Source organism: Onychomys torridus, chromosome 2 (genome assembly GCF_903995425.1).
Source record: "Onychomys torridus chromosome 2, mOncTor1.1, whole genome shotgun sequence".
NCBI classification, from domain to species: domain Eukaryota; kingdom Metazoa; phylum Chordata; class Mammalia; order Rodentia; family Cricetidae; genus Onychomys; species Onychomys torridus.
This window is the reverse complement of record NC_050444.1, coordinates 125,568,322-125,640,410: the sequence shown is the minus strand read 5'-3', so window position 1 is coordinate 125,640,410 and position 72,089 is coordinate 125,568,322. Positions and strand designations below refer to the sequence as shown.

Below are 72,089 nucleotides of genomic sequence, written 5' to 3'. Positions count from 1 at the left end.
TGAATATTTTAATGAGGTGGTGGAATATTCATGAGGTAAAGTGATGCTTGTTCTGGTGGACCAGATCTTCCTTTTAGATATTTTCTCCCATGATTCCTACCAAGGGGCATAGCTATCAAAACCATAATGAAAATGATAGCATAACGACCTTAGGTCTTTTGAGGGTTCAAATCCGTTGTTAGCATACACATGTGGGTGAATGCTCTGGTGTCTTAGTTTCTGTAAGAAGAACCCAACTATCTTCAAGGATATTTAACAACAAAGGGACATTCATGTTAGCAGACATGTTACCAGGCAGACACATTACCAAGATGTAATCACATTTTACTTTGATTACCTCATATACATATCCTAAGCCCCAAAGTGATTGTATTGGGAGGTAGAACCTTTAAGGACATAATTAAGGTAAATGAGGCTATAAGGATGTGTTGTGGAATATTATTTTAACTAGGCAAAGATGTGTTACATTTTTTTTATGCTGCAGAATATTACTTTCACTGTGTAAAGGTGTGTTACTTTTGTTGATGCTGCATTTGTTTAATTATGTAAAGATGTGTTGCATTTGTTTTGCCTTGCCTGCCTAAGGTGCCTGATTGGTCTAAAAAAAAAAAAAAGCTGAACAGTCCTAGGCAGGACAAGGATGGGTGGGACTGGCAGGGAGAGAGAATAAATAGGCTCAAATGGAACCAGAGAAGAGGAATAGAGGAGAGAACAACGGAGATGCCCAAGGCTGGGGAGCAAGCAGTCATTAGCCAACTAGATGGGAGAAGTCGTGAAAGTAAGACATACAGAGGAAGAAAGGGATGCTGTGTGATATTTTGTTTGTGTTCTGACAAATAATGCTTGCCTGGAGATCAGAGGGCAGAGCTAGCCACTAGTTAACCCTAGAGGCCAGGAAGTGGTGGCACACACCTTTAATCCCAGCACTTGGGAGGAGGAAGCAGGAAGATTAGGAGTTCAAGGCCACCCTTGGGATTAAACCAATCTAAAAGAGAAACAGAGGGGTTGGGGATTTAGCTCAGTGGTAGAGTGCTTGCCTAGCAAGCACAAGGCCCTGGGTTCAGTCCCCAGCTCTGAAAAAAAAAAAAAAAAGAAAAGAAAAAGAAAGAAAGAAAAAGAGAAACAGCTGAGCAGTAGTGGCACATGCCTTTAGTCCCAGCACTAGTGAGGTGGAGACAGGATCTTGGGGCCCATTCAGTCTGAGGATTCATAGAGACAGGATCCCCCCATTCAGTCTGAAGATTCATAGAGACAGGATCTCTCCCATTTGGTGTGAGATTTTGTAGAGGTAGGAAGTGACTGTGGCTTCTCCTTTGCTTCTCTGATCTTTCAACTTTCACCTTAACATCTGACTCTGGGATTTTATTTAATAAGAGTAATTAAGACCACACTTCAAAGGTAAAAAGCCCCAAAGCAAAAGGTAGATAAAGAGAAACAGGTTAATTTAAGTTAGAAGAGCTAGCCAGAAATAAGCCTAAGCTAGGCCGAGCATTCAAAACTAATAAGTCTCTGTGTCATGATTTGGGAGCTGGTTGGTGGCTAAAAAGAAAAAGCCTGGTACAAGGATGAGGCTCCAATCTTGTATGACCAATGTCCTTACAAGAACAAACAGTTTTGGTAATAAAAACTGAACCCAGGATAACCATATGCTAATTACTGAAATATATCTCTAGCTACCCACTCTGGTATGAGATTGAGCTTTTCAGAGGCAAGTGTTTATGGAAGACCACTATTAGAGGCCCCGCCCCATCTTTTCTTATTTTGAAACAGGGTCACATGTATCCCAAGAAGTATCTAGCTGAAGATGACCTTGATCTTATCACCTCCACCTCCTAGCTTATACAGTGCTGGGACCAAACCCAGGGATTCACACATCCTAGGTAGGCACTCTACCAATTGAGCTATATTCCCAGCCCTTTATTTTAAAAGTTTATTGTAAAATATACAAAAAAGTCTACAAAATATGAAGCCATGTTAAAAATAATAATAATCAGCATATCATAGTAGCACACACTTGTAACTCAGCATTAGGGAAATAAAGACAGAAGATAAGGAGCTCAAGTCAAGCCTCGGCTACATAGTGAGTCTAGGATAGCCTGAGCTACATGAGACGCTGTCTCAGGGGGAAAGCTCATAAAACAAATATACTTCTACAAATAGCTTTGGTTAAGAAATAGGATATTATTGTATGAATTGAGTCTCCCATAGGGCTAATTTTTGTTACTTTTTTTCTCTAAAGATTTATTGATTGATTATGTATACAGTGTTCTGCCTACATGTAAGCCTGCAGTCCAGAAGAGGGTACCAGATCTTATTATTACAGATGGTTGTGAGCCTCCCTGTGGTTGCTGGGAATTGAACTCAGAACCTTTGGAAGAGCAGCCAGTGCTCTTAACCACTGAGCCATCTCTCCAGCTCAGGCTCATTTTTCTGTATCATGTCTCCTTCCCCACAGGTAATTCCTACCCTCAGTTTTATAGTAAGAATTCTCCTGCTTATCTTTGTAAGTTCTGCCACAGGACCTATGTACCCCTAAACAATATTGTATTAGTCAGGATCCTGGCAGGAGACTGAAGGTACACTTCAATTAGGATAATTCTGGGAGAGGTAAACTATTTACAAGCATGCCAGCAGGGCATGATAAGAACATAAGAATAAATTATTCTGTAGCCAGGCAGTGGTGGCACACGCCTGTAATCCCAGCACTTGGGAGGCAGAGGTAGGAGGATCTCTATGAGTTCGAGGCCAGCCTGGTCTCCAAAGTGAGTTCCAGGAAAGGCACAAAGCTACACAGAGAAACCCTGTCTCGAAAAACAAACCAAAAAACAAACCAAAAAAAATTATTCTGTAGCTGATAACAGTGTTCTTACCTCTAGGTGTAGGTGGAGAGTGTAGGGAGCAGGGGGGCAGAGGAGCAGAAGGGAGGGACTGGAAACCAGAGGCACAGTGGGTTGTGGTAGGAGGGATGCCTGATAGGAGCTGAAACATACAGAGCAGGTAAAGGGCCAGACTACAGAGGAGCACACAGTGAAAGCATCAGAGAATAATATCCAACTCTGCCACCCTGTAGTACTCCAACCTTCCTGGGTGCCTCCGATGAGACAAACCTAACCAAAGTCAGAAATCAAAGGAGGCCATTGATATAAATCATTGCCTCCCTGGAACCAAAGGAATATGGAGAGTGAATCTGGAGAGATAAGTAGAAAACAACTAGCAAATATACCTTGATTTCTTCAGCCTGTTGGAGGTTATACAGATGGGATTCTATAGTTATATCATTCTGTGACCTGCCTTTGGGGCTCGCTCATTATAGGAGTCAAGCATGTAGCTATATAGTTCATATTAAGTTCTGTACAATATTCCCCTATATGGCTTTATCATGAACTGCTTAGCCTTTCTGTAGCTGATGGACTTTTCGGCCCTTTCTAGCTTTTTAATATTTAGAACTAATGCTCCTATGGATATTTTACCATAGATCTCCTACTGCAAGAATATAAGTTATGTGTGCAATTGTTATAGCTGCACAAACACACTAAGATAAGTATTAAATATACCCATAATTGATATCTGTGTATGATATAAAATAGGAACGAAAGTTAATGTTTTCCATACTACTAATCAACTATTGAAAAGCCTTATCTCTTCACAGTTGACCTACAAATGCTTTCTACAATATCTCATTGTTACTAGGCTTTCATAGATTATTTGTATATTTTTCTATGTCTTTGCCAAACCATAGAAAGTCTCAATTATTTAGTTCTATAACAAGCTTTGATATTTGATAGGATAAGTCTCTCTTCCTACTTCTTCAGAAGTGTCTTGGCTCTTCCAGGAATAAGCTAAATTCCATGAAAATGTCTATTTGAATTTAATGAGAATCAAATTGGATGGATCTAGGCATAAATTTAAGGGTGTTTGATGCTTCTGAAATATTTTTTATTTTAAAAGTACATTATTTAAAAGTAAGAGGACACAAATCAGTGAAAATTAAAATGTGTGGAAAAATGTCTACCATGTTCAACACCATAGCAGAATATGTTCTTCTAGACTTTTTCTTTTCTCCTCTTCTTGTGGGTACTGGGAATTGAACCTAGGGTTTTGTATGCGCTGAACATATACTATACTCTTGAGCTACATTCTAATCCTCTGGATCTTTTTTCTGACCTTATAATAATTGATAATTTTATAACACTGAGTCTTTATTTTCAATGATGGTCCAGTTTTCCACTACCCAAGCTTTTAATGTCTTTCTATAAGGTTGTCTGATATCCTCACTAATGGAATTCATACACTTGCATGGTGATAATTTGTTTTACTCATTAACAAATAAAATTTTCCTGAAGATCAGAGGACAGAGTCAACTACTAGATTAAACATAGAGGCCAGGCAATGGTGGCACACACCTTTAATGCCAGCATTTGTGATCTCATGCCTTTGCTATCAATATTTGGGAAGCACACATGCCATTAATCCCAGCACTGTAGATGTAACCATCTTGTTAAATAAGAAACACAGAGCCAATTGCAGAGTTAAAAACGAAGAGGTCAGAGCAATAGCTGAGAGCTGAAAACCTTACCCTTCTTCACTGCTGCTCCGTCTTTCCTCTCCACAAGAGACTTACTTCTGTGTATTTTTTTCTTTTTCTTTTTTTTTAATACTTTTTTTTAAAAAAATTACTTTTATTTCATTTGCATTGGTGTTTTGCTGCATGTATATCTATGTGAGGATGTCAGATCTTGAGTTAGAGACAGTTGTGAGCTCCATGTGGGTGCTGGGACATGAACCCAGGTCCTCTGGAAGAGCAGTCAGTGCTTTTAACCACTGAGCCATCTCTCCAGCCCCATGTTTTTTCTTTTTTATAGACTTTCTGTTTTGCTTTCTCATTGGTTGTAACCCCAACCACATGACCTCCTTGTCACTGCCTGTCTGTACAGACCTCCAGGTCTTCTATGGTTGGTATTGAGATTAAAGGTGTGTGTTGCCATGCTGGCTGTATCCTTGAACACACAGAGATCCGCCTAGCTCTGCCTCCCAAGTGCTGGGATTAAAGGCATCCACCGGGGCTGGAGAGATGGCTCAGAGGTTAAGAGCACCGACTGCTCTTCCAGAGGTCCTGAGTTCAATTCCCAGCACCCACATGGTGGCTCACAGCCATCTGTAATGAGATCTGGTGCCCTCTTCTGTGTACATAGTAAGTAAAATCTTAAAAAATAGTAATAAAATAAAATAAAAAGTTGTGCACCACCACCGTCCAGCTTCTGGTATGGCTTGCTCTGACCCCAAGGCAACTTTATTAATATACAAATAAAATATCACCACACAGCACTAGGAACCTTGAGAAAGGAATATAAGGAGTGAGGAGACAGGAACTCAGGTCCTTTTGGCTGAGGACTCAAGAGCATTCAGTCTGAAGATTCACGGAGATAGGATCTTCTCTTTTGGGCTGAGGAGTTGGTGAGGTGAGAAGTGGCTGTGGCTTGTTTCTTTTGATCTTTTAGCATTTACCCTGATATCTGACTCCAGGTTTTTATTATAAGACCATTTAGAATTCGTGCAACATCTGGTGTCCAACTTTTGGGACACGAATTCATGAAAAAGCCTCTTGCCTGTGGCTTTGCAGCCACCAGCTCAGGCCAGAGCTGCACGTGGCTGGAGTCTCCAACCCCGCTTGGGCCAGAGTTTCTGTTGCAGCCTCTCTGCAGCAAACTCCACAGGTTTTGGGACTCCAAAAGCCACAGGAGTTAGCCACTTTCACACATTCCTCTGTGCAGGCAGCTCATTCCACAGGAGCAGGCCCAAGCCCAGGCTCAGGCTCCAAACACACGGGAATTAGCTGCTTTCTCAAGTTCCCTGTGCAGACTGCTGGCTCTTTGGCCTCTCCCCTCTCCTGCTGGGTCGTGGCTTTCTCTGGGGCCCTTCGGGCTGCTGCCACACTGTCATCTGATTCAACATTATCAGAAGATTTGGTGAGTCAATTGGGATTTCTTAAAGGGAGAAATTAGTTAAAAGAGAGGTTTTTTCCCCCACATTAAAAAGTGGGAAACACTGTTACAATGGAAAGAGTTTGGTCTCTGTTTGATAACACTAGACAGTCTGAAAATGAGAGGATAATTAACTTAGATGGGATTGATGTAATGTCAACTATAAACATTATTGGTTTGATCATTCTTATTTTATCCCTAAAAAAGTTGGTTGTTATGAGTGCCAAGATACAAGTCTTAGAAAAACTTATTAAAACAGATCATAGAGATATTCAGATCCAGACAGAGGAATTAAAGGAGAACCAATTTCAGCATTGCATCATAAGGTTACAGAGGAACAGCCTAAAGCTTTCAGACAGCCAACCTTGACTTATCCAGTAACCTCACAGGAACTGCCAATGATAGATATCCCCAAGACTGTGTATGAGCTGAATGGACTACCGTGCAAATGTTAGATTTAAGGAAATTCAGAGAAGCAATAATTTCATATGGCATGCATTCACTGTTTGTGAAGCAGATGTTAAACTCATGGTCAATTTGTAATTGAATTATCCCTCAAGACTGGAAAGAGTTGGTTACAGCAGTCTTGGAGGCTAGACCCCAATTACAATGGAGGACCTGATAGAAAGATGAGGCTAAGACCATTGAACAATGGAGTAGGGCTAGAGGTATTGATATTTCCCAAGATCAACTTCTTGGAGAGGGCGATTACGCTGATATACAAAGACAGTCTTTATATGATGACCACACCCTAGCTTTATGCTGCACAACAGCCTTGAATGCTTGGGACAAAACTGAAGAAGGAGGAGGGAAAATTGAGTCACTTACAGGGCCCAAAATCTATCTAAATAGAATGATACCAAATTCAGAAGCTAGACAAATAATAATTGAATCTCTGGCTTTTGAAAATGCTAATGCACAATGAAAAGGGGTAATTAGGCCATTAAAGGCAAGATCAGCACCATTGGAGGAATGGATCTGTATAGCATGAATCTTAAATGGTCTTATTAATAAAAACAAACCTAAAGCCAGGTATTGGAGTGAATGCTGGAAGATCAGAGAAGCAGAACAAGCCACAGCTACCTCACCTCACCAGTTCCTCAGCTGATCCTGTTTCCTCAGACTGGAAGCCTCTGTATCCTCATCCAAATGGGTCTCAGCTGAACTGCTTCTTGAAAGACTGAATGCTTAACCAGCCAAATGCTTCTAGTTTCTGATCTTCACCCCTTATATATATTTCTACTTTCTGCCATCACTCCCTGGGACTAAAGGCTCACTTCTTGTGATTAAAGGTGTGTGTCACCAAGCCTGGCTGTTTCCAATGTGGCCTTGAACTCACAGAGCTCCAGAGGGATTTCTGCCTCTGGAGTGCTAGGATTAAAGGTGTTAGTGCCACCACCTAACCTCTATGTTTAATATTGTGGCTTTTCTGTTCTCTGACCCCAGATAAGTTTATTAGGGTACACAATATTTTGGGGAACACAATACCATCACAGATCTGAGATACAATCAATATTGAATCTCATGACCATGATGATGCTTGGATAGGAGAGGTGATTTTCAGAGGTTTGAAGAAAAATTGTCACCTAAAAAGGGATTATAAACAAGGTGTTCCTAGAAACAATGTGTTTTTCAAGAAATAATCCCAAAGGCAAAGGCAGACATTGAATGTAGATCAACAAGGGACAGACAAGGTAATCCCTTGCCTTTGTTGTTGGGAAATGCCCCAGGAACCTCTCTCAGGCCCCCATGTCAAATTTGGTTCAGTTCTTCCCTGTCATCATGGAAGAAACTTCTCCCCAGAGCAATTAGAGAACCTAATGCCCATTGTAAAAAACTGTACTGCTCTGGATGATAGAGCAGCTATAGAAGAGAGAGAACAAAAAATCAGGAGAAACTATAACTATTTAGGAATCGTGCAACGCACTTGTTAGATCTAATCCAAGGGACTTCGTAGTTTTGTTACTGCTTTGAATTTTTTTTTTTTTTTTTGTGTGTGTGTGTGTGTGTGTGTGTGTGTGTGTGTGTGTGTGTTTCAAGATAGGGTTTCTCTGTTCTGGAACTTGATTTGTAGACCAAACTGACCTTGAACTCACAGAGATCTGCCTGCCTCTGCCTTCTGAGTACTGGAATTAAAGGCCTGTGCCACCACCGCCTGGCTGAATTATATCTTTTTAAAAATTGCTTTTGGGCTATGGCTATAATTCAGAGGTAAGGCATATAAGACCTTGAGTCTCACATGATCCCAAAAACACAAAGAATAAAGGAAGAAAGAAAATCTGTTTATCCTTAGATCCTTAGTTTCTAACCCAAGGCCTAGCATGCAGTGTGTGCTCAAGAAGTCATTACTAAGCAAATGAGTAAAAGCACATAACACTGTAGAGTGAATTAATGAACTATGGATGGAGACATTCTTGTCATTTTCTGCTACCTTACCATAATACCTGATAGTCTTTGGCTCCTGAAGACTTCGTTTTGATACTATCTCCCTTGGAGAAATGACGTATCAATTTGTTTCAGGTGATCTAAATATGTAGATTAGCTTATTAATGTCTGTTATTTTGCAGGATCTGAGCATGTGGCAATTTTTTCCCCTTTATTTTTACTTTATGTACATGGGTATGCCTGAGTACTTGTGTGCTTGCAATGCCTAAGGAGGCCAGAAGAGGGCATTGGAATCCCTGGAACTGGAGTTACTGATCCATGTGACCCATGATTTGAGTGCTGGATCCTCTGGAAGAGCAGTCAGTGCTCTTAACGGGCTGAGCCATCTCTCCAGCCCTGGGTGTGGTAATTCTAATGCTGGGGAATAACTAACACTCTGTAAGTAGCATAAACGTGAGTTACCTGAAAAGTGATGCTGTGTGTGTGTGTGTGTGTGTGTGTGTGTGTGTGTGTGTGTCTGTCTGTCTCTGTGTGTCTGTGTGATTGCATGTATGTGGAGGTCAGAAGATAACTTCTGAGAATTGGCCCTTGACTTCCATTTTGTTGACATCGGGTCCCTCTTATGATCCACTCATGTGGAGACAACCAAGTATTTACTTGCTTTCTTTCCACACTTACCCATGTTCCTTCTTTCCTATCCCCTCCACCTCTCTCTCTCTTTCTTCCAGGTTTCATGTAGCCCATGCTGGCCTTAAACTTATTAATCTTCCTGCCTCAGCCTCCTTAGTGCTAGGATTACAAACATATGCCACTGTACCAGGCTTTTTCTTTTGGGCCATCACTCAGCTCCCAAATCATGACATGGAGACTTATTAGTTATAAATGCTCAGCCTAGCTTAGTCTAGCTTTATTAACTTAGATTAACCTGATTCTCTTTATCTATCTTTTGCCTCAGGGCTTTTTACTTTTCTTTCCTTCTGTAGATCTCACTTTCTCTGTTTCTCACGTTCTGCTGGCTAGTGGCTGCCTGGCTTCTTACCCTGGGTGTGTCCATTTCGTTCTCTCTCCAGCCGAGATTTCTCCTGTTTATTCCCTCTGCCTGCCAGCTCTGCCTATCCCTCTCCTGCCTAGCTATTGGCCATTCAGATTTTTTATTAGACCAATCAGGTACCTTAGGCAGGCAAGGTGAAACAAATGAAACACATCTTTTCATAATTAAACACACATCCTTACATCGTTAAACAAATGCAGCACAAATAAGTGTAACACACCTTTACACAGTGAAAGTAATATTCTGCAGCATAAACAAATATCATACATCTTTGCCTAGTTAAAATAATATTCCACAACAATACCACCATGCCTGGCTCTAAGGATATAATATATATGGCAATGTAATATCATGAAAATATCTCTTACATTCTAAGAGATTGGAACTTTTGCTGAATCTCACAAAGTTAATAATGCACCCTGAGGTCACTTAAGACTTAGGATTGCCACCTTGTTGTGTATTCAAACTGTTTGTTTAACCTGCCTTTAAGAGAACACGCCTTTAACCTGGCACCTGGGAGACAGAGGCAAGTGGATCTCTGTAAGTTTGAAACCAGCTTGGTCTACAGACATCCAGAGCTACACAATGAGATCCTGTCTCAAAGAGAGAGGGGGTAAGGAGAACAACTTAACAATTAACATGACTTGCAGTGGATTTCCTGTATAATCAACTTTCAACCTAAGCTAAGGTGTAGCTGTTATTTTAAGTCATGTACTCTTCCATGCCTCTGACCCAGATAATGCATAGGAATCATTTGCTGAAAGCAGCAAATACAGAAGTTGAAAGCAATCTTCTACACTGAATATCCACTCTAAATGTTAAATACTACACTTGGGTATTAATTGGTCAACAATGATATTTTTAATACTGTTTGTTATCTGGGTCAGTTTGGGTCAGTTGGGTTCAGTGACTTAATACCTTGTAAAACTCTGTTAAAGATTTCTGTAAAGTGTCCCTCATTCCTTCCCAATGTGATGCCAATAAACACAGAGCAAAGCCCTCTGTTAGAGACAGACACACAGGACACACATAGTCACAAAACAGATACACACAGACATGCAGGAACCAACACAGGGACATATTCACAAGACAGCCTTCAGGCAGGCACAGATTCAGACTCATAAACAGACAGACAGATGGAGGACTGAAGACAGGTAACATGAAGTAGATAATTCAAGTCTTAACTCAATCTTGGTTAAATGATTCCAGGGGGAGGTGCTTTTATTTCCTTAATGTGACACTGGTGCTTGGAGTTAATCACCAATGTGTTTAATCCACACAAATATAGACAATGGCAGATTCCAGGGCATCCTATATACCAACTATGAAAGACAGGGGGCACCATTAAAGAAGGGTAAAGGCCTCCCTTTCCATGGACATGATTTCTTTCATTTCTTTTTCTTCCTTTATTCAGCCCATTCTTTAGTTCATCTTTCTTCTACCTATCTAACAAATATTTGTAATGTTTGTGGAGGAGGTCTCTTGCTATGTAGCACAGACTGGTCTCCCATGAGCTGGGATGATAGGCATGTGCCACCACAAGTGTCTTCCTTTTCATGGGTATAATGATTTTTCAAATAGTTCTTGGAAAATTCATTGTCTCAGAAAGAGAGCACACCATAAGTGCCAAATAGTGGATTCTAGCTCCTACCAACTTACCCTTAAAAAACAAAAACAGGAATACACACTCTAACTTAAGCAGACTGCAGAGGTTTTAGGGAAGGATTTAAACAAGACCTTAGGCCATAGAGTGCCTTAAACTTATGACTGGGACCATTTGAACAAATTCTTTTTTATACAGCTTCTTCCAGAACTAGTTTGAGAATGATATCTGTGTCTTCTCAGTGTCTGTCCAAAATATTGCCGATGCCACCACCCTTCATTAGCACAGCCTTGTCCATGTACTGTCATATCTGCTCAGAAGGAACATTTGGTTCTCTTCATTTGGCAAACAGCTATTGATACCTTCAATATGTCAGGACCTGCACAGAGTCTGGGGGATGACCAAAAAACTAGTACACAGTCCAGGACCTCACCCCTACTAGTGCTGATAACAAGCATGACTCACTGGGTGCGTCAGTTACTTTTCTGTTTCTGTGATAAAGCACCAGGACACAAAGCAACTTCGGAAGAATGGGTTTGTTTGGGCTTCCGTTCCAGAGGGTTCCATATGTTCATTGAGTGGCAGGAAGCAGACAGCAAGTGACAGGCACAGCTGCAGGAGTAGGAAGCTGAAAGATAGTATCTCCAACTAGAAACTGTGAGCGCTAATTTATGTTTTAGTTTAAATGACTGTGCGTAAGAGATCCATAAAACAAAAATGTCTCTGATCTGTAAGTCCTACTTGCACAAGGACAGATGATTTCTGGAATGCTGGGGGCTGTCCATATAAGATAACAAGCCACGTGTTTTCACTCATACAAAAAAGGTTGGTTGCCCCAGCTGCTCAGGATGTGCATGATTACAAGTAGGTGGGGAAGTACATGGCAGGAAGTACATCTGGATCTATGCTTGCCCCTGATTGGATGAAGAGGAGAAGTGGGTTTCTGCTTTTAAAGCTGCCGACTAATGTAATTCACAGCCATTCTCTGGGAATCCCAGGTATAGATCTGGCCAGTGTCCATCATCCTAGCCAGTATTTTAAAAAGCTGTATTCAAAATTGGCTCAAAAATTGTGGTAGTGGTCTTATTCTTGCTCAGTGGGATTAACGATCTGAAAAGCAGAGAACAGACTGGAAGTAGAGTGAGGCCATGAATCCTCAAAGCCCACCACCAGTGTGGCATTTCCTTCTGCAAGCCTCCATGTCTCCACAAACAGCCTCTGGAACCGGGGACCAAGCGTTCAAATCTGTGATCCTTTGCGGGACATTTCTCATTCAAACCACCAACTGGGCCATCTAACAGTTTATTTCCTTCCTTCCTTCCTTCCTTCCTTCCTTCCTTCCTTCCTTCCTTCCTTCCTTCATTCATTCATTCATTTAGTTTTGGTTTTTCGAGACAGGGTTTCTCTGTGTAGCTTTGCGCCTTTCCTGGAACTCACCCAGGCTGGGCCTTGAACTCACAGAGATCCACCTCCTCCCGAGTGCTGGGATTAAAGGTGTGCCTGGCTTTGCTCCTTTTCTTTTCTTTTCTTTTCTTTTCTTTTCTTTTCTTTTCTTTTCTTTTCTTTTCTTTTCTTCCTCTTCTCTTTTATTTTCTTTTCTTTTGTTTTTTCAGTTTATTTCTTGAAAGATACTCCAAGAGTATCAAGTACAATACTGAGTGTAGCTGCCAAAGTTGGAGGAGCTGGAACTTGGGCTGCTGAGGGGTGGGGAGTATTCTGCTTGGCTCTTCTTACTGCAGGACAGCAGTGCTTGGCCCTGGGTGTGTGTCCTGGGTATTGCAGTGAGGGCTGGGTATCCAATGGCAGCTTGTGCTCTCAATGCTTATACAGCTTCTGCCCATGCTTCCGGGGCTCTTCAGGATGGGGAGGCATGGCAGAGCCCTACCCCAACGCCACACTAAGCCAAGAAGTAACTGGCTCCTTGCTGCTTTATAAGTCGGTCCTCACAAACACTTCCCCAAGTACTAGCCTGCTCGCTGGAGGGCTGAATGGATGAAGAGTCCATTATCACTGCCTTGCCGACACTAAAGCATGATCGCTCTTCTATACTTGCCTCAATTCCTGACCCAGTCCATTGGAATAGGTAAATAAATTCATGAAGGATTTATATTAACTAGTAATGCACTATACTGTACTGATTAAGGGAAGAGATTCATGGTTTTCAGTTCCTGAAATGAAGACTTGATCTTAGAAAGACACAGAGCCTGGGATTAAACTCCATTTCTGAAGCATATCACACAGCACAGTTCTCATCCATGAAACACACTCTGCTTTAGAGCAAGAAGCATGCTCTTGCTTTCTAGAGTCTCTAATACAGCAGGAAACATGAGTGTGCTCAGAACAAAAGAACGGTGTTTCCTACACATACGGACCATATCTAGTTCAACTCTGCTTCTGAAACTGATGCAAACCACAGGTCCTCTAACATCCAATGCTTGCCAGTTAAGATGAGAAACGTGTGAGCTTCATGAACAATGTAGATCGTTTGAGCTGAAAAGTGACTGCCCTTACCTGAAAAGAAGTCTTGCTTGTAGGAAGACACAGAGCCTGGGATTTAACTCCATTTCTGAAGGAAACACACAGCACAGTTCTCATCCATGAAACACACTCTGCTTTAGAGCAAGAAGCACGCTCTTGCTTTCTAGAGTCTCTAAGACAGCAGGAAACATGAGTGTGCTCAGAACAAAAGAACTGTGTTTCCTACACATATGGACCATATCTAGTTCAACTCTGCTTCTGAAACTGATACAAACCACAGGTCCTCTAACATCCAATGCTTTTCAGTTAAGAGCGAGAAACATGTGAGCTTCGTGTATGATGTAGCTTCGTTTGAGCTGAAAAGTGACTGCGTTTACCTGAATTCTGAATTTTCTATGTGACTTAGGGCAAATTAAATATCTTCTCTGGGGCTGGGGATATAGCTCAGTTGATAGCGGGCTTACAAAGCATTCGCAAAGCCCTGGGCTCCATCCCCAGCATTGCATAAACTGGGTGTGGTGACACAGGCCTGTAACTCCTGCGCGCATGGAAGGTGGACGCAAGAGGATCAGAAGTTTGAGGTCATCCTTGGCTATACAGGGATGTTCTCTGTTCTACATCATAAATGAGGGTAAGAACAGAATTGATCTCCTTAGGTTGTTATAATTTTAAAGTGCTGTATAAGTAGAAGACTTGGAACAGCCTGGAACCTAGTGAGCACAGTAGAAGTGTGAGCTAGAGCTGACTGTGGAGTCTGAGCTGAGTACTGACATCACCTCCTCTAATCCTCACAATCGCTCGATGAGACTGGTACGTTTGTACAAATGAGGAATTTGTTACAGAGGTATCATGTGAAGGAGGGTAAGCAGCTTGCCCAAGGCTCAGTGTAAGCAGCATAAACACACAAAGCCAGGCTGCTGCTGCCATGAAACCGTTATGAAACAAATAACATATTTCCTGATGATTAATGCAATGAAGAAAATAGAACAAGATGAGGGGATTTGACAGAGACAAGGGATTCTCTGAGGAAGCAACATTGCCATGTTCCTCTTTCCAGCCAGTGGCCTGTGTTCAGAGCGCTCTTGGTTTGCCGCCACACAGTTCAATAGCACTCAGTATCGTTAGTAGAATATCAGATGCTCATTTCCCTTTGCTCATGTGGCCCCCAGAACCCTTAGGCATGTTTGCCTATTGCTGGTTTAGTTTATCACAGGAGGAAAAATGTGTACCGCCAAGGAAAATGAATTCTGCGTCATTAGAAAAGCCACTCCACAGTAACCAGACAATTGTAATCTAGAACAGTGAGTTCTCTGACAAAGGGAAGCATGGCTGTGAGCTAGGGGGGCAAAGATGACAAAGGACAACCAATGCAGGGTTCCAACCTCGAGTTTACCCTGATCTTTTTTTCCTGATCAACAAGAGATTGTGCTCTCTCAATCTCTCTCTCTCTCTCTCTCTCTCTCTCTCTCTCTCTCTTTCTCTCTCTCTCTCTTTCTCTCTCTCTCTCTTTCTCTCTCTTTCTCTCTTTCCCCCTCTCTCTCCCCCAGGCTGGCCTTGAACTTTTCCCTGGGGAGTACAACTCATTCCTGTTCTCCTCTGTCCAGGCTCCCCACCCCCACCCCCACACAGGGTTTCTCTGTGTAGTTTTGGTGCCTGTCCTGGAACTCACTCTGTAGACCACGCTGGCCTCAAACTCACAGAGATCTGCCTGGTTCTGCCTCCCAAGTGCTGGGATTAAAGGCGTGCGCCACCACCGCCCGGCTCTCTGTCCAGGTTTTAAGTATATTTTGTGGAATGATCTGGCTACATAGCCAAGGATGCTCTTGCATTTCTGACTCCCCTTCCCTACTTCCCAAGTTTTAGGATTAAAGACAGCATCATCATACCAGCTTATAGGGTGCTGGGGTTTGAACCTAGGGCTCAGCACATGCTAGACAGGAACTCTACCCACTGAGCTACATTCTCCAACCCCCAACACTCTTTACTTTCTGTGTGCATGTAGAGGGCCTTCCAGTTCTGGAGACTGGGAGGCCAGGATCAAGGTACCTACAAGGTTGGCTCCATTAAAGGCTTATGGTGGCAGGTGTGTGTGTGTGTGTGTGTGTGTGTGTGTGTGTGTGTGTGTGTGTGTGTTCTGCTCCAGGCACATCCCCTAGCTTCTGTTGTTAGCAGCTGTGCTCTGCATTCCTCCGTTTGCAGCTCCATCACCCCAGTCTTTGCCTCCACCATCATATGCAATCTTCTTTGTTTCTGTATCCTTGTATATGAATCGTCCTTTGCTTGCTCTGATAAACACCCAAGTCACCTAACTTTGTAATTATAACCACAAACAACCTTTTTCCAAATAAGGCCACACTCTATGGTCCCAGGAATTAAGACTTATATATACCTTATTTTCCTGGGCAGTGAGAGATCTAATTTTGTATGATAGCATCTTTGTGCAAACTGGGGATGGGTGTCCCGTCTGGATGGCATTGACCCCTCTGCTCATGGCTTCCTGACCAGATAACACCTGTGTGTGAATTATACAAGTATCCTTTCCCTAATAGAAGCAGTCACACACCAGAAGTAAGGCATTGTGCTTAGAGCCCATGATGGATTTCTATCCAGCCCCCTCCAACCTTCTGGCCAATACATAATCTATTCAGCCACATGTACCAAGCCTTGCCTGCTCTGCACTCAGCTGGCTGCTTCTGCTCAGCACCTTTCTCCATCTCACACGGGTGAGGGGAGGGGATCAAACCCCATACCTGTTCTCCTCCGTCTTTTGGCTGTATTTTATGGAATGATCTGATTCTGTAACTCCAGTAACAACAGGATATTTTTCCTGTCTAATAACTGTTCCCTTCACTTCTGGAAACCAAACCCTATTTTCCTCTGTGGCAACCACTCCTTTCCTACTTGTAGTTCATCTGGTTTGGATGCAACTAGACCCTATTCCAGGCTTAATCAGTCGGAACACCTCATCCTTCAGCCCAGCGATGGATCCTAGACTAGTCATCCTAGACTGTTAATTCTATTCTATCCATGATCTACGACTCTCCGTCAAACTGTGAAGCAGGGGCACTCTATCTCTGTCCAGCTAGCTATATTGGAAGAATGTGTGCCTGGAGCAGTTAGAAAATAAAGACACCCCAGAGGAGAGTGAAGCTAAGACATAGATAATTGTTACAATATAACTTAATCATTTGGTTCCAGCTATGCCTAAAGCCAGATAGATAATGCCTGCTGAATTTTATATGAGCTAATAGATTCTCCTCTTGTTGTGATTGGTAAACATGTGTTTATGTCTCTTGTAATTGAAAGAATTATCTTTCTAAAATAAAAAAATAATTATTACATTTGTTTATATGCATGAGCCACATGTGCATGTTTGGGCACATGGGCCACATTGTACGTGCAGAGGTCAAAGGACAACTTATAGGAATCAGTTCTCCCCTTCCACCTTGTGGGTTCCAGGGACTGAACTCAGGTCATCTGGCTTGGTGGCATGTACCTTTAACCACTGAGGCATCTCTCTGGGTCCATAATCGAAAGAATTGGGACTGCATACAGTATCCAATGATTCTATTATCTCTACTCTATCCTTCTGGAGCCCTGTGTCCATTTGGTTTACTAAGGTCTACAAAGTAAGGAGGCATTAGCCGGGATAAAGAAATGAATAGGGCTCCCTATAAAGAAATGGATAGGGCCCCCATGACACCAGGGTAGACTGGAATGAATCTGATCCCTGCTTAGACTTGTACAAATGAGCGAGAAGCAGGTGGTTGAGGATTACACATTTTTCTGGAGTAACCAGTTCTGTGTTTTTGTTTTACTTTCCTGTGAGCTCCACCACTTTCCAGCTCAGAGCCCCACTCTGTGGAAGTTAATACTGATCTAGGCTGCTGGAGGCAGACAGTGATCCTTATTCTCTACCTCCTCTGCTCAATAGCACTGGGCTGTAGAGCATCCTGGCTGGCTCTCCAAGTGCTCTTCCATCATAAAGCCTTCCCTGGTTGTTGTGGTCTGCCCTGACCACCCATCACCCCTTTCTGAGTTCATCAAGATCTTCTTGTGTTTCATCATGGCTTTTGTTGCATTCTACTGGCCTATTCTCACATTTCCCTTTTAGGGTCTCTAAAGGAAGCAAGGGTCTCCTCCCAGAGTTCTTTGAAGATTGTGGGGGTGGGAGGGATGTATCTACAGAAGTGTATGTGCACTTGTGTGTGTGGGTGCTCTCCAAGGCCAAAGAGGGTATCAGAGCCCCTACAGCTAGAATTACATGTAGTTGTGAGCTGCCCAAGATGGATGCTGGGAACCAAACTCAGATCCTCTGCCAGAGCAGCAAGTGAGGTGCTCTTAACTGCTGAGTCATTTCTCTAGGCTCCCACCAAATGAACAGAGGTGCCATCCACAGATATTTACGAATGGAAGCCTCTACTTCCATATTGTGTACTCCACTGTATACACACCACCTCTTTGTATCTGTGCAAACTCAGCGTGCTGTGTGGCATTATATCGTTCACATTCACTGAACAGAGGTGCAGACTTTTAGAGAGAACACAGAACTTTACAGCATTAAATGTCTTCTTAGCATCTGATTTGGAGAGACGGGAGGGCTGATATTCCTTTCTCTGCTCATTTCTATACAGGGATGACTCCAGGTTTTTTCTAATTGCTCCTCATGAGGAATTCTGCTCAGCCTGTTATGGTGCATTAAGCTGGCATGAGACCAGCTTGGTTCCTGGTTGAATAAATTAGCAGTGACGATCAGGGGAATTGAAGATGGCATGCAGACCAGGTGAGGTGACATCTCTCTGTGACTAGAGTGGCCCTGGCTCTGTGATACGAAGTCTCTGTTGCTCAATTCTGCCTGAGGATTTAATTTTGAGGGTGGTGAGAGGAATGTGTTCCTCTTCTTTCCCATGAACACAGAGAAAGCTTGATGTAAGACACAACCGATGAGCCAGGAGGTGGTGGCGCATGCCTTTAATCCCAGCACTTGGGAGGCAGAGGCAGGGGGATCTCTGTGAGTTCGAGGCCAGCCTGGTCTACAGAATGAGTTCCAGGAAAGGTGCAAAGCTACACAGAAAAACCCTGTCTCGAAAACAACAACAATAACAAATAACAAAACCAAACAAACAAAGACACAACTGATGACTGCCACCTCCTCCAGTTCTGTCCAATAGGCAGAGTTCAGGATTGGGGCTACCTGTCTTTGTGGGGGAAACTCTACTTCATTCTGAAACTACTCAAGCAATTTACTACCTTCTCTCTGTCTTGAGTAGGTTGCTTCAGGCCTCAGTTTTCCTTATCTGAGTACTGGGAATAACAGAACCCAGACCATATGGTTGTGTCAAAGACCATCAGGGCATAGGTAATAAAATGCCCAGGCATTTTTTTTTTTTGTCATCTATTCTAACTATAGTGACTGTGAGGTCTCCTGTCTGCTCCTTCACAACAGTTCATTGCTCACCACCCAACCCTCAGCAAACAATGCTTCTCCCCCGCCCCTTTTCAACTTTTAGCTTCCAGATACTTCTCTGAAGCCAACCAGTGCCAAGGTGTGTTGACCCTGACAGTTCTAGTTCAGTTCCTAAGGCCAAAATACATATTGGGAGTTTAAGGGGGCATGAAGCAGGGGAGGGAATCATTGGAAATGAGATCCAGGAGAGATTTCTTCAGTTTTTTTCTGTGGTGAATACCCCCTCCTCAAACTTAAACAGTATGTGAGCCCTTATTTTTTATTTGGCTTTGTTGAGGTGGGATCTTACGCATGCCACTGCATCTAGCTTCTTATTTTATTTCTTTAAACATGCGATTCTGGAATTGAACTCAGATAGTTAGGCTTTGACCACAAGACTTTTACCTGCTTAGCTATCTCACCCACCTGAAAGAGGACATGTTTGACATACTATTCAGTCAGGTGCCTGATGGTGGCCTGGCCCTTTAGGGAGTCTAACAACGTCATACAAAAGAGCTGTTTAAAGCCATATTCCCTGACTCTCTTCCTGTTTCCTGGCTGTGATCTTCTGCCCTGACCACTTCCTAATTCCAGGCTCCATTTCCTTCCTAGAGTCCACTGTATTGTCCCTTCACATGTGGTGTTCTGGTGAGCCCTCGCCAGACTATGGTCCTTCATGCCCTTATGAAGATACGGAACTATATTTGTCTCCCTGTCACTGCCTGACTGGGATGACATCATGTAGTCAGCGTCGCACATCTGTCTACCAGGCTCTGCAGTAAGACTTCACACTCATTGCGTCATTTCAGCACCCCTGTGAGGTGGATTTTCATCTGACATATGAAATAACTAAAACTCGAAAGTCACAAACCTAGTGGTTAAAAACAAAACTCAACAATTGAATTTGAATCTATGGGACTGCCAGCCCTTCATGCTTAACTGTTTTCTTCCACAGTCCCTCCTTGGACTCCATCCTGAGGTCTGATGTGTAGAGGAATTTAAAGATAATTTGGTGCATGCAAATGTCTCCTCCCTTGGTTTCCAAGCTTCTAGTTGTATGGCAGAATTTGTCCCTGGAAAGAACTTTCCCGACTCTGCCTGCCACACACGTGTTGCTCAATATATTAACTCTTCTTTGAATTGGAATGAATTTCTGGTTCTTAAACACAGTTGCCTGCTGCCTCTTCTCAAGCAAACATCCTCAGTCATGTTTACTTTTTCTCTTCCTTTGCTACCCTGGAGGCACCAGGTAGTGCAGGAGGACAGCCAGGCCTGGGTCCCCCAGCCTCAGAAACCAGACCCACTAGCCTGGGTGAACGACAGAGGATCACACACCCTCATATGTTTTTTAGCATACCATAGAAGAAGGAAGGCTTTCATAATGAAAGGATCTTGCCAAAATTCTGTTTTCTACTTTCAGCTCTTATAGAAAATGGGCATGGAATCAAAGCACATTGGTGCCAAGAGGGCCCACAAAAACCATCTGGTCCAAGCTCCTGAAGCCCAGAGATAGGGAGTGACTTAACCAGAGTACCGCAGCCTATTATCTTTATCTCAGCCCATTGTTGAATAAAAGGATACATTAGAAACCAAAGGGCACCAGGAATCCAATCATGCTCCTCAGGGACTTGCTGATTGCTTGGCTCTCCACATGCATTTCTATCCAGGTCTCCTCTATGAGATTTTTCTATTTAGGGTTTTGCTATTGGGCCACTTCAAAACGATAGATGTAGGCAGGCAGAATGGCATACACTACAGACCCAGTCTGGTCAGTGGTGGGTTCTCACGATGGTGAATGTCACCGAGATGGTTGAGAAATAGAAACAGGTACAGAGAAAGGAGAGGTGGTATGGAGAAGAGAAGAGCGGTGAAGGCAGGCTTATTTTCTTATTCAGATTATAGCCTCAATCAGGAGGGAGTTCTTGAAAGACCTAGCTTGGGATTTTTTGTTTGTGAGAAAGGGTCTCATGTATCAAAGGTTGGGTCTAATTCACTCTGTCATGGAGGATGTCTTGATGCCTCCTGCCTCCACCTCCCCTGTGCTGGCATTATAGGTGTGCACCCCATTACCACCAGTTTCTGCAGTGCTGTGAATGGAACTTGAGGCTTCCTGCCTGTTGAGTAAGCAGTCTACCGGCCAAACTACATCTCCATTCCCATCCCCCAAACCTAGCTTGTAAAAATTAGAGATTTGTACTTTCAAGCTGAAAGGATGTAGGGAAGGAGAAAAAAAAAAAACAACAACCCTGAGAACCACAGAATAAACAATATATTTTTGGTCATAAGTTAATATGAACCTAATGCCAATGAGCAGAGCTAAATGGAGCTTTAGGCAAAGGATACAACTGAGGTCTGGGGACCTTGCTTGACTGGCAGTGTTTGACACATAAGCACGCGAAGCTGAGTTCAGGCTTTGGCACTCGCGTAAGCAGCTGGACACAGTGGCGCACACCTGTGACTTCAGCTGCAGTGGTGGAGACAGGTGGATTGCTGAGGCTCATTGGTGAGCTTGTCTAACCAAATAGGTGAGCTAGGTTCAGTGAGACTTTCAAACAATAAAGAGGAGAGTGATCAAAGAAGACACCTGCATCAACCGCTGGCCATCGAGGACACTCACACCCACATATATAATGGGGGGTGGGGTGGGGGCAGGTCCTGAGCTGTCTGCTAGAACCAAAGGATGAGATGGTGATCAAACCTCAAGAAGCCTAGGCCAGAGGCCTTTCTCTTTCTTGCCTCATATCATTCTTTCTGTCTCTCTCTGTCTCTCTGTCTCTGTCTCTGTCTCTCTCTCTCTCTCACACACACACACACACACACACACACACACACACACACATACACACAGCTTGTTCCTTCTTTTTTTTTTTTTCCCCGAGACAGGGTTTCTCTGTAGCTTTGGAGCCTTTCCTGCCTCGAACTCACAGAGATCTGCCTGCCTCTGCCTCTGCTTCCTGAGTGCTGGGATTACAGGCGTGTGCCACCACCATCTGGCCAGCTTGTTCCTTCTTAATGCAGACCAGAGTTTTACACATAGGTCGAGGGCAGCCACCATATCTTAGATTGCACATCCTCACATATTTGCCACTTGGAAGGAAAGCTAACAGCTCCAACTAAAAAACTATCTTAGGGAAGCATTCTGATTGGCTTTGCTGAATCACATGATCCATTTACAAGCAGTCTTTGCTAGAATTACCAAGTTTGGGTGAGGAAGCAATAGTACTTCCAGAGGCCAGACTGTTATTCTCAGAAAGTTGTCTATTGCAGAAAGTTATTTGCTAGAGGTCCTGTATCAAGTTAAAAGTAGATTCAAGGCTAGAAACAGAGCCAATTAAAAAATATACTATCAATAATATAATGATGGAAGTCTCTCAGTTGCTTCTTGCATAATATAGAAGCCTTAATGTAATTGAACTTTTCATTCATTTATAGTTTTTTTTTTTTTTTGAGCTAAGGATCGAACCCAGGGCCTTGTGCTTGCTAGGCAAGCATTCTACCACTGAGCTAAATCCCCAACCCTAGTTGTTCTTTTTTAAAGACTTATTTAACTTTTAAAATTATGTGTATGAGCCAGGTAGTGGTGGCGCATGCCTTTAATTCCAGCACTCGGGAGGCAGAGGCAGGCAGATCTCTGTGAGTTCGAGGCCAGCCTGGGCTACCAAGTGAGTTCCAGGAAAGGCGCAAAACTACACAGAGAAACCCTGTCTCGAAAAACAAGCAAGCAAACAAACAAACAAATAAAATTATGTGTATGGTGTGTGTGTGTGTGTGTGTGTGTGTGTGTGTGTGTGTGTGTATACATGTGTAAGTAAGTGTAGTTGTCCTCAAGACCAGAAGATAATATCGGATATCTGGAGATGGAAGGACAGGAGCTGCCCAACAAGGGTGTTGGGAACTGAACTTGGGTCCTATGGAAGACAGTATTCACTCTTAACCACTGAATCATCTCTCTAGTTCATCTTTACCTCTCTACAAGTTTGCTGTCATATGAAGATGGACTGGAGTGAGGTAACTGTGTGATAGCTCTCTGGGAGGGGGGATATTAGCACTAAATCTAATGAAGAGATATGGACAAATGAAATATTTGGAAGGACTTGCTGCTGGATTAGATATTGAGACGATGAAAAGAGAAAAGTCGAGAAATTAAAAATGACCCTTAGGTTTCTGTGAATAATTGGGTATTGAAGGCTAATGGGGTCCAGCCCCTTGATAGCCTTCTCCCTGGGTCTGTAGAAGAATCTACAACCAGCTGATAATCTAATTTTAGACAATATGAAATGAATCTACATATGCGAAACTCTTTAGTCCATTCACTTTCTTCTTCTGAGTCAGTTCTCTCTCTACACAGCTTCTGTTCTGCTCTGTTATTTAGCTTCTTTCTTGCCTGATTTCTCTCTACATTTACCTGCTGATCTCTAAGTTCTATCTTAATTCTCTCCTCTTAGTTCTGCCCCATCCAGGTTCTCATCCATCTAGTTCTTTCCCATCTCAGCTCCTCTCCCATCTCCTTCTCTCTCATCCTGTTCTTCCCCACCTGGCTCTTCCTTGTCTTCCATCTCATTCTTCTAGTTCTCTCTTCTAGCCCTCCAATCTAGTTCTCTCAAGTCTCTGAGGTCTGTAGTTACATAACCATGCAATAGCAATGCTCTGGCTAAGGTAAGGTCACCAGGCTTGAATTCCATCAGGGTCAAAAGGAGAAGCAATAAGATCCACACAAAGAGCAGTAATTGTCAGCCATCATCTGCAACCCTAAAGGGAAGTGGCTAGTGGGAATGAATCAACTGAGGCTAAATTCGGTTAATAGATCTGGGAAAGGGAATGTATGTGTCAAACTATATTCTTAGAAATGGTTAGGCAAAGCTGGTGTGTGTGTGTGTGTGTGTGTGTGTGTGTGTGTGTGTGTGTGTGTGTGTGTGCACGCCTTTAATCCCAGCACTCTGGAGGTAGGCCAGGTGGATCTCTGTGAGTTCGAGGCCAGCCTGGTCTATAGAGTGAGATCCAGGACAGGCACCAAAACTGCACAGAGAAACCCTTATCTCGAAAAACAAAACAAAACAAAACAAAAAGAAGTGGTTAGGCAAAGTATTAGGAGTCTATCAGTGACAAGTGAAAATAAACTGTCTTATTTTTCTTTGGCCTCTTATCTGTCCAAGCTATCTTGGCTGCTGCTGTTTTCTGGCAGGGTGAGGGAGTGCTCTTGGTGGCTGGGCAACCTGAGTCACAGCTTGATGTACCTGTAAGTAGAAACCCATTAGTTCTGAGTTAATTGTTAAAGGTAGATCTAAAACTAGAGATAAGACTTTGGAAAGGGAAAGTTAAGCTTAATTAGCACATCTGTCAGGCCTTCTCAAACAGATTGTCTAGATGCTTAAGTCTGTTCTTAGAAAGTCGGGGGAGTATCTCAGATAAGATACTTTTGTCTGAATAAGGTCTTGGCCAGATGTTGCTAATGACAATAATTACAGAAAGGCCTGAAATTAGGGATCTTGACTGTGTCTGTTGTTAGCGCAGTTGGAGAAAGTAATACAAATACTTTAATTGTACAGGGGAAATTGTGCCCACTGAATGATGAAAAAGTCATAGCAGGAAGTGGCTAATATTCAAAAGCCAGTATCACCATGACTCCTTAAGCCTTGGCTGTATCCTCTGGAAAGGCTTTTGTCTTCATCCAGATATAGCTTTGTCATAGCCAGCTGAATTCCTACTCCGTATTTCTGCATCCTGCAGGAATTAGGATGAAATATTTCCAGGGCAGAGTCAAAAATCCAATCTGGATATGTTAAGTTTCTGACACAGAAATGCCTATGCACTTGGGCATATAGGTTCTTACCAAAGCTTGGCATTTAACCCTTAAACTAGATGAGTATTCCAGGAGAGAGGGAATAAAGCTAGAGAAGAGGGCCTGGCTTTTCTGGGAGCCATGTTTTCTGTACATTCTGAATATTTGGCTAGTATTCTGGCCAGCTTTCCCATCAGGAATCTCAACCACTCTACAGTGAGTCCCACGGAATGGTTCATTCTTCAGGGATAGTGAAGCACTATCCTGCTTAACAAGGAGCAAGACTTCTCTATCTAGACATGTCTTCTTGGGACTAGAAAGACAGCTCAGTGGTTAAGAGCACTGGCTGTTCTTCAAGAGGACCTGGGTTCAATTCCCAGCATGGACATGGCAGCTCACAAATGTCTGTAACTCCTATTCTAGGGGATCTGGTGCCTTCATATAGGTATACATGCAGGCAAAACTCCAATGCATATGAAATAAAAATAAATACATCATAAAAAAGTTTAGATGTGTCTTCTTCCAGAGTAGATTATTTGGACAATTAACAGATGATGAATCGTCCCTGTTCTGGGCCATTTTGATATTCTCTTTGGGGATGGATAGCTATAGATAGACAGGATTTAAGATCTCTGGGTAACTTAGAAAAAAAATCTATGTGGTAGATAGAAATTTTTCTGACACTATTTTATAGTTCCTCCCATTAAGAGATAATAAGATTCATCTCTCCACCTCTTAAAACTGAGCTTAGCAGCTGGGTGGTGGCACATGCCTTTAATCCCAGCACTCAGGAGACCGAGGTAGGCCAATCTCCGTGAGTTCAAGACTAGCTTGATCTACAAAGTGAGTTCCAGGACAGTCAGAGCTGTTACATGGAAAAACCCTGTCTTGAAAAATCCAAAGAAACAAAAACTCAGCTTAGCCATGTGGGTCATATAAATCAGCGGGACATTAGCAAGTGGAGTGCAGACAGGGCTTAGAAGGTGTTTCTGCGTTATGATCTCTTGCTACTAAAAAAGCTTCTGCCCATCCTTTAACAAGTCTGGGTTGCCTCCTTGTAGACAATGGAGAGAGGCATAGCTGACTACCCTAGTCACTTGAGCTGGGATCCTAGACATACAGAAAAAGAAATCAGAACATCCAGCTTCAGACAACACAGCAAGTCACAAGAAAAAGGTGTTTGTTCTCTTAAATCATTAAAGAATGTGAGTATGTGTGTGTGTGAGTGTAATGTGTATGTGAATGTAGTGTGTGTGTGTGTGTGTGTAGGGATGTGTGTATGTGTATGAGTGTGTGTGTGTGTGTGTGTGTGTGTGTGTGTGAGTGTAGGGATGTGTGTATGAGTGTGTAGGTAGGGATAAAACATAGGATCTTAGAGTTGGGGATTTAGCTCAGTGGTAGAACGCTTGCCTAGCAAGCGCAAGGCCCTGGGTTTGGTCCTCAGCTCCCCCCACCCCCCCCAAAAAAATAGGATCTTGATATCACTAACTATATCACTGAGTTGTTGCCATAGCCAAAGGCATTAAGTTTTTTGTTTTGTTTAATTTGGGGGTTGTCTTTTGAGACAGGTCTTACTCTGTAGCTCCTGCCTCATCCTCCCAATTGCTGAGATTATAGGTGTGAGCCACTATTCTTGGATGCCATTAATTTTGAAGTGATTTGTTGTGTTTCTCAAAAACAAACAAAAAACAACAAAATAGTGAACTATCAACCATGCCGGGACAGAAACTCTCACTCTTAATCTTTTTGAAAGACTTGTGTTTGATCAACTATCAAAGGTTGTAACTAGAAGACAAAAACTGAATTGAGGATTGTAAAAGCAGCAGCCATGATGGGTAGTGGAGGTATTTAGTGAATTGTTCCTGAAACAGCTTTAAAAGGTGATTTGAGGAGGCAGATCTTTGTGAGTTCGAGGCCATCCTGGGCTACCAAGTGAGTTCCAGGAAAGGCACAAAGCTACACAGAGAAACCTTGTCTCAAAAAACAACAACAACAACAACAAAAAGGTGATTCGAGTTTCCTAATTACCGGTTCTCACAGCATCATGTGCCTTTCCTTCAAAGTACTTCATAATTTCATATATATATGAAATATCTGCATACACACACACACACACACACACACACACACACAGATATACATTTTTTCCAATGAGACAGGATCTCATATAGCTCAGCATGACCTCCCATTGCCTGTGTAGCTGAGGATGAGCTTGACCTTCAGATTCTCTTGCCTTCACCTCCTAGTGCTAAGATTATAGTCATGTGCCATCATGCTCAGTTGATATGGTGCTAGGGACCCTGTACTTCATGCATGCTCAGCCTCTAGTTATATTGGAGTGATGGTTTGACAGTGTCTAGACTAACCATGAAGGAAGAGACTGGCCTAATTTGCCATTGACATATTAGACATTGAGTTGCTCAATGAATACTTCATATAATAGATTTAAGACTTTAAAAACTTCACAGCATTTATCTCATGGCTCAGTCTTTTGTCTACACTAACAAACCACAGGATGTTACTTGGTTCTTCAGCTGTGGCATGTAGTTCGGTTTAGGCTTGGGATGAGGAATCTGAAACCGATGGCTACCAGGACATTAACTGCTGTATTTCCTTTCCTTTCTCCCAAACCATTGGCAAAATCAAGCAAACATTTCGCAGATACTCCATGAAGCCCAATATCCAAGGAAGGAGCTCTGGAGGAGGGGCAGGTAGTGTGAGTGGGAGAGTCAGGTCTGGAGGATGCTTCTATCTTTCCGTGTTAAAAAGCTACAGTCACAAAGGAATCGGGAACCAGGGGTTCAACTGAGAAACCTTGGGGGTTGGTTGGTACCCCACCCCATCTATTCTTCATCTGAGGCAGTGTGAGGAGGAGAACTGAAAGTCAGACAGGGCAGATTCAGATGGGGCCAGGGCTGGCTTGGGCACATGTGCTTTGCTAGGGCTGTTCCCTGGCCAAGAGGGGATAATGATATTTTAAAATAAGATCTCCTAACTATTACCATTAAATATAGGGACCTGACAGGCAGAGAGCACTGGTTTGTATCTGTACTGTTTATCCAGTGTTACTATTACCTGCCCTTAGTAGGTACTGGCAATAGGAGAGTTTCTTCTTTGAGACAATCCAAGACCGAGTCCTGGCTACTCAGGGACTCCCGGGGTTCTTAGGAGATTTTCTTTCACCCCTTGAACCTTCACCTCCCCTTCTGTGAAGCAGGAGGTTGGAGAGGCTCTTCTCTAAGCTCCTTCTGTGTCTAATATTTGATGGGTCTGTGTGCATGAGGTGTACTGTATCCCACTGCTGCTTTACTAGTGAACAACGCTACAGACCAAGGACCCAGTTAGAAGTCACAGGTCGCTTCATGTTTGCAGACACACATGCCTTTAAAACAGATTCCATGCACTTCTGCCCTCCTTTTGCCTCTTTAAAGGTCAGTGTTTGTTGTTGTTGTGTTTTTAAACCTTCTTTTATCTGGTTTGTTTAGGAGGAGGGAATCTGGGACAAATTGCCACTCACACATTTTCTGCACCTCCTACCTCGGTGGCTAATTGTGCCATCACTGTGATTGATGAATGCTGTGCCACAATCAGCAGGAAGTGGCTGCCTTCCATGAAACAGAAATGAGGTCATGGAGCAGGGCTGGGGAACTGCCATCTCGAAAGCGGGTCTGTCTGTTGCCTGTAGAAGAACTTGCGCGATAATGTTTGACTCTCAACTCTGTCTGCTAGGAAGATGCTTGCTCCCTTGAACTGGTTCCTGAGGAATTTTTGAAGTTGAAGATCCAGTCTTCCCCTGCAATGTTATTGAATATAGGTGCTAAAACACGCAGGCATGATGAAGACTTTGGAGTGAAAGTTTAGTACTAAGGCAGATGGGTGGGTGCTATTGTCTAGAGAAAGCTGTTAGCTTCCTGGATACTCTCTGTAGCCTTGTAATGTATAAAGCATACTGGGACCACAGTACTGAGAAGGGAGTGTGTGTGTGCATGTGAGTGTGTGTGTGTGTGTGTGTGTGTGTGTGTGTGTGTCTCCATAGTGAGAGGTGCCAATCAAGTCATATGGTTGGAACATGGGGACTGTTCAGATTACCGCCTGGGAGCCAGACAGGTATTGACCAACCGAGGTAGATACAAAGTCAGCACTGGGCCTTGAGGAACGTTGATGGGCATTCCTTTCTTAAGCCCGTGGGATCTGGTTGCCTCAGAAACTAACTCTCCTGCACACTGGATATGCATCACCTCAGATTAGTCTGAGCAGCTGAGCACTTTGTTGACACATCACAGGCATGCATCCTTTTTCTCAAGTGGACTTGGACCTGACGGCCGTGGCAGGATTCCAAGTGTCGGGATCACCTTTATCCAAAAGAGCTGTGTGTGGTACAGAATGTTGTTGAAAGCACAGACCTTGGATCACTCGTCCTGGGTTTGAATTCCTAATCTACCATTTGCTAATTATGTGACTTCAGGCAAGTCAGAGTCTTATTTCCTCATCTTTAAATGAAGTTGACTAAAGTGCCTCCCTCATAAAAATGTTAGGAGGATAAATGAGGTAATACATGGAAATTTCTGGGAGCAATGTATCATGCAGTGTAAGCACAATGTCTAACAAAACCCCTGATTAAATGGCAGCGTCCAGATGTCCTAGATTCTAAACCTACACTCTGTCTTCTCCAGTCTCCCGAAGAATGCAGCATGTCCATGGGGCTGACTTTGTTTGGCCCTTTCATTTGATTACTGGAGTTGATGCCAGCGGGTCTGCCTTTCCAGGACGATGAGCTGCATTTGAAATACAGAAAACTGATGGATCTCCCCCTCAAACACACACTGATAACTGAGGTTGTGGAATCGAGCTGTGGTTGGGAGGAAAGACCTTTAGGAATTATCAATGGCTCCATCTCATCATTTCAGCTAAAATACATACGTGTTCCAAGTGTCCATAGCAAGTCAGAACCAAGAGCTCATCAGCTCTGGCCTCGGATTAATTTTTTTTCTTTCAGGTTTTTGGTGACAGGACTTTAACCAAGGGGGCTCCCTGATAGATGTTACTACCCAGGAATGAGGACAGATGTGTGACACCCGGGAATACAATTTTCCTCTTTTCTTTTCTTTTTTTTTTCTTTTCAGAATCTGTGTCCCCTTAGATTTGTTTTGCTTTGATTTTTCTTTTCCAGTTGGACTGTTCAGGAGTATCTGAAGAAATGGGCAGGATAGGAGGAAGGCCCTATGCAGAACGGCAAAGGATTTACAGGGAGATTTGACCCCAGGACAGAGGAGGTCATGATTCTCATTCTTAAATCCAGGATGCTCCAAGGCAGAGATGGAGAGAATGCTGACATCAGAAACGGTACAAACAGAGTGGGAAGACAGGATTCCAGTGAGGCCATTTTCAGTTTGAAGCAAAGACGGGTCCTGGCTATGGGAGCTGCACAAAGACATTGCAGACAGAGAGCTCTGGGGCCTGCCCGAAAGACACACTTGCTCTTTTTTCTTTTTAAACAGGAATCTGAAGCCCAGGTTGTCCTGGAACAGTTGACCCTTCTGCCTCAACTGCTAGGATTACAGGCAGGAGCCCCCCTCACACCTGACAGATGGTGTGCTTTAAAAGAAAGATTTGTGGGGAGTGAATAGGGTCCTGAGTGAGTGTGGATTGTTGATGCTAACACAGCTGTGTCAAAGACCCCAGTGCCTTGGACCCGTGGGAAGAGCAAGACCTTCCTCTGGTCCACTAAGAATGTTGACAGAGTGTGCAGAAAGTATCAACCACAGCTTCCTGCTCCTGGTGACATAGCCTGAGACCGCTCCCCTATAGAGAGCCCCTACCAAGATTAGCTAACCTGCCTCCTCTTTTGACTGAGTATGAAATAAACCCACCTCCTTGTTCAGCTGTGTGGAACAACACGGAGTTTTCAGGCTGCTGGTGGTAGTCTTCATCCGAGCCCACAGCCCACGGTACCCCAGCTTTTTTGTGCTTGAGTCTGTGGGCTCTTAATTCCCAGTCAATCCTTGGAGGAGGTCGCAGCAGAAATTCGCAACTGGCAGCCACTTGTCAGAATTGGAAAGCTTGGAGCTGACTAGTCAAACCAGGTAAATCTGGGGATGATCTCATCAGCTTCAAACCTTTCAGATTCTGGGAGCCCAAGGATCAGTGACAAATTTTATGACATTCTCACAGTCAAGAACCAGCTGGAGAAACTGGGTGTGAAGTCACACACCTGTATTCCCAGGCAGGAGGAAGAGGTTCAGTGCCACCCTGAGGCTACATCATGATTTCATAAGCCAGCTAGAAAGGGGAGACCTGTCCCTGTCCGGGTTGTTCTTTTTCTCCTTCTTGTCCTTGTGCCCTTAGATGGCAGGGGCCTCTGACATTTTGCAGAAGATAATCCTTTTTTATTTTTTAAAGTGTGTTTCTGACTCAGCCTTTGCTCCTTCGGCAGGCATCGATAGAGTCTGAGCTCTCCAGAGATTAGCACTGTCCTGTCACCACAGCAACTGCCCAGGCCCTGTGGGCATCGTGCTAACAGGCTCAGGGCTTTGCAAATCAAAGCTTGGTTTGCAGTGAGAGAGGGCCCCACAGGGAGCCTGATAGGAAACAAGAGGTTGTACTTTGAGACATTTTCTTTAATAGGATTAGCTGTGCAGGTGGGCCTCACCGGCCAGCCCCTGATATATGTGTGTGGGAGGGGTACCTTGGTAAACGAAGGAAATTTTATTTTATTTTAAGGGCAGGAAAGATCCTTTCCAAGTCTCTATAGTGAACCTCCTTCATAAAAGGGAGTTTTCTTTTGTCAAAGGAATCTTCGCCCACACGGTAACCTGTACCATCAGTATCTGTAATTGGGGCCATCTTCAGGGAACCACAGGGGCTGGCAAAGACCTCAACTTGCTTGGGGTTGGGAGTGGACAGTGAGTAACAGAGAAGCAGGGCACATGTGAGCATGACATTGGGGCCTGGCCTAGCATGAGCAGTTTTGCTGCAGCAGTGGTGGGGTATCTGAGAGACGGGTGGTCTTGGAAGCACCCAGCACGGAGGGGTCTGTGTCCAGCGAGTCAGACATCTTATCACAAATGGCATCCACCAGACGCTCGAAGGCCTGCCTCACGCTGATGTTCTCCTTGGCACTGGCTTCAAAGAAGTCAAACCCTAGGAAGAAAAGAGAGAGACATGCAGATTTTCCCAGCCCTTCTGTGGGAGCTATTTTGTGCCCCAACATAGTTCTCTGGATCAATACAGCCAGAGCTTGGACATGAAGCAGGGAGACCTAATTTCATGCACAGAGGATTCTGCCTCAAAGAGACAGTCCAGGACAAGGATTGCCTGCACACGTTTTAAAACCAGACACATCTTGCTTGGCTCTACCAGTGACTATCTAATCCTGGGCAAATCATTCGTTCTGCTTACAAATTAAGTTCTTAGTTTGTAAACAGGAATAATTTTATCTAGCTTGCAGAACTACTTCAATGTGAACTGAGCTAAAATGCCTGTGAGGTATATATAGCCCTATGCCCGAGGAGAAGTGTGGGGGACATCAGGCGTTAGCTGAAAGAGTGAACGCATATGCATGGAATCAGAGCAATTCACACATTCCAAAGTGTTTAGCAAATCCATTGTCTCACTTTCTGTTCATGTGGTACCTTGGGGAAGGAAGGAGTGTCAGTCACAGGCTCTTCCTGTCACCAGCGCTGACACTGTGGCTTAGGGAAGAAGGTGGTGTGCTCACGATAAGTAAGAGCACCAGTGTGGAAGCCCAGGTTTTTAGGTTTCCTGTTGTTTTTGTCCTGTTAGAACCTGGGGCCTTGGACATACCAGGCAAGCGCCCTAACACCATCTCCACCACACACCCAGTCTGTCTGGGACCCTTTCTTTGTCACCTCCCTCTCGCTGCATCCTGACAAGCTCTGGGCTCTGCAGGAGTCACAGTGAGTAAGTGAGGTGGTATTTGCTCTTCCTCCTCTGTAGCCTCAAGCTTTATCTACTGAGCATCTCCCAGATGATGCCGTACACTAAGCTAGCGACTTACAGATAGCATCCTGTTTAACCCACACAAGAGCCCGATGGGTAAAACGTCAGCATTCCCAGTCAGTATGTGAGAGGATGCGTGCCCCAGGAGACTGCAGAGCTCCCACAAGTCACGGGCTGGCAGTGGGAAGTGAGTTTGGTCTTGGGTTTGCCTGGCTCCAAAGTCTATTCACAGCTCTGCCCCTTTTTCTCTGTGCTCTACCAACCAATTCCATTCCTGCACAACTGCAGTTGTAGGTTGTTCTTTGTTTTGTTTGTTGTTGTTTGGGGTTTTTTTTTTGTTTGTTTTGTTTTTTGTTCTTATTTCTTTGTTGTTTTTGAGACCCAGTCTCAGTATATAGCCCAAGCTGGCCTGGAACTCACTATGTAGCTCAGGCTGGCCTGGAACTTATGATCCTCTTCCTCAGTCTCCCAAGGACTGGGATCACAGGCCAGTGCTTCTCCTCCAAGCTTTCATTTTCTCCCTTTACAAATCTGTTTGCTTTCATCTGGCTGCTATGGAGTCTGAATCTGCGCAAGCCACCGCACTTGTCGGAATCGCTTAGCCTCTGATTCTCAGACTTGTGGTTTGTCAAGTAGGAATAATACCAGACTTCCCACGGAAGCTCTTTCACCTCCCCATCTCATACCCTTTTCTCATCCCCCACAAAGAGGAGGGTCCCTTTCTACCTCCCTCCTCCCCCTCCTCCTCCCCCCCCCCCCCCCCTCACTCTGCCATGGCTCCTCTCCCTGGCCTCACAGCTTGAAGGCGCTGGCTCCTCCTGCCAGCCCACCTCCAGCTGAAAAACCTCTCCTGTGGCCTATTTCCTGACCCGAGAAAGACAAGCTAAAGGCGGCTTCCTAATTACAGACATGTGATGAGGGAAGAGGCAGCTGCTGGCTCATTATCCTCGAGCCCCTTCAGCATACAGCTCTTCCTTAATGAATTTCACAAACATGGATTCCTTGCTCCTTTGACTGGCTGGCCTAGGTAAGGGGCGTTCACCATCAGTGTGGATGAAGACGAAGACACAGGTCAAAGCAAGGCCACAAATCCTTTCTGAGGAATGAGCGCTGACTGGGGATGTGCCACATTATACAGGTGGGCAGTGGGAAGAGGCCTGGAAGCCAGCCTGAATTTCAGCATATTTCTGTCAGCACGGGCAAGTAGCCTAATTGCTTCCAGCCTTCACTTCTTCACTTGTGGAAGAGGGTGACCACCACCTGCCTCCCAGGGAGGTATGGGAATACACAAGACATGGGACATGATTAACATGTCCTCAGTATCCTTAGGCTTCCCACCAGAATATGTAACAATTCACCTGTCATATGTTCCCCACCCACCCCACTTCAGCCTCAGCCCTTCCACTGTTTCCTAACTTTTGGGGGGAAAAACCCTCTTTTTCATCAGCATTCAGGATTAATCAGCACAGCAGATTTTTATTGAGCGCTGACATTTTGCTAAGTCTTTTGCTAAGTGCCAGGGACCTGGGGAGATCAAATCTAGGTCTGGACACTCACGAGTAAGGGTTTCGATCATGCCTATCTGCATAGTTCTTAATAGTTCATGGAGTACTAAAACAACCTTCTGAGGGAGGAAGGGCCAGGCAGACCCGGCTTTATAAGTGGGGAAACGAGACTTAGAGGAAAGGAGAAGCCAGGGATCCATCTCATGCCTCCTGGATTCACCCTCCCTTGGAACAGTTCTGAGTCAAAATTTTGACCTCTGAAAGCAGAGGTCAAAGAAGGACGCAGGAGAGAGAAGAAATTGCAAGGAAAATAAGGGGCAGCTTCCTAAGTTAGTGAGAATGCAAGCCTTTAATGTTAGAATTGAACAAAATTCATCTGACTTCTCATTCTGCAGGACTCAGGGCTTTCCATGCCCCTCTGCCATAACACCTGCTGCCACACGTGGTAGAAACCATCTAACCCGGAGGTCTCTGAGAAGGGACTGGGCCATTCACTGGCGCTCCAGCCTGAGTGGAGGGGTAGGTGCTTGGTGAATGTTGGTCGAATGAAAGAGGTAGGAAAGATGCGGGCTGTGTTGGCACCCGCCTTTAATCCCAGTACTTGTGAGGGAGAGGCAGGTAGATCTCTGTGAGTTCAAGGCCAGCCCAGCCTACAGAGTGAGTTCCAGGACAGCCAGGACTATACAAAGAAACCCTGTCTCAAAAAAACAAAAACAAAAACAAAACAAAAAACCCCAAAACCAAAAACAAACAAACAATAAAACAACCAAAGCAGTAGGAAAGAGCGTTGAGGATGTGATGGAAGAGATGTAACCAGCAGAGGTCACAACAACTTGGTTCAGCAAGCATGCAATGACACAGGCAGACCCTGTGCTGTGTACCAGGGACACCAAGGTGATCACACACAGTCCTACACTTGACAAGCTCCTAGTTTAATGTACAAGATAGACCTATTGATACCATAGTGCTAAGTGTTGGGACAGTGGGAAGCCAAAGGACACTGAGAACACAGAAGAGGTACCTATCCCAGTCTGAGGGCCAAGTTAGACTCCTTGGAGACAGTGGTGCTGATGCAGACATCAGTAGGGGACAAAGTCACAGGACTGTGAGTATACACATTCACATCTGACACAGCAGTCAGGAAAACACATGTGAATAGGGAAAGGGGGGTGAACACATCTTTTCTGTTAAAGACCAGGACAGTTTGTTATCAGATCTTGGTGGGATATGGCAAAACCAAACATGGTGAGACGTGGAGAAGAAGAGAACAAACATGGAGACCTGAGATGTCATGCCAAAGAATATCTTTACCATCATTTCAAAAGTACCCAAAGTTTGAGGATCCTAATTCAAGTTACCACCTCCTGGGTCTAGTCAGCTCAGAACAGCCTCCAATGTACCTTCAATTACTGTCAGGCTCCTGAAGGCCTTTATTAGTAGGCCCAGGTGGTAACCTTTTCCTCTGGTTCATTAATAAAGTGTTTCAGGAGCTGGGAGTCTAGTGTGGCAAGGAGGATGACAGCCAATTAAGCAGACCAGTCACCCCTGGTCCTTTCCTCCTGCTAATTGGCTCTGGACAATGGAATTTCTGCTGCCTTTAATGGCATCTAGTTCTCACCTGATTCTGAAATGCTCCCCATTTCCAAAATGATAGGATTGTCTAGCTTGCCAAAGCCAGCTAGTAGAGACCTACAGACTGAGCCCATACCTGCTTCTGAACTTGACCTCAGAGTCTATTTAGCAATTCCCAACCAGCTAAACTCACTTCTTAGCAGAACCCTGCTCCCGAATATTCCTCCACTGCCATTATGTTAAAATCCCTCTCCACCCTGCTCATACCTCTGCGTCTCCATCATTTATTAACCTTTAACTCGTACCCTCTTGCTTCCTCTCGCTGTTTTCTTGCCTGCTCTAGGCTTACCCTCTTTCTTGGTTATTTCAGCTGTCATAGGAACAATTTACCCAACACTATGGTTTATTAATGTAGCCCAGGCTAGCCTCAAACTTACAGTCCTCTTGGCTCAACTTCCTAAGTATTGGGACTACGAGCATTGGACACCAAAGTTGGGGGCATATTTTGACTGTGTGTGTGTGTGTGTGTGTGTGTGTGTGTGTGTGTTATTGAAATGTGAACTTAAGGCCTCACACTAGACAAGCACTGTCCTGATGAACTACATCCCCTGGCCTGTTCATTTGTTGGCCATCTTCTCCCATTTTATTTCAGCTGTGCTCTTGTATGAAACTTGAACTGTTCTGTCTTGGATTTGTGTCACTGGGGCTAAAAGAGGTCTGAGTAACTCCATATCAGCCTCGTTGACTTAAAACTCAAGACCTTGTATGCTTTGACTTTTCGTCGCTGTAATAAAATGCCTGACTCAAACTCCTTGTGAAGAAGATAACTGATGTGCTTCCTGGTCCAGCAGAGTCAAAGGTTGAAGAGCACGGGCTCTGTGGTGATGGCCACCCTTTAGCTGCACATATTTAACAGTGCTGAGAGAGCATGTGTGGAAGTAGGAAGACCATGCCTGGACCACGAAGGAGAGAGCTGGGAAGGGACACGTCTGCAACTCTTATATCAACCCTTTCAATCCAGGTATAGTGGTTAATACCAGCAATTCCCACTTGAGAGGTGGAGGCTAGAAGATCAGGAGTTCAGGACCAGCCTTGGATAGATAGCAAGTTTGTGGCCAGCCTGGGGTATCTAAAAAGAAAAAAAAAAGTCCCCATAAGAGAACTCAGACACTAAGAGCACAACCCAGTAGCCCAAGTTCTTCCCACTTGGCTACCTCTTAAGAGTTCTGCCATTTCCCAGCACTACCAGCGAAGGATAAAGCTTTCCATCACAGTCAACATTCAAACCACATAGAACCACAACAACCCTGCACGGCCTGGATCCTTTCTGCTTCTTTAGCTTCATTTTCTTGGCTCACACGTGCTGCAGAGCATCAGTGCTCTCATCTGAGCCTCTGCTCCTACAGCTGCTCCTACTCCTAATCATCTTCATCGCTCTTCTGTAGGATTTCTGATCCCAGACAGCCTTCTCTCTGGCTTCCCCATCCTATTTCGCCACTCGGAACATACGATGTACCTCTCTCCTGCAATCCCAGGGCACTCAACAGAATGGAAAGGATTCTTCACATTTAAATCAGAAGCAGTTGGATATATGGGTGGTGAAGGAATTGAGGAGAAAGACAGAATGGAGGGAACCTGGAGCAAATGAAAACAGTTAGGAAATTATTAGAGGCAAAGGAAGCTGGAGCCATGGAAGTAGGAATTGGGAGGAGCAGACCCTGCTGATGTAGCTTGCCAAGGGAAAGGATGGGATACCCAGACTTCTCCCTTCTCTCCTTCTTCAGTCTTCTGCCCCCATAGCCAGGCTTAACCAGAAGCCACACTCAGAGAAAACACATCCCAAAAAAGTCAATCTCCCTCCCAAAGGGGGACATGGGAAATGAGGAAAGTTAAACTTGTTAAGATGCTGACATTTCTTTTCATGGTTTTGTTTCTTGGACCATAAGCATCTTAAGAACAGGGAGCCCATTTGTTTCCATGCCCAGGACCCATTGAGTGCTCGGGAGAGATGGCAGAGAATTGATGGTCCTCTCTACAAGGGATTTTCCACCTCTAGCCATTGCCAACTGGCTTGCAGTGCCTCTAATTCTTCCAACAGTGGACTTGATCATGGGATTTGTTTTAGCCAATGGAAATGGGTAGAAGTGATTCGATCCAAGTCCCAACAGAAGCTTTAAGAACCTTGTTTAGCCAGCCCCAGAGGAGATGAGAAGCACACTCACAACCAACCAACAGCTAACATGTAAAATCAGCTAGTAATAGACCTTTCTCATGAACTTGGACTCCTGTCATGTGTTGCCACAACATAACTAAAGAAATCTCACTAGTGTTCTAACCCATGGTGCAAATGTGAAGAGAAATCATGGCAGGCTTTGGGGAAATGTGGTAGAGCATGTTGAGAGCATTAAGAGTTTGAGTCCAGTTCTGACATTGGCATCTTTGCTAACGGCCACACTGAACTAGCATTGCTCCAGGGCAGACTTCAGGAGTCAGCAGCATAGCTGAAGACATCAAGACTAAAATCAAGGATTACAGAACTACCCCCTTTGACAGCCCTTCCCAAACCAGAACCAGATCAGGAACCACTGGCGGAACTACCTGGGCTTCCACCACTTTGAGAAGGCAATGACCACACAGGGGGGCGGGGTGGGGGAAGGATGCCTCCCTGTGTGAGTAGTGCCTGTGTGTGTACAAAGCCCTCTCACCCACATCATGGGTCTCAGCCTGGGATGACTGCCGCAGAGCACAAGGCACATTTCTTGGGAAGATCTGACCTGGCTCTGCCCACCTCTCCTCTGTCCTCTGTTCTCTGCAGATAGTAAAGGGGACCTAGGGATATGATGGTCCCTCTGAGACCTTGACTCATGATACAATTACTAATAAGAATTTACTGGAAAAAGTTTAAAAAATAAACAAAAAAATGTTTAAGTCTAAAGGCTGAGTTTCAGTACTGAGCCTACTCATGTTACTTATATGACTTAGAAAGGTTTTGTTGTCATGGGGCAGGGGATGGAACTCAGGTTGGTAATCCTGAGTCCCCAGTACTGATAAAACCAAGAAGAATGGTACATGCCTATAATACTAGCACTTGGGAAGTGGAAACAGGAGGATCAGAAATTCAAAGTAATCCTTGGCTCTATAGCAAGTTCAAGACCAGCTTGGGATTTATGAGACCCTGTCTTAAAACAAAAACAAACAAAACTCTCCTTCCTTTGTGGCACAGTTCTCTTTCTTTGCCTTCTTCAGCTCTAACAAGCATCACCCTAAATCAGAAACAAGAAAGGGACCAATAAGACCTTTTCTGGGGGGCACATGGAGACAGACACCCTATCATGTCATATGTCCTGGGTGGAGGAAATGTTCTCTGTACCACCAAAGGCCCTTCCTCCTCAGTGTCTCTAAAACTGCACCCAGCTCCCAGGAACTTGGAGAGGACAGAGGCACAAAGACCTTCAGATGTTAGGTGCTGGCCATGTCAGTAGTCTTGACTGAGTGAGCCTAGAAGAGCTAAGAGAAAGGGAGTCTGGTAAGATAGACAGCAGCCCTACTACACTGGCCATCAGGCCACTGAGTTACAGATCGGGGAAGTCTACTAGACCCAGGATGGCGCTGCACTCTATATTTCTCAGGTTGACAGCTCCATTAAGCCTCCTTCCATAACCAGATTCTGTGTGGGGAATCAGGCCAGAGGAGCTCCAGATTCAGAGTTCTGTAACTCCTACAAAAAAAGACATTACTTTCCCTTGGGTACATATGCTCTTACCAAAGCTTGGCATTTAACCCTGAAACTAGATGAGTGCTCCATGAAAGAATGTAGTTAGAGGGCCCAGCTTTTCTGGGAGCCATCTTTTCTGTATATTACGAACATCTGGCTAGTCCTGGCCAGGCTTTTCATCAGGAATCTCAACCACCCCACGCTGTGTCCCATGGAATGGTTCATTCTTCAGGGACAGTAAAGCAGTAACCTGCTTGACGAGGATCGAGACTTCTCTATCTAGATGTGTCTTCCTCCAAAGCAGACTATTTGGACAACTGACAGATGATGAGTCTGTCCCGTTCTGAGCCATTTTGACATGTCTCTTTGGGGATGGCTATGGAGAGACAGGGTTTAAGATTCCAGGAAATCCACCAGGCTTAGTTTGGGGTAACTTAGAAAAATTCCATGTGATTTAATAAGCTCATGGGGCCTCAACCCTAGACAAAGAACTATAGGTAACTAAGGAAAGCTAAGAGCAGGAAAAAATAGTCTTCCCCAGAGAAGAGCACACTGATTGGTTATCTATTATCAAGTGGTCAGCCCTAAAAACATATATGTACAAACAACATTATATGGACTAAGCAAGTTGTATTTGTATATTTAGGAATGTATATACAGATATATGCACATACGTATGCATTTGGGGTGCATGGGAGGAGCCAGAGGGATGAAAAGGAAGGGGGAATGTATTCAAAAAATTATTCTGCTGGGCGGTGGAGCACGACTTTAATCCCAGCACTCGGGAGGCAGAGGCAAGCAAATCTCTGCGAGTTTGAGGCCAGCCTGGTCTACAGAGTGAGTTCCAGGACAGATGTAAAGCTACCCAGAGAAACTCTGTCTCGAAAAACCAAAAAAAAAAAAAAAAAAAGAAAAAAAAGAAAAAGAAAAAAATTATTCGAAAATTTCTATTTTTAAAATAAAACTAGTTTGAAGATTTTTATTACTTGATATAACAAGATTATTAATCATAATTAGTCACAAACAATAGCTCTATTGGAATATAATTCACATACTGTACAATTCACGCACTTAAATAATTTTATTTATTTGTATAATTATTTGTTTAGTATTTTTGTCTTTTTTAGTTCCCTGACAGTGGAAATTGCATATGCTCCCATTAATTGTATCTTTAATGCCAGGGCAGAACATGGCTCAGAGTATATGCGCAATATGTATTATTATTTTAAAAAATACTTATGTAGAGTGTGTGTGTGTGTGTGTGTGTGTGTGTGTGTGTGTGTGTGTGTTGGAGGCTTGAACTCAGGTTGTCAGGATTGATGGCAGGAGCCTTTACCTGCTGTGCCATCTTGCTGGTTCTCAATATATATTTTCAATGAATAAATGGAATATATGAATATTTATTTACCCTAAGCTAGATCCTTGGGATGAAACAAACCATATATATTTCCTGTTCTCAAAGGCCAGGAAGAGAGATACATATGTAAATAGACATGCTCAGGTAGACAAACTCAGTCGAGGCAAACTCAGGTTTTGTAGCATAGAGATGGGTTACCTGGTCTGTCTAGATCTGACCAGTTCACGACAGTTATCTTCAATGCTTCCTTATGCTCACTCCTACCTGTGTTCTGCATTCTGCCAGTCTCCTAGGGGGTTGCAGGTCAGAAGCATAAAGGGATAACCTGAAGTTCCCCAAGTGTGGGCTTCACCACATGCTTATTGTTCTGTGAACAAAGTGGAGACCCTTTCTGCCCTGGAGACCCTCTCTGATAAAGGAGCAGCAAGACCCCAGGTGAGTCAATCCTCCCACCAAGCACTTAGGGTGTACCCATCTCGATTTCTAACTATCTTGGTTAGTATGGATGGAGAAGTTCGAGCAGCAGGCAGGCAGGCAGGCAGGCAGACAGACAGACAGACAGACAGTCACACACACACACACACACACACACACACACACACACGCACACATGCACACACACACGCACACACGCACACACACACACACACAATTCACATTGCATTTCATCGAGCTTACCCACCTGTAAACTCTGTCAGAGTCTAACCTTTAGCCCTCTATTCCCCAACAAGAAAGCCTCGTAGAATGACATGTTTGTAGGAAAACCACCTCCAATTGCATCTAATCTCTACAGCAGCAGTTCTCAACCTGGGCTTTCGAATGACTCCTTCACGAAATACCAGATAGTTACAGTTATGAAAAAGCAACAAAGTACGTTTATGGTTGGGGCATGAGGAACTGGACTAAAGGGCCTCAGACTTAGGAAGGTTGAGAACCACTGCTCTAGAGGAAGACTATAAACTTTCTGCAGACATGGAAGAAACTATTCCTCACTCTAAGGCAATCTTACATTGAACCCCAATATCTATAATCAAAACTGATCTTCCAAGCAAAGGCAGGTACAGGTTCTGCTGTGGGGCACTGAGACACGCCTGGGCATCTGGGCCTCAGTGGAACGCAGAGGTCAAAACGCTTTCACCTGGGGAAGAATCCAAGCAGCACTGAGTCGAGTGGCTTTGCCTCTTCATGTGCGGACTTTTGTTACGAATTGTGTGTTGGTGAGAGGCATTCATTTACATGAAGAAAAAATGGCAAGAAAAGTCCTATTATGCTCAGCATCGAAGTTTCTGGAAGAATGTGTGCTATTATTTGGCCACATTCTGCACAGTCTGCTCCACAGTTGCCAATGAAGAGCAGAGCTTCCCTGGAATAATAGGCTTGTTTTTTTATAGTACGGACATGCTGAACCACATAACAGATTGTTTCACTCTTTGTGGTGGTTGCTAGGAAGTCCAAAGACAATATTTTGGCTTACCTCTTGCTGGTACCGGTGCCCAAGAACTTGTGACACACACACTTATCTGACTCTAGCTTTCTCTTATCTTGCTCCTGTTCTTGCTAAAACTTTCTCATTTATTTTTCTTTTATTTCCACCCTGCAGTTATTTTTTAATAAGCTATCTCAAATCCTTTGTGGATGGATCTGGTCTAAAACCAGTGTTCACAGCTGGACAGAAGTGGTGCACGCCTTTAATCCCAGCACTCAGAAGGTAGAGACAGGAAGATCTCTGAGTTTGAGGCCACCCTGGTCTACAGAGTGAGTTCCAGGACAGCCAGGGCTACACAGAGAAATTCTGTCTCAAAAACAAAAACAAAAAACAAAACAACAACAAAAAACAAACAAAACAAACCAAAATGAAAAACCCGAAAAAAAGTGTTCACATATTTAAATTATATTCATATATTCACTATAGGAAAAATATAAATGATGAACTCCCTAAAATCCTGAGCACAGGGGAAAAAAAGAGAGAAAGGAAAGCGTGAGGAGACGCCGCCACCAGCGTAGCTGTGCCAGAGCCGCGAGGAGACCTGCCACCGGACTTCCCCCCTCCTTGCCTGCCACCGCGTCCCGCGGCCTCGGATGTGTTCCAACAATCTGTTAAAACATGGTGGATTACTATGAAGTTCTGGGCGTGCAGAGACATGCCTCACCTGAGGACATTAAAAAGGCAGAATCGGGCGGCGTGGGGATTTAGCTCAGCCCTGGGTTCAGCCCTCAGCTCTGGGGGAAAAAAGGCATATGGGAGCCAGGCGCTGGACGGGCACGCCTTTAATCCCAACACTCGGGAGGCAGAGGCAGGTGGATCTCTGTGAGTTCGAGGCCAGCCTGGGCTACAGAGTGAGTTCCAGGAAAGGCGCAAAGCTACACAGAGAAACCCTGTCTTGAAAAACAAAAACAAAACAAAACAAACAACAAAAAAAGGCGTATCGGAAACAGGCACTTAAATGGCATCCGGACAAAAATCCTGAAAATAAAGAAGCAGCAGAGCGGAAATTCAAACAAGTAGCTGAGGCATATGAGATATTATCCGGATGCAAAAAAGCGGGACATCTATGACAAATACGGCAAAGAAGGATTAAATGATGGTAGAGGAGGAGGTGGAAGTCATTTTGACAGTTCGGCTTCACATTCCAAAATCCAGATGATGTCTTCAGGGAATTTTTTGGTAGAAGGGACCCATTTTCATTTGACCTCTTTGAAGACCCTTTTGATGACTTCTTTGGGAACCGAAGGGGTCCCCGAGGAAGCAGAAACGGAGGTGCAGGCTCGTTTTTCTCTGCCTTCAGTGGATTGCCTCCTTTTGGAGGTGGATTTCCCGCTTTTGATACAGGATTCACTCCGTTAGGCTCACTAGGGCATGGGGGGATCACTTCCTTCTCTTCAGCATCATTTGGTGGCAGGGGAATGGGCAACTTCAAATCAATATCAACTTCTACTAAGATAGTGAATGGCAACAAAAACCACTACAAAGAGAATTGTGGAGAATGGCCAAGAAAGAGTAGAAGTTGAGGAAGATGGACAGTTAAAGTCCTTGACGATAACCTGCTTGGATAACAAGTAATTCAACGCATGCATTTAACAGAAATGGTAAACCACAACAAGCACCATTTGAGGAATAACAGGAACTTGCAGTGGTAGCCATCCCAGCATTGGCCTGGAAGTTCCAACCCCCATTGAGGCTTCGGTAATGGTCACGCCCACAAGGCGGGGCTGAGGGAGGAAGCTGAAGACCCAGGATCGAGAGGAGGTCTCTCTTGATTCTGGAACCCTGGACGCTGGAGGTAGACCAAGCAGAGTTCTCCAGAGAACACCGCCGGACTGCGCCATACCTTCGCCAGACCCTACAACCTATCCCTTCATTTGTAAGTTACCCCACAAGATAAACCTCCCTTTTAACTATGTGGAGTGGCCTTAATCATTTCACCAATAGGAACCTTTTTTTTTTTTTTTTTTTTAAGATTTCAAACAAACTCGACTTTCTGTATAACTGTACCTAATCTAAAGTATTTATAAACAGCTCATTGGAGCCCCTATTTGTCATAGACTTTTGAGTTTGTTGTTGGACCACAAAATAGGACCTTTTTTTTTAAAAATTTTTGTCTTTGAAATTGTTGTAATCTCAGTATGCACTTTGCTTTAAACAAAAGAAAACAAAACGTAAGCCTGTGACTCTTGAGTAGTGCTAGGACAAGACTGTTGTTTAACACCAGCATGGATCTGCTTCCTTCCCATTGTGTTGACATGTGAGTGAGTGGTGTCAGCCTGCTGTGAAGTCAATGTTGCCAGATGAACCTTCCACAGAAATATTTCAATTTTATTTTCAGTATTTAGTAATGAAAGCTATTACTGCATCAATGGTAATACATTTCTGGTTTAGTGTAAATTAAGGATGTTTTCTTGTTGTGCATGGATGCTGGCAAATTCGTCAGTTCTGACAATTGTTTAAATATGTAATGTTAAGCTTAGGTTTAAAAAAAGCTGGTAATTTGGGTCTATGTCATTTGCTTAAAAAAAAAGTAAATGCGAATGTGTTTGGAACAAAAAAAATCATGAGCACAAAGTCTGTATGTATATGACTCAAATATGAAACAATAAACATAGGGCACGCAGGTACATCATTCATAATCACACAAATAAAAGCCCTCTCTTGTTCCCTATTTATTCCACTTCTGTATATGCACACACACATGCACATGCACACACATACTCTCATGCACACATGCATGCACAGACATTTATCCACATAAACACAAGCATGCACACATATGTGTCATGTACATACCAAGCTGCTCTGCAAGGAGCCGGCCCTTCTCGGTGGGGACCACCCTTTCTTCTTCCATGTCACACTTGTTCCCCACCAGAATAACCTGCGCGTTGTCCCAGGAGTAGGTCTTAATCTGAGTAGCCCTAGGAAGAGACAGAGGAATAGGTTACTCATGCTGGCATGCCCACCTTCCCACCTCAAGTGTTGGAGGCTGCTGTGCAATGCTGTCTGCCAAGCGTGACGTGGCCAAAACCATCCTGAAAGCAGAGCATCTTTGATGACCCATCACTCCCAGATGACTGGGCCTGTTAACACTCCCATGCACAGGTCCTAAACTTTACTGTTTATGACCCCTTTTCACCCAAGGCATTTTTAAGTGATCTCAGAGCTATAGGTGTTTAAATAGATAGACAAATCAAACATTTACTGATGATAAATCACAAAGAAATTTCTTGTAAAACAGTTCTGTGGTGTGTATATATGCATATTTTTTTATTGCTTATTAAAGACTAAAGTAAATTGCATAATGAGATGTATTTGTTTGATTATTTTTATGTAAAGAATTAAGTCTTGGGGGCTGGAGAGATGGCTCAGTGGTTAAGAACACTGGCTGTTCTTCCAGAGGACCTGGGTTCATTTCCTAGCACCCACATGGCAGCTTACAACTGTCTGTAACTCCAGTTCCAGAGGATCTCAGACCTTCACATCAATGCACATCAAACAAAGGTTAAATGAATTATTTTTTAAAAAAGAATTAAGTCTTGGCTGAATTTGATACTGAGAGACATTTTTAACATTAAAAAAATTTTGAGCAGGGTTTGGTAGGGCACATCTTTAATCTCAGCACTCGGGAGGCAGAGACTGCTGAGTCTCTGTGAGTTCAAGGCCAGCCTGGTTAACATTGCAAGTTTAAGAACAGCCAGGACTAAATTGAGCCACTGTGGTGGTCAGAAAGAAAATGGCCCCCATAGGGAGTGGCACTATTAGGAGGTGTGGCTTTGTTGGATAGAGTGGCCTTGTTGGAAGGAAGTGTGTCAGTGCAGGGGTGGGCTTTGAGGTCTTCTTTGCTCAAGCTATGCTCAGTGTGACACAAGGCTCCTTCTGCTGCTTGTAGATCGAGATGTAGCACTCTCAGCTCCTCCAGCACCATGTCTGCCTGCATGCCGCCATGTTTCCCACCATGACTAAACCTCTAAAACTATAAGCTAGCCTCAATTAAATGTTTACCTTTATGAGTTGCCATGGTCATGGTGTCTCTTCATAGCAACAGAAACCCCAAAATAAACAGAGACCTTGTCTTAACGCCCCCCAAAACCCAAATAAATAAATAAATAAATAAATAAATAAATAAATAAATAAATAAATAATTTTTGAAGCAGGGGCCAGAGAGATAACTCAGAAGTAAGAGCACTGGTTTTCTTGGAGAGGACCCCAGATTGGTTCTCAGGGCCCATAGGGCGGCTTACAACTGTCCATAACTCTAGTTCCAGGGGGAATCTGATGTCCTCTTCTGACCTCCACAGGTTCTGTATGCATGTGGTACATAAACATACATACAGGCAAAACACTCAAGCACCTCAAATAAAACACATAAATCTTTTTTTCTTTAAGAGCCATTTTAAAAAATGAGATAGTGTTTCTCTATATAGACCTAGCTGGCTTGGCACAAATATTCTATGTAGACTAGCCTAGCCTCAGACTTGTGGAGCTCTCCCTGCCTTTGACTTCCAAGCGCCAGGATTGAAGGATTTTGCTACCACCTCAGGCACAGAGCACGGTGTGTGTTCATGTTCAGATTGAGGCCATACTGAAATTGTGTGGTACACTGTCACAAACGTTTTTTTGACTCATGACATATTTGGCTTTGAATTAAAGTTGGCCATTGTGTGTTCAGCCGCCTTTTGCTGTTTAAGTTTTGTTTTTTTGTTTTTTGTTTTTCAAGATCCCTATGTTCAGTTATATGAACCCATATGGGGTTGCAACTCACTGTTGAGGAAGCTTTGCCCTTGGAGGAGTCATGGGAGGGTCATCAGACTCTGACCTGAGATTATAGCCACTCCCTCCTCCTGCCCCTCAGCACACACTTACACACACACACACACACACACACACACACACTCACCTACCAATTGCATGTAACCCTGCCTCAGATGCACATGTCTTTAGGAGGTGCTAAGCAGTTCCATTCATATAAGATGGCTATAAGACTTGAGGGTTTTAGACTCTGACTTTGAGATAGATTCTCACTGTAGTCCAGGCTAGATTGGAACTCAGTGTGTGGCACATACAGGCTGGCCTCAAACTCAGTGATCCTCCTGTCTCAGCCTTCCCAGTGCTAGGATGTCAGATATGAGCCGCTACTCCCAGCTCAATGATGAGATGTTTGCTGAGGCGGGGTCTCACTGTGTAGCCTGGTCTGGCCCCCAACTCATGGGGATCTTGTTGCCTTAATCCTGCTGGCATCTGAGGTGTGAGCTACCACTGCCCAACTCTATCATGAGACCTTTAAAAAATACTTTTCAAATGTTTGTACTTTGCATTTTTAAAAGTGGATAGGTATAACTTCTATAATTAGAAAATTTTTAAAAGAATAAAATAGAACCCCATACTATAGGCATTTGAGGGTGTGTGTGTGGGGGGGGGGGAATGGGTCTAATTCTCAATCTAATTCTCCCATCAGGTGAAATGATCCCCTTTGGTCCCCTGCACGTCCACTATGGCATCTCTTCTATTTGGAATTCTAAATTCTTTCCAGTGGGAGGGAGGGCAGAGGGTAGGACAGCGTCAGGCCTCATCATCTTTGGGATGCCAGCTTTCAGAACACAGAGTAGAGTGGGTAGCAGTGAATGTCTGGTGAATGAGTGGTCTATGAATGGCTAATCCCAAGGCGTAGCTTGTCTCTGGCCCTACCTGACATTGACATTCAGCTCCAACTTGGTCACAGTCCTGATTTTGCTCCTCCAACCAGCCCTACCACTGACTTCGTCTGGCGAAAGGCCTGTTTGTTCCCTCAAGAGACAACATTCACTCAGCCAGCATTTGCTGTGGGTCCACAAAGAGCCAGGCCCCACTCTGGGCACTGGGGCTTGGGTGGCTGAGACCAAGTTGTCTGGAAGGCAAACTCAAAGGTCAGTGTCTGGGAGAGATGGACACTCGTCTTCAGACTCAAGGCAGGCCCCTGAAGCCAGCCCCTGATCGCTGCCTTCTGCTCCCTTTTGTCCTCCCCCGCTCCTCTCACCCCAGCCCCCCTCGGCTCCCAGATTAGCAACCAGCTCAGGTTATTCTTAGAAAACCACTGCCAGGTTTAGGTGTTAAAGTCACCGTGTTCCTGAGGCAGACTGATGGTGAGGAGAGGGGTCATGGCTGACAGGGAAGGAGCAGTGTGGTGATAAAGAAAGGGCTGGTCACTCCACGGGCGGTGTGGTGAGACAGAGAAGGTGGACAGAGGGGGGCGGGGAAGAAGGGAGACTGTCATAACTGGAGAGACTAAAGAGAAGAAGGGAACGGTGGGAGGAAAGGAGAAAGGGGAAGCAGAGGAAGACATTCAAGTAGCTTTAGTGAGGCCCTGTCTCAAAAACCACTAAAAACAATCAAAAGAGGTAAGACCCAGTGGCAAGTACTTAGGTCACAAAGGGACGGGTGTAATTCTTGATGGACCCTGATTAGTTCTTACGAGAACTATAAAAGAACAGCCCTGCCCCCACCAGCTTCCTGAATTCCCCTATGATCTTTCTTCTTACTTAGGCTCCCAAGATGATGCCACTTGTCATGACCATGATATAATTCAGCCAGGAGACACTGTTGCCATGTTGTTTAGACTTTGGACCTGCAAATCTGTGAGCTAAGCAAATACCTTTGCTTTATAAAGTCCCCCGCCCCAGTATTTTGCTGTAGTAATGGAAAACAGACTAATAGAGTAGTTATGTGCAAAAAGAGACAAAGTTAGTGCCGGTCAACACTGTTGCTGGCTACATGGTTTACTCAGCTTCTCTGTTTCCAAAGAACAGTAACAACAGAGACACCCCACCTCCCATCCACCACAGATTCATGTGTCTCACTTTTCCCTGTGAGTGATGCCCCAAGAAGGTGGCTCAGAGGCTGTATCTCTAGAGGGCTGTGATGATTTCCAATGGAACCCTTTGGAACCTGGTCTGGATATATTTTTGGGCCCAAGCCCAGCCCAGTGATAGAGAGATGCTATATGGGCTCATTTGCCACTATAGCCAGAGAGGTCATCCTGAGACAAAACTTGGTACTGGTTCATTTCCAACTCCAATATCATCATCTTTAGGGTAAAATTCCAAGTTTTTACCCCCAAACACAAAACCTCCCATGACCTACATTTTTCTTAACCTCTCACCCACTTCCTCATCTTTGCATATCTGTATTCTTTTTTTGGAAATTCTTATCCGTTTGTCCCACAGATTAATTACTGATTATTTCTCAGAACTTAGCATTCAGGTCCTCAACCCCAAGATTTCTTCCCTGACTCCAGCGGCTGGATCAGAGAGAGCCCTCTTCTGGGTTCCCATCACCCACATGCCTCTCTTTGACATTACAGTATTGAAGTTGGTTAGTTTCCATCAACTTGACACAGACTAGAGTCATCAGGGAAGAGGGGACCTCAGTCGAAGAATGCCTCCATCAGACTGGCCTGTGAGCAAGTTTATGGGGGCATTTTCTTGATTAATGATTGATCAACGTGGGAGAGCCCAGCCTACTGTGGGCAGTGCTATAACTGAGCAAGAGGTCCTGTGTTGTATAAGAAAGCAGGCTGAGCAAGCCACGGGGGTGGGAGAAAGCCAGTGAGCAGTGTTTCTCCATGGTCACTGCTTCAGTTCCTACCTCCAGGTTCCTGTCTCAAGTTTCTGCCCCGACTTCCCTCAGTGACATATTGTGACCTGGGATTTGTAAAAGGAAATAAACCCCCTTCTTCCCAAGTTATTTTTAGTCAGTGTTTCATTACAGCAACAAAGAGCAAAATAGGACACCACCTGTCACCTGAGATTTCCATGGTCCATTCCTGGTTTGATTTTTTTCCCCCCGTCTTGTGTGAGAACAACTTAAATTCAGGAGCCATGACTGATTTACCTGGGTCTCCTTAACACATAGCACAGGCTTAGCACAGGCTAGGTTTTCATGAACAATTTGATGAAGGAATTAGTGAATGAATTTGGTTTGTACCAGTCCTGGACAGCATTGAAGGACTCCTCATTGGTGATGTCATACATCAGAATGAAGCCCATGGCCCCACGGTAATAGGCTGTGGTGATGGTCCGGTATCGCTCTTGCCCAGCTGTGTCCTGGGTGAGAAAAGAAAAGAATCAGCCTCCTAGGAAGTCTGTTGGCATCCTGAAAAGTCCCCAGGACAATTAACTAACAATCCAAGGCATATTTAAGGAGCATTCTTTCTGTTTATTGCTCTGTGGTCTATCTAGAAGAACACTAAGAAAATAATTATCAGCCCAAAGGAAAAATGGCCACGAGGCATGAATAATTCACAGAAGAAATGTAAGTGGATAACCATTATATATTTTAAAACTCTATATCCTCACTTTAATTGGCATGTGGTGACTGTACATAACAACAGGCTTCAACATGGCCTTTTCATATTTACATGTATTTTTGTTACATGCACCCCCATTGTCCTTTCCTGCCCCCAGCTCCTGCTGCCTTCCTTTCTTCTCCCACTAGTTTCTCTTCTTTCTTATTTAGTTTTGATGAACAATGAGTTCCATCAGGGTGACTTGTAGGGCCCCCAGCAGCCATCAAGCCCCTATGGATACTCAAGGAAGAGTGAGGCCTCATGACTCCCACCTAACCCCCACCACCACACGCACACTTAGATACCATTATCTGCCCATAGGGGACGCTCAAGGGCCCTTTTCTCTCTTTGGCAGGATGTTGACAGACCCAATCTTGCATAAGTCTTATACTGTTCATCTCAGCTGAAGTGGATCAGAAGTACAACAGGGCTGGTGAGGTGGCTCAGTGAGTAGGGGTGCCCATCACTGAAGCTGATGACCCAACTTCAATTTCCTGCACCCGCAGGTGGAAGGAAAGAACTGATGCATGAAAGTTGTTCCCTGACCTCCACACATGGGCAATGCATGAGTGGAGAGAGAACACACTCACACATTAATTAAAAACAAAAGTGCATCAACAATGCCATATTCCAAAGATAACATTCTGCCTCCGTCTCCTCCTTCCTCAATACAGAAGTCCCATTCAACAGTTCCTTAGTGTCAGCACTTTGGCCAGTTATGAGCCTTTACAGTTACCACTACTCACTGCAAAAAGAAACTTTTCTGACCAAAGCTGATAGTAGCCTTGATCTACGGGGATGGACATAAATATTTAGGCAGAAATATGATGTCCATTTACATATCTTGCCCATTTAGCAAAGACAGCAGTGGCATCTCTGTTAGGGCTGCTGTGGGATGTCCTGTATGTTGTGAATGAATATATGTTGCTATGATTGATTGATAAATAAAATGCTGATTGGCCAGTAGCCAGACAGGAAGTATAGGATAGGCGGGACAAACAGAGAAGAGAGGCTGGGAGGTAAAAGCTGGGGAGTGGGAGGAGGTGGGGGGGGGGAGACACGACACACCAGCCTGCTATCCAGGGAGCAACGTGGCAACATATAGATTGACAGAAATGGGCTAAGTGTAAGAGCTAGTCAATGCTAGGCCTGAGCAAATGGCCGAGCAGTTTAATTAATATAAACTTCTGAGTGATTATTTAATAAGTGGTTGTGGGGTCCGTGGGGCTGGACAGGACTGGAGAAAACACCAGCTACATAGGGCCTATGACCTCGCCGGCTGCAGGCTTTTGACCGGGCTTGCAGTGCCAAATGTGGACTCCCTCCTGAGAACACGAGCCTCAAATCTGATTAGAGAGCAATTGGTTACCCCCATTACAGACTTGCCAATACTGCACCAGCGACAACTTCTCTCCTAGCGGGTTGGTAGTGCAGTGCACAGGCTCACACCTGCATAAGAGTTTTGATGGAAATTCTTGCCTAGCAGCCTGACACTATAAGAGCTGTCAGGGAAGCTTGATTCTTAAGTCTTGGAACCAAAGCACAAGGTGAGCAAGAGGGTCTAGTTCTGTTGAGTAACCAGTGGCTCTGGCAAATCCCTGTATGGTGTTGGGGGACCTCAGAGGTCTTCCTGACCAACTGCTCATAGGGATCCTCTGGCCCTGTTACAGGATTTCCCCCCAATAAACTTGTAGTTTCTAGGAACAGCTTTATTTACCATGTAGCAAACTTACATTTAAATTCTTTTTAATTTTTTAAATTTAATTTCTGTAGACTTATTTATCTAAAATTTTATGTATATGGGTGTTTTGCCTGCATGTAGGTCTAGGCACCATGTGCATGCCTGGTACCTATGGAGGTCAGAAAAGGGTGTCTGAGGCCAGAAGAAGATGCTGGGTCCTCTGGGACTGGAGTTACAAACAGTTGTTAGCTGCCATGTGGGTGCTGGAAATCAAACCGAGGTCCTCTCAAAGAGCAGCCAGTGCTCTTAACTGCTTAGCCATCTTTCTAGCTCATTGATTTAATTTTTTTAGAACAATCTGGCCAAAATAAAATTCCAGTTTATTATTGGACATTGTTTCACACAGACATCAAACTGGCCCTAAATAGATAGATAGATAGATAGATAGATAGATAGATAGCAACTTCATAGACAAAAAGAATAAGACAAAAAAAAAGAACCCTTTTATCTTTAACCATCTCATACAAACAAACTACTTATAGCACAGTTAGGTGCATACACAGTTACTGGAATGCTTGGAATAAGAGTGTTTTGTTGGTGTTGTTTTTGTTTAACAAGTTTTGTTTTGTTTTGTTTTTCTCCTTTGAGGTTATAATGAACACACTCACACCACAAGTAAAGACAGAATTAGGACAGAGAACACTCTGAAGGCTGGTTTGGCTACCCATTATCATTAAAAATGGCTGACCCCTAACAAAATGTACACAAATATAAAGTGTAAATGAAAAAGATTTTCCTTTTAAAGTATCTTAAGGAAAAAAAGCAGGGCTTTGGAAGTTTTGGTTCTTTTTTCCTCCCCTGTTGCAAATCCATGTGGTTTTGGTGGGGTGGTGGAGAGCGCATGTCATCTGTGGGTGGGCGGGGCCTGCTGTGGGTGGGCGGGGCCTGCTGCTCTACTCCAAGGTGAACACATTTAAATTCTGAGATGGGAAGTGGAGGGTGAATGAATAGTCACATGGCCGTAAGTTTAGCTTTTCCTTTTTGCTGTCCAGTCCTCCTCCTCAGTCTTCTGCTTCTTGGTGTCAACATCATCATCCTCATCATCTTCAGCTATCCGCTTGCCGGTGGGAGCCTCAGCTTTCTCCTCTTCATCTTCATCTTCCTCCTCCTCCTCTTCCTCCCCTCCTGCTTCCTCTTGTCTGCCTCATCATCAGCCTCCTGTCCCCCTTTTCCCTCATTAGCCCCCCACTGGCAGCTGCTCCTCTTTCATATTCTCTGCCTCCTTCACAGCTTCTGCTGCTTCAGGTCCTTGGAGGGGATGCAGGAGCTGGTGTCTATCGCCGCGTCTGACATGTTTGGGCATGCCGGGATCCTGATGATGCGGTGCCGGTGGTCCTGATCTGATGCAGCTCGTGAGAAAAAAATCGAGTTTGAGGACTCTGGCAAGAAAGCTACCTGAGTGCACAGCAAGGCGGAAGGAGGAGGCAGGTGGCAAAGGCACGTGAGTGTGGGGCAGGCTTGATTTAAATTTTTTCTTTTTTTTTTTTGAGCTGAGGATCGAACCCAGGGCCTTGCGCTTGCTAGGCAAGCACTCTACCACTGAGCTAAATCCCCAACCCTTTGATTTAATTTTTTATAGCTCACCCATTATCAGTTTTCCTTCTGGCTTTCTCATCCACCCTCAGTTTAGGTTAAACCTCACCTCCTCTCCTTCCCCATCTCTCTGTCCCCTCTCTGGATTTAACCACCCTCTGCCCTGTATCCCCCACTCACCCTTTTTTTTTACTTCACACGAGTTTTCCCTCACCCCAAGAACCTCTTTTCCCCTTCTCCTGAGCCTCTTCCTAGCACATCCCCACTTCAGTGCACATACCTAACAATTAGCAGGTAGGATCCACATAGGAGAGAATACATGTGTTATTTACCTTCCTGGCTTGGGGTTACTTCTCTTAATATAATATTTTCCAGTTTTATTCATTTCCTACAGATTTCATAATTTCATTTTTCTTCACAGTTGAACAAGATTTCCTTCTCCTTATTTTCCATAAGAATTTCCAGGTCAGGTGAGATGCCTTAGCAGGTAAAGGTGCCTGCTGCCAAGCCTGACAGAGTTCAATCCCAAGAACCCACATGATACAAGGAAAGAACCAAAAACTTGTCCTCTGGCCTGCACACTTCCACTGAGGCATGCATGTGTGCACCCAGTGAATGCAATATAGCAATAAATAACAATAACATTTAGACTTCAAAAAAAAATGCAGAGAGGGTAAGTGACTTCCCCAAAGCCATAACAGTGGTGGCAAAAGTCAGCCTTGAAGTCCAGGACCGCTGCGCTCAGTGCACACACCACAACACCTCAATCAACAAAAGAGCATGTTACCTACACGCATTGACTGAGTACCATCCATAACGATGCCACAAGTCAACAGTGAGGGCGACAGTTCTGAAGTGCCACTATTGCACCAAGTAGCCAGAAGTCGAAAGCCTCGCGGAATACTTGTTGGCACTCAAGTTTGACAGATGACAAGACCGGTTTGAGAGATTGTCTAACAAGAGTGAGACCTGGGATCCAAGTCCGCAATACAATACAGTCCCATAACCGCGGACCATACTTTGTGTGATATAAAAATGGAGTATATGAGGTTGGGGATTTAGCTCAGTGGTAGAGCGCTTGCCTAGCAAGTGCAAGGGCCCTGGGTTCGGTCTTCAGCTCCGGAAAAAGAAAGAAAGAAAAAGAAAAAATGGAGTATATGGAAGGCTCTGTTGCAGTCCACCATGTCCAGACAGTTCTCTGAGCTCGTTGTAAAATGGAGGACTCTCTTCACAGCCGGACTCCCTCCTTACCCTATTTAGACAGTGTCTCTAGGCCTGGATGCCTGACTTAAGTGTGACCTTTGACACAGTTTCCTACAAATGCTTCCCCCCCAACCCCCACCCTCGCCCTGTTGTCCATATGATAATTAGGTGTTGTGCTTCTGCTGTATGGTAGGACCGTGCTGCCAAATGCAAACTAGGTGACACCCCAGCCGCTGTCTCCATCTTATATCTCCCCTCACTCTGAAATAGAGTTGAGCTGTAACACTGAAGCAGACTCCCAGAAGGCTATTTTCTATTGAACTCAAGCCATACAAAGCCCTGCACACTGCCTCTGCTCCCTTTGTCCCTGTGGACTCGTGCCAGTGGACCACGAGGAAAAGAGAGGCCCCATAGGACTAAACACCATCCCTGCTCTCAAGAAGCCTTGGTAGAGATTCACAGAGAGGCTGAGACTTATCACTGGACTAGTAATTAGCAATAGGAGACAGGATGTCATCAGATCTACGGAAGTGGTCCAGAGAAAAGGGGACCTGAATTCCAGTGAGGGAGAAGCAGTGTTGGGGAAGTTACAGGACATGTCAGAAAGCAGAGGTTGTTTACTTTGGGTTGGCTGGGCTCTTCGGGAACAAGAGATCCCTAAATCTTAGCAGCTTGAACACAGTTGGTTTTTTCCCTCGTTGGCACCTACACATCAAGGGTTGGCTGGGTGCTCTGCTTTGCATCTTCCTGTGCTCAGGATAAAGACTGACAGAGGAGCTACCCAAGGGAAGATGGTGCAGGAATCATGTGTGAGTTCTCAGAGCTTCTATTTTCCCTGTTTGGTTAGGTGAAACACATCAAATATCCAGACACGGCTTTCAAAGGGGAAGAAAATATAATCTTATCTGATAATCAAGAGACAACAAAAAATGTATAGTAAACAGCATGAGATTCCTATAGATGGGGTCTGCACCAGGCCCAGGAGCCTCATCTAAAGACATGTGTAAGGAGGGGACCAGGGACTTTTCTAGGGAGGTTTCCCCAGTAGAGAAGTGAAGGAATTGTGAGCAACAGAAAGAGGTCTTTCTTTCCACTTCTCACAATTCTCCTCCTCCTTGTCCCACCTACCCTATCCTTCCTGCCTGGCTACTGGCCAATTAGCACTTTATTTATTTTAACCAATCAGAGTAACACATTTGACATACAGACCATCCCACAGCATCCCCCCCCTCTCTTTCTCTCCCAATAAAGCTCTAGAAAGGTAACCATGGCTTGTGGTTCTTCCACCACCACCACATCCATCGGCATGACTGCCACGGGCAGTGGCCAGCCACAAGCGCTGATAGACCACTGAGTACCTGCCGCTTGCCGCATCCTCCCCCATCCAGTGAAACTGCAAGACTTGCGCGTCCCTTGCCTCTGCTGGACCTCCACACAGCTCCCACTACTGCTACCACTGTGATTCTTCACCACAGTGAGTCCGCCATTCTCGCGGCTGTATATTCTTTGCAACGGACACCCCGGGGGTTGTCCTCGGGCTGTGCTGGCAATGGCAGGCACATTTTCGCTCCTGATGAGGGGGTCAATGCTGTCTTGGGTCCACCGTGGACCAACTGCAGCACAGCTGCAGCCCTTTCAATCCCTTGACAAAGAGGATGGCTAACTTGAGCTGATTCATAGATCTCCCTTCACTTCTTGGGGACGCCCAAGATTGGAGTCTGATCCCAGTTTGTTATTTTAATTTTTTATTTTTCTCTTGGCTACAGCCATGGGACAAAAGGGCGGATACATTTACCACTTACATTGGCAGATAGGGGCAGGTACCAGTAAATTTGGGCACATAACAGCTTCTTGGAAACTTCTGCCAGCGAACAGGCAAATGAGTTACTTTATCCCCAAGCTTTCTGCTAAAGCTCTAAACTCTTCTCCCTCCCCATTTCTGCCTCTGCCACGTGCAACCTTCCCGACTAAAACTTAAGCATCTGGAGAGCAAGGCTCCTGACCCCACAGGCAAAAGAGTCATCTGTGGCATTTAAGGTGTGCCAGAAAAAGAGATAAAAGCCGGAAAACAAAATTGCCAAGTGCTGGCACTCGCTGACTCCTGAAAGCTGTTGGGTCCCTGTTTTAAGTGAGGAAAAAGGCCACAGGCTAGCGAATGCCCTGCCAGGCCATTAACAGCCTTGTTAAAAGTGCCACCTAGAAAGACAACCAGTCAGCTGACTGCCCCCAGGCGCCAAGACGCATGGGTACAGCAAGCTAAGACCTCCAGCAGCTTGGCTACAGACATGGCAGGGAACCCAGAACACAGCAGGGAAGCAATCCTTTTCTTTCCTTCTGGACACCAAAACCACTGACTCAGTCCTGGGAGTTTCGGGATGTCACTTCTCCTTTCTCTATTGTTGGGTACAGAGGACAGCCTTACCCACCTCACCAGATTTAATTGCACTTTCAGAGTTATTTAATGGAAAAAAGATTTCCAGCTAAGATAAGAGCTCATTGTCTCACTCCAGATCTTGTACCTGTGTTTCTCATGTGCATACAGACAGGGCCCTGATCTTTGCCTTGTCCCTAATTCCAAAAAAATAAAAATAAAAATAAAAAATAAATTCTCATGCACCACAAGCTTTTCTCTTCCCAGTTCCCTGTTCTAACTCACTGTTCAGCCAATGAAGAAAGGTAACCATGGCTTGTGATTCTTCCGCCACTGCAACATCCTTGGAATGGCTGCCACTGGCAGCCAAGTGCCACTGCTTAACCAACAGTGGGTAGGTGGCAAAGACAGATGGAACATTGTATACTGTATTACAGAGTAGAAGCTTTCTTGTAGGGTCAATATTTTGAGGCAGGAGACTAACCTAATTAGATCAATAGTGTGACACTAAGATTAGTTAGAGTATTTTTATAGTGGTTCAGGTAAGATCTGATAAAAAGATATTCTAAAATAAAATTACAAGGGGCTAGAGAGTTGGGTCAGCAGTTAAGAGCATCAGGGCTCTCCTAGAGGACCCAAGTTCAATTCCCAGCACTCACATTATAGCTCCCAAACACCTGTAACTCCAGTTCCAGGGAATGGGATGCCCTCTTCTGGCCTCGACATGTACTTGGCACACAGATATACATGCAGGCAAAACATCCATACACATAAAAAAATTAAAATTAAAAAAATATAAAAAACTTAAAAATGAAATTGCAAGATATGATGACAAATCAGATGTAAAGATATGAAAATGAAGGATAACAAGCCAGGTGTGGTCATGCATGCCTATAATCTCAACATACAGGAGGCTGAGGTAGAGTATTATGGGTCCAAGTCCAGCCTGGACTACACACATAGTGAGCTCAAGACCAGCCTTGACTACATCACAAGATCCTGTCTTAAAAGAAGGAGGGAGTAGAGAGGAAGAAAAGGTGGAGGAGAAAGAGGAAGAAGAGGTGGAGGAGGAGGAAGAAGAGGTGGAGGAGGAGGAAGAAGAGGTGGAAGACGAGGAAGAAGAGGAGGAAGTAGAGGAGGAAGAGGTGGAGGAGGAGGAGGAAGAAGAGGAGGAAGAAGAGGAGGGGGAGGAAGAAGAAAAAGGATAATAGCTGTTCCCACCAAGACCATGCTCTTCGCCACTCAGCTCTGGCCCAGACTTGTACAATCTGAGTTAATAAAACAAAGCCTGAGGTTAGCATGTGCATCTTCTCAGCAGAGTCTTTAAGCCTCTTCCTCTTCATCCCAGCTGCTCCCCAGATTATCCTTCTGACCACATACAGCACTTCCCCCTACGCTGTCTGGCAAGCACACTCTCCTCAGGCTCATGAATGAAGGAGTGCATTGGCACCTAACACTGGAAACCTGGGAACTAGTGAGAGAAATGATTGCTGTGTACCATATTTACACAAAGCCTGTGTTTCCCCCTCCCCTCTCTCCCTCTCCCTTCCTCCCTCCCTCTTCCCTTCCCCCTTCCCCTCTCTGTGTGAATACCTAATAAACACTGTTTTAACATTTGGTTTGCTTCTCCAATGCTCTTGCCTCTGCTTCCTGTTCTTAGACCCAACACCACAGGCTCCTAGTAGTCTCAAATTCAGTCCCTGAGTCCTGTTTTACAGGATTAGAATAAAGCCACCCTTTCTGATCCAGGATCCAGCCATCTCTGAGTTCCTGTGCTACCCCTGAACTGTATCTATAAAAGTGTTTAGTCTCGGCTGGCATCCATGGTCTCTTAGTGTCTGCATTATATCTGTCCAGGTCCTTCTGGCTTTCAAAGTCTCCATTGAGAAATTGGGTGTTATTCTGATGGGTTTGCCTTTATAAGTCACTTGGCCTTTTTCCTTTGCTGCCCTTAATATTCTTTCTTTATTCTGTACATTTAGTTGTTTAATTATTATGTGGCAAGGGGTCTAGTCTGTTTGGTGTTCTATAGGCTTCTTGTATCTTCATAGGCATTTTGTTCTTTAAGGTGGGAAAGTTTTCTTCTATGATCTTGTTAAATATATTTTCTGTGCCTTTGAGTTGGTATTCTTCTCCTTCCTCTAGCCCTATTATTCATAGGTTTGGTCTTTTTATGGTGTTCCAAATTTCTTGGACATTATGATACATCCTCTGTAGACTGCTGGCAATGGTCAAGAGAAAGCCTGATCTGACCTAGTCTGGTGATCAGATGGCCAAACACCCTAACAGTTGAGCTGGAACTCTCATCCAATAACTGATGGAAGTGGATGCAGAGATCCTCAGCCAGGCCCCAGGTGGAGACCATTGAATAGCTTGAACTGTTTGGGAGGCATCCAGGCAGTGGGACCTGGACCTGTCCTTAGTGCATGAGCTGGCTGTTTGGAACCTTGGGCTTACACAGGGACACTTTGCTCAGCCTGGAAGGAGGGGACTGGACCTGCCTGTACTGAATCCACCAGGTTTAAATGAATCCCCAGGGGAGTCTTGGCCCTGGAGGAGATGGGAATGGAGGGGAGGGGATGGGGGAAAGGGGGGGAGGGGACAGGAGGGGGGAGGACAGGGGAACCCATGGCTGATGTGTAAAATTAAAACACAAATATAATAATAATAATAATAATAATAATAATAATAATAAAAGTGTTTAGTCTCAGGCTAGAGAGATAGTTAAGAGCACTGGCTGTCCTTCCAGAGGTCCTGAGTTCAATTCCCAGCAACCACATGGCAGTTCACAACCATCTATAATGAGATCTGATGAACTCTTCTGGCCTCCAGCAACCTGCAGACAGAACACTGTATACATAATAAATAAAAGTGTTTAGTCTCAGTTGGGCAGTGGTGGCACATGCCTTTAATCCCAGCACTCGGGAGACAGAGCCAGGTGGATCTCTGTGAGTTCAAGGCCAGCCTGGTCTACAGAGCGAGATCCAGGACAGCCACCAAAACTACACAGAGAAACCCTGTCTCGAGAAAAAAAAAAAAAAGTGTTTAGTCTCATGTGTCTGCCCAGTCCTATGCCCTAACTCTTTAATGGAAAAATCTTGTGATCCTGTTGATGCCCATCTAATTGGAAATCCTATTATTTAGTCATAGATGAGCTTGGACATGGAGTCAGCTTCATCATCTGTATTCCCGTGCCTAGCAGAGGGCTAAACATACAGCAGAATTTCAACTTCTGCTCCTTAAACAAAGGATGGGGATGGGGATGGGGCTGGGGCTGGGGAAAAGGCCAGGCAGTTCAGAGTACTTGCTGCTATTGCAGAGGACCCTGGTTCAGTTCCCAGCTTACGATGGTCCACAACTCTGGTGCCAGGGCATCCAACCCCCTCTCTGGCTTCTGTGGCCCACATGTGGTGCACATACATACATGCAAAATACTTGTGTACATAAAATAAAAGTGAATAAGTCTTTTTTTCAAAGCATTGGGGTTTTGATGTTTTGAGACAGTGCCTCAGGTAGCCCAAAATAATCTCGAATTTGCAGTGTATCTGAACTTTTGATCCTCCTGCCTCTGCTTCCTGAGTGATGAGATTCAGGCGTGAGCCATCCTGCTCAGTTTTATGCCGTTCCTGGTATAACCCAGGGCTTTCTGCATGCTAGGCAAACACCATCAACTGAGACATATCCCTGACCACTGAAAGTGTGGTCTTTGGCGTTAGATTCTGCTCTCCAGTTTAGTGTGTGACCATGAGGCAGCCTCTTAAATGACTTCCAACAACTGTCTCTTTTGTAGTCCTCTCTGTGAGCATACTTTGGGTGGGGCCTTAGCCTCTTCCTCTGTAAAACAGGAATAATAACAATACCCAATTCATAGGATTTTTGAAAACGAAGATTACACATAAAAAGGTTATAGATGTAGTTTAGTTGACAGAATGTTTGCCTGGCATGTAGGAAGCCCTGAGTTCAATCTTCAAGCCCTGAGCCCTGTACAACCAGCACTGGGTACACAACTATAATCCCAGCACTGGGAAGTGCAGGCAGGAGGCCTTCCTCAGTTACAGAACAAATAAATCCAAGGCAAGCCTGGGCTACATGAGACCCTGTCTCAAAAGAAAAAAAAAAAAAAGTCCTGGGGATAGTTCCTGGTACGTACTAAACACCAGCTATTATTTTTGCACTTCCCAAACCCAACCTCCCCGGGTCTGCCCAGTTCCAGTGGACATGTCTCATGGCCTATGTTACTTCCCTCTCCACTCAGAATTATCAGGGCTGACTCCAGACAAAGTCTCATCAATGTGAAAGACAGTGGATGACAGGCCTTGGTCTGACGGCCGGCTCTGCCATTCATCAGCCCTGTGATTGTAGATAGATTGATTATTTCATTTCTTGGAGACTTTGTTCCTCACATATGGAACAGGGCTTTGGTAATTTAATAAAATGTCTGGCCCATAATAGGCAACTGAGTAGATGAGTATTCGTCATTATTATTTAACTTTTAAATCATTTCTATAAGTAATTAACCTTTAATTTCTTCATCTGCTTAGGCTAGAGAGAGAGAGTTAGGAGTCCTCGTTTCTCTTCTAGAGGACCCAAGTTTAGTTCCCAGCACCCACAGGTTGGTTCACAGCCATCTATAACATGCCCTCTTCTGACCTGCTCAGGCACCAGACACAAATATGGTGCACAGAAATACATGGATGTTTTGCATATTCATACAAACAAGATAAAATAATAAGCAAACCCAAAAGTTAATTTCCTCTTCTGTAAAGTGGTGGTAATGGTACAAACAAAGAGATTGTGTGAAGATTCCAAACGATGTATGTTAGAGCCGGGCAGAGCACAGGGGACATGGAGGATCCTCAAAAAGGCTCCTCGCAGCACCTGCTAATATTGATAGTGCCATTGTTATTCCACGTAAAGGAAAACAAGGTTGGGAACAACTAGCCGGCTCTCACTGTTCCGTGCTGAATGAAAAGTCGCCTGGAGAAGCACTCCTCAAGCCCCATCTTTTATTTTTAAAAATCACATTGACAAACATTGATTTCATTTCCAGTGACGGGAGTCAGAAATAGAACCAAAAGGAAGACAGGAAGGAGCAGAAAGAAAGACAGATGACTCACTGGCTACTTGAGGAAGGAGACCATGTCATCAAGAACAATCAAGTCACTTTTAGGTAATGGACATTCTGTGAGCTCTCCACATCAGCAAAGCATTATGCCAAAGAGCAGACACCGGAGTGAGCTAGCCACTACTCTGGCCCCCAGCATCCCTGTCAGTGTGCAAGACACACACATGGACAATGTCAAGGGAACACATACATGTGCCAGGTGCTTTCATAAAGCCCCAATCTGGATATTTGGGCTTTCCAGTCGCCAACACTTCTATCTTCCTGGGCACAAGGTTAGAAATCACCTACAAAGCTTAAATGAAATCATATGTACAGAGTGCAGGCCCTTGGCTAATATTTGCTCCAACACAGACTTCATATCTTGGTGATTCCCAATGTCATCATCCCATGCCACTCTCATTTGTGGTCCATATTTCTGTTCATGCTACTCAATGCCATGTGTGCCCTCCCAGCTTTTCCACTGAGTTTGATGATCAGATTGTTGGATTCTAAAGTTAAAAAAGAAAATTCAAAGTTATTTAGTCTACACCCTCACTCAAAAATATTAACTTTACTAGCACATTTACACTGAGTATTTCCAGTGTTGGACCCCACAACCTCTCAAGGCATTCTATGAATGGACACTTCTGATCATTAAAACACTTCTTCCACTTGCTGAAACCTATGTGTATAACATTCTATCTACTGATTTAACTCTTCTCTGGAAACACAGAACAAATACAATGCTCCACTCATGGATCATTTCTTCAAATGTTTAGATCCTTGTGTTCAACTCTTTGAGTTTATTGGGTTTTCTGCCATTATCTCAGCTAAATCCCTGTGAGAAAAGGGTCAGTATCTCCATCCCTCTAGAGAAGTGGTTCTCAACCTTCCTAATGCTGTGAGCCTTTAATACAGTTCCTCATGTTGTAGTGACCCAACCATAAAATTTATTTTGTTGCTGCTTCATAACTGTAATCTTTCTACTCTTATGAATCATAATGTAAATATTCATGTTTTCCAATAGTATTAGGTGATCTGTATGGAAGAATCATTTGACCCTCAAAGGGGTCATGACATGCAGGTTGAGAACCACTGCTCTAAATGGACAGCTAAAGCCTGACGCAGCAGAAGACAGGCGATTGTGAAGACACTTTTTTAGGTTGTTTTCCTCTTGTTGTAAGGAAGAGTTTATTCTAGATCACTGTTCAAGGGTTTGGCCCACTGTTCTAGATCACTGTGCTGGGATTCAGTCCACCATTTTAGACCATTATTCAAGGATTTGGCCCACTGTTCTAGATCACTGTCCCAGGGTTCAGTCCACCGTTCTCCATTCTAGATCACTGTTCAAAGGTCAAGTCCACCATTTTAGATCACCATCCAGTTCTAGCTCTCTATCCAGGGGTCCAATCCACCATTATAGATCACTGCTCAAGGGTACAGTCCACTGCGGCAGAAATCAAGGCAGCAGGAGCTAGTAGCCCTGGTCACATCATTTTCTGCTCCTCCATTTATACAGTCCAGGATCATGGGCCAGAGAAAGCTGCCATCTACAGTGGGCAGGTCTTCCCACCTCAATGAACACAATCAAGATAATCCCCTCCTGGAACAGCCAGAGGCCTGTCTCCTAGATGATTCTAGATTCTGTCTAGTTGACAATTAATACTATCACAGGGGCCTAATAAAATTAGGTCTTATGTCTCCAAGACACCAGTGTTCTTTTCACAAGGCAACATCAATGACTTTCAGTCACCTGAAACAGGACCTTGACAATTAACAGATTGATCAGAACCACGAAGGGAACATGAAACCCACTAAGAAAGACATTTAATTTAACCCTGAAGGAATAGTGTTTCTATCTCAAATATCTAAAGGGTTAAGGAATTGACTTTCTCCTTTTCAATTTCAAATCTTCGCTGGGTGACAAGATAGCTAAACAGTGCTTAAGTCTACAGTATCTGTTTGCCATGGTAGATGCGTGGGCATTGGATGTGGGTTCTGAGGCAAGAGGGGTCAGGGAAGCTCATCCAATTGGAGCCTTCCTAGTACCTTGAGGTTCACACTTTTCCCTCAGAGCTCACTTGGGTCAGTAAAGGAGCTGCTGACCATCCTGGCCCATCACACACTCAGGAACATGCTTTCTTGGAAGCATATGCATCTCCTTTGTAGCACTCATCCCCACTGTAATTTCCTATTTATTTGTATAATTACTTGATTAGTGTCTGTCTTCCCTGCCAAGCTGCAAGTGCCATAAGAACAGGATGTCTGGTTTTGCTTCCTGTTGGATCTCCAGCACTTGCACATAGGCTGGAGTGTCCTGACAAATCCTGTTGGAAGGATGGATTTATTGGATGCCCTCAATGTTCTGGATGGAACTCAGAAGTGCCAGATGGATTTAAAACTCACATCTCACCACCTTTCTCTGTGTCTAAGGCCTTTCCTGGATTCTGAATGCTCACAGCTTCTCAAAGGATAGAAACCCTTTACGATTTAGCTCAGACTTCCCCTTCTAGTTCCTTCTGTCTCCTTGACAGAACAACAAGCTCCAGGTTTGCTTGATTACTGAGTATTATTCATACCCCTCGGCTTTTACTGATCTTTGTCTGATCTGTTTCTTTCCTTTCCTTTCTTTTCTTTCTTTCTGTGGTAGAGTACTGGAGTTTGAACCCAAGGCCTCACATATGCTAGCCAAGTGTTCTACTACTGAGCTATATCCCCAGTCCCAAGTCTCTTCTCTTCTTCTTCTTCTTCTTCTTCTTCTTCTTCTTCTTCTTCTTCTTCTTTTTTTTTGGTTTTTTGAGACAGGGTTTCTCTATGTAGCTTTGTACCTTTCCTGGAACTCACTCTGTAGCCCAGGTTGGCCTCAAACTCACAGAGATCTGCCTGCCTCTGCCTGCCTCTGCCTCCCGAGTGCTGGGATTAAAGGCATGCACCACCCCGCCCAGCCTCTTCTCTTCTATGCAAAAGTTTTCTGTGATGCTAGATGTAGTGGTCCATGCCTTTAAAAAGAGACAGTGAGTTACAAAGCCTCTGGGTGAGGGGTGGGGGGAAGAAAAGCAAAAAATTTATCTGATTCTTTCACTAAGTTACACACACACACACACACACAACAACAACAACAACAACAACAACAACAACAACAATAAAGAGACTTTGTTCCCTGCCCACCTATAGTTTGGTACCATATCCTTGCATACATTATATTATGCAAGTTACTGGTTTATTTATCTGTCTTCTGTTTCAGGCTATGAGCATCTTGAAGTCAAATCAAACATAGCTAAATCCCAGGTCCTTAACTATAGCACATGGCACATAGTAGGCATTTAATAAGAATGCTAGTGAGAACTTTAAGGGCTGGCTAGGTACTGAATTAAGAAAACTAATTTAGCCAGGCAGTGGTGGTGCATGCTTTTAATCCCAGCACTTGGAAGGCAGAGGCAAGCAGATCTCTTTGAGTTCGGGGTCAGCCTGGTCTACAAAGTAAGTTCCAGGACAGCTAGGAATGTTAAACAGAGAAATCCTGTCATGAAAAACAAAACAAAAGAAACAAACAAGAAAACTAATTTAGGACTCATTTGAAAGAGTGTGTGACATCATACACACTACCTCCTCCTTCTGGTTCCTTTTAGTATTATTGACAGAGTCAGGAAAGAGGCAGGTCAAGTAATGGAGTGTAGCAGGCTTTCTTGGACCACCAGCCCCCAAATCATGACATGGAGACTTACTATAATTATAAATGCTCCGCCTTAGCTTAGGCTTGTTTCTAGCTACTTTTTAAAACTTAAATGAACCCATTTCTATTAATCTATGTGCTGCCCTGAGGCTCATTTACCTCACCTACATACTGTCCATCCTGCTTTCCTGCTTCCTCCATGTCTGGCTGACTGACACTCCACTGGCTGGCTGGTTCCCCTTTTCCCTCTGTCCACCAGCCCTACCTATCCCTCCTCTGCCTAGCTATTGGCCATTCAGCTTTTTATTAGACCAATCGGGTGCCTTAGGCAGGCAAGGTAAATAGCAACACATCTTTACATAGTTAAACAAATATTCTTTTCCACAATGGTGGAAGAACTGGTTCCTTACTGAGTTAGTGAGTGGATAGCTCTGGATCCTCCATTCCTGAATCCTTGCTGTATACCTGCTTCTCCTCCAGAAACTTACCTATCTCTCTATCTCTCTATCTCTCTCATTCAGCCCCTCCAAGCAAGTATGGTGGGCCGAAATGGTGAACAGGTAATGGAAGTTGTGGCTTTGGGCTCCAAGCCTTTTAAGTTTTGCACCTTCTAGGAGCTAAGGCATTATGTCCCGTTGGAACTGGAGGGAAGTTGGAAGCAGAGAGAGGTTTAGCAGAGCCCTGAAGCAGCAAAGGGCCGAGGCGAGGAAAATGTCCTTTGGATCTGGCTTGGTGTTGTGTTCTCCCTGGCAAACCCTCCAGCTTATTGAGCTGTTGCTTCCTCTCACTGACTTCTGACAGTGACCCATGAAGCAGACTTTTAGACCCTGGAGATACCAGTCCAAGAGCACACCCAGGCTCTTCATTATACAGATAGGGAAACTGAGACCCGAACACTTAGTAACCTTCTCAGGACCCCATAGTTACTATGACCCAGACACTTAGTAACCTTCTCAGGACCCCATAGCTACTAAGTACTGTTTTCAAGATTGTATTTTTATGTATATGAGTGTTTGCCTAAATGTCTATCAGTGCACTTCAGTACCATCAGGGGCCAGAAAATAGCATCAGATTCCCTGAGACTGGAGTTACAGATGTTTGTCAACCACCATGTGGGTGCTGGGAATCAAACCCAGGTCCTCTTGGAAGAGCAGCCAGTGCTCTTAACCACTGAGCCAGTGTTCCTGCCCCCATGTTAAGTACTTCCTGATTTGGCTGGTTCTCAGATTCAAATGTTCTGACTCTGCTGGTTAGTTTTTGTCAACTTGACACAAACTGGATTTATTTGGGAAGAGGAAACCTTAATTGAAGAGTTGCCTCCATCAGACTGACCTGCAGGCATGTGGGGGCCTTTTTTGATTGATAATTGACGTATGAGGGCCCCGCCCACTATGGTCAGTTCCACCCCTGGACAGGTGGTCCTGGTTCTATAAGAAAACAAGCTGAACAAGCATGGGAAGGAAGCCAGTCAGCAGCACTCCTCAGTGGTCTCTGCTTCAGTTCCTGCCTCCAGGTTTCTGCCCTGCTTGAGTTCCTGCCTTGGTTTCCCTCGATGATTAACCGAACGTGTTAAGACAAACTCCTCCCTGAGTTGCTTTGGTCATGGTGTTTATCACAGCAATCTGGAATTGACTCCACAGCCAGTGGTTTGTTTTGTTTTTTTCTAGCACTACATTCCATTGCCACTACTGATTTACAGGCAAGGAAGTTGGATTCTGAGGACACATAGGTAGCAATGGCTAGATCCTTGAGGTCAGAGGGCAGCAGAAGGATTGCTGGGATCCAGGAATGAACACGAGAAAGCACTCCCCTGGTCTCTGTGCACAAGTAGGATCCTATCTAGGGTTTGCAGTTCAGGTCAGAGGGTATCTATCCTGGGAAACCCTAAAGGGTCCACTTTCAAAATATGTATTTCATCATTCTTGTTATTTAGTTTACATTTGGGGCACACACATGCCACATGGTCATGGTGGAAATCAGAGAACAACCTGCAGAAAGGAATCATTTCCTCCTTCCCCCATATAGAGCCCAAGAACCAGACTCAGGTCTTCAGGCTTGGTAGCAAGTGCCTTCACCCACTGTCCTATCTTGCCAGACCTCATAGTCATTTTTTTTTTGGCATCCACAGAATGCATGTGGGTCTTTAATTTAGTGACAGCAGAGCACAGACTATTAGAAATAGAAGATCCCTGTGAGAACATCAATTACCTATGCGTTTACTGAGTTTATACTAGTGCATAAGACCTGTGTGCTTCCCTACTCTCAGAACCCACACAGGGTAGTAGGGGAACTTGCCTGTGCACAGAAATCCTGTGACAGGTACACAAGAAGTCAACATCATTTTTAAGATGAAAATCAAAAGTTCAATGAGATGACCGCCTTGCATTAATTTTAGCCTTGGTCTCTGATGCAAAGTCCTTTTACGACTCAAAAACGCTGACAGGTGTGCCTGCTGATTCCCATTAAGACGCAGGCACCAAATGTTACCTGATGCAGGTGAACTGAACAGGATGTCACAGGCTTCCTTTCACTGTGATCAAAGCCCCTGGTGTGTCTTAGCTGTTCAGTAAATATGTGTAGAGTGAACCAATCGAGCACCTATATCAGGGATTTGCCTCCACTCCCACCTGTACTTCTCATTTAGACAGGAAACGGGGCTGCACCTTGTTATTTCTGTACTTCCAATGTTAGACAGCATGCGTAGCACCTGGCAGCAAAAGTACAAATCCACAAAGAAATGAACGAGGGAAGGGAAGATAGTGTAGTATGATGCCTCAGCTACCCTAACCCTAGCATCCCCAAACCCTAACCCCTTTATTGAGACCCTTCTGCTTGGCCTCTGTGACATGCATGTTGCTGGTCCTTCCCCTTTTATTGTTGTTGTTTGTTTTTTGGGGTTTTTTTTGTTTGTTTGTTTTTGGAGACAAGGTTTCTCTGTGTAGCCTTGGCTGTCCTGAACTCACTCTGTAGACCAGGCTGGCCTTGAACTCAGATTCACAGAGATCCCTGTCTCCCAAGTGCTAGGACTAACGGCCACCACCCAGCCGGTCCTTCCCTTCTCTCCCCTCTGTGCTAGCTCTGTGTCCTGTACTGGCCCCTTATCCTCCCCTGTCCCTCACTTCCCAGTTACAGATGGAAATTCCCAGCTGTCTGCTGCACCTCTTCTCTCAGTCTGAACCCTTCTGACAGGTACATGGTTATTAACTACTCATCATCACCTATTTCATTTGCAGCCTCTTCATCAAAGAAGTCCTCATGAGCACCCACACATGTCTGGGCACTACGCAGGAATTCTAGAGATGTGTGTTGAATAAACCATCACCCATTTGTACTCCCCATACTTCGCAGGGACAGCTTTAGCTTCAGACCTACCAGCCCATTTCCTCTCCACTCCTTTGCCTCCAAATTGACATCAGCATCACTCACAGCATTCTGAGAAGGCTCTCTGAGGAAGTCACATGATTTGCCACCTGCTGTCTCCTTTCTATGACTCACCCAACTCCCCTTCAAGACGGGAAGACGCTGGGAGAAGAGTGGGGTAGAAGGGGGGCCAGGAGGAAAAAGTCATACCTGGAACACGATTATACTTAATATCTCCTGAGGTCATAGCAAGCACAAGGAAATGAAGAAAGTCAGGTCTGGTGCTGGGAAATTACAGGTGATAAAAATAGCACTCTCCGTCAAACGGATGTTCACAGAAAAGAAATGGTTAATTAATGAAGAGATAGTGAGTGTTCAATAAGTAATCAGATCAGTGCAATTTGAAATGAAGGGTTTTGATTGTTTCAGTCCACTGGATTCACTAAACTAAAAAAAGATAGCCGGGCAGCGGCGGCGCACGCCCGTAATCCCAGCACTTGGGAGGCAGAGGCAGGTGGATCACTGTGAGTTCGAGGCCAGCCTGGGATACAGAGCTTAGTCCAGGACAGGCTCCAAAGCTACAGAGAAACCCTGTCTCAGGGGGGGAAAAAAGATAATATTAGCTGCACACAAAGGTAAAGTAAAATAAGGATTTCATTACTGAGTAAAGCAGGTAAATGCAGTAAAGGTTTTGCATGCAGGGGTGATCACTGCAACATGATTCACAACAGCTCCGAGTTGGAAAGTAGTTAAAATGACCAAAAATGGGCAGACACTAAGCCTTAGGGGGCCAAAGGTTGGCCTTCATTCTTTGACTAGTTCAGAGTACTGGACATGAGCAACAAATACTACTGAGTGATGAATTAATGAATGACTATGGTCCACCCTTCCCATAAAGCATAATGAAATCATTAAGTGAATATTCATTAAGACTTTCTATTAATATTAGCTATGCTCATGTCACAATATCAGATAAAAGAAAAGGTGAGGTATAAAATTGAATACATAGGATGACCTCAACTATGTTAAAAATTCAGAGGAAGGATACAGAATAGAAGTCAATGGAAATACTAATAATAGATTGATGAGATGGTTCAGCAGGAAAGGGAGCATGCCACCAAGACCAACAACCTGCATTCAAGCCCAGGGACCACATAGAGGGAGAGAATCAACTTCATCAGGTTGTCTTCTGGCCTCTACCAGTGTGCCATGGCATGTGCTTCTTCCACACAAAAGAAATAAATAAAAATGCAATCAAATATCAATAATGTTTTCTTTAAGGTTGGCCATAATTTAAAAATATTTTGTATGTATGTGATGTGTGCATGTGTGTATGTGTGTGTGTGTGAGTGCCTACATGTGAATGTGCACATGCACACATCTGTGTGTGTAATTGAGGCATAGGTGTACCACAGCATGTGTGTGATGGCCAGAATGGATGTTAATCCTTAGCTTTCACCTTGTTTGATAAAGGGTCTCTTTGTTGTTTTTCATTGCATACTCCAGTTAGCTGGCCCTGAGTTTCCAGGGATTCTCCTGACTCAATCTCCCATCTCCCAGTAATAGCACTGGGATTATAAACACTTAGCTACATGTCTGGCTTAGAACATGGGTTCTAAGGGTTTGAATTTGAGTCTTCATTTGCATGACAAGTGCGTTTACCCATTGAGTCATCTCTCTAGCCTGCAAAATATTTTTAATGAGTGTATGTTACTTTTATAAATAAGAAAAAAATCCCTAGCAAGTACTGGCAGTTGCTACTGTTATTAGGAGACATCCAGAGAGAAGGAACCTGGAGAAAAACATGGAGAGACAGCCATGAGCTACTAAGTGTTATAGCTAGATGGTGGGTATACACTATCTATCTTATTATTATGGTCATGTACTATTTATTCTCCCTAATGAGTGTATGTTTGAATTTTTCCACAATAAACAGCTAAAAAAGAAACATCACAAAAATAGGTAGGCTTGAAACGTCTGGGGAGAGCACAGGCAGTTCCCTTTTGGAGGGGTATAAAACAGTTTCACGGATTTTCAAAAGCCCATTTTTCCATGTTTAAGCATCTCTGAAATTGGGCTGTATCTTACAGTTGCTAGCATCTTATGTTCTCTGAAGCATATGATGTAAAGGTGTGAGGAAGTAGCAAGAGATGCTGCAGCTAGAGTTCTGGGGCCAAGACACACGGACATGGCCCTGAAAAGAACAGGGCAGTGACGCCCGACCTGGGCCTGTCACCCAGAGGACGTTCGGTGACTGTGTGCTAGCTAACAGGGTGTGGTTGGAGTGCTGCTGCTTAGCTCAAGGATCAGGGGACATGGACTTGTGGAGGAAGCATTTAAGCCCTCCCCCATCTCCTTGTCATCCCAATCCTCTTCTGCCTCAGGCTGTTCTTAATTCCGTTTTCCTGAAACCAATGATCATCCCCCCAGAACCTACACCAGTGCCATGACTGACACCCGCAGC

At 44.3% G+C, this 72,089-nt stretch overlaps 1 protein-coding gene and 3 pseudogenes across 1 annotated transcript; 2 read left to right on the top strand and 2 right to left on the bottom strand.

Annotated features, from left to right (window-relative positions):
• Positions 1-31,319: 31,319 nt before the first annotated feature.
• Rab3b (RAB3B, member RAS oncogene family) lies at positions 31,320-51,038 on the bottom strand. Its single transcript, XM_036178590.1, has 4 exons — positions 50,946-51,038; positions 50,280-50,398; positions 45,114-45,238; positions 31,320-31,863 (listed from the first exon to the last, which is right to left on the bottom strand). Exons 1-4 carry the CDS (start codon positions 51,036-51,038, stop codon positions 31,676-31,678), a joined length of 525 nt encoding a protein of 174 aa, XP_036034483.1. The 3' UTR covers positions 31,320-31,675.
• Positions 32,815-38,532, top strand: LOC118577381 (annotated as a pseudogene).
• On the top strand, positions 42,880-43,907 carry LOC118578861 (annotated as a pseudogene).
• A 2,310-nt stretch (positions 51,039-53,348) lies between the features above and the next one.
• Positions 53,349-53,674, bottom strand: LOC118577959 (annotated as a pseudogene).
• Between the last annotated feature and the right edge of the window lie 18,415 nt (positions 53,675-72,089).

Excerpts from the sequence above, each read along its gene's own strand:
- Rab3b (XM_036178590.1), bottom strand. The coding sequence starts at position 51,038 with ATGAACAGTATAAGACTTATGCAAGATTGGGTCTGTCAACATCCTGCC. Across the intron at positions 45,239-50,279 it reads TTCAATGCTGTCCAGGACTG|GGCTACTCAGATTAAGACCT; the intron begins GTACAAACCAAA and ends GTCTCTTCCTAG. Across the intron at positions 31,864-45,113 it reads GCTCCTTGCAGAGCAGCTTG|GGTTTGACTTCTTTGAAGCC; the intron begins GTATGTACATGA and ends TTTTCTTCCTAG.